This window comes from Chrysemys picta, chromosome 1 (genome assembly GCF_011386835.1).
Source record: "Chrysemys picta bellii isolate R12L10 chromosome 1, ASM1138683v2, whole genome shotgun sequence".
Classification (NCBI taxonomy): Eukaryota; Metazoa; Chordata; order Testudines; family Emydidae; genus Chrysemys; species Chrysemys picta.
The window spans coordinates 174,153,077-174,225,165 of NC_088791.1; positions in this window are offsets into that span (position 1 = coordinate 174,153,077).

Here is a 72,089-nt window from a genome sequence, read left to right on the forward strand (position 1 = left end):
AGGGCTGGGGAAAGGCCAGGGGAGCTCCAGGCTGGCAACTCCCCAGGCTGCAGGGCCTGGTCCTAGGCCCACCCCTGAGGTACTGGATGGTAGAGGAAGATAGCAGGGTCCTACACCCTTGTCTGTGATGATTGGCTCTTATACTGCAGTCTACCCCAGGGAGCAGGGGCTCATTGCTGACTGGCAGTAGCCACCAGCTGAGGCAAGGTGGGATTAGGGGTTTGGGATCTCTGGGGAGGGGAGACCCTGAGAGTGAGGGGTTACTGCCAGGGGGCAGCACCCCAGATTATGGACCACCAGAGTCTGGGAGGGACACAGGGGCCCAGCGGCAGTGAGATGTCAGCCTGCAGAGGGCGCTCCAAGGCTGGAAAAAGAGCTAATTACCAGGACGCCAGCAGGAGGCGCCACAGGGGTGAGTCACGCACCATTACAGTCCCCCATCTGCAATGCTAAGAGCTTGCAGAGTGTTGGTGGAAGGTAATGAGTGTCACCAAGGAATTCATTCAATTTCCAAGGCAAAGCTATATTCCTATAGTTCTGGTTTGCAAGAGATGGACTCCCTCATAAAGATTCTATTGAGGTTCCCCTTAGTGCAGATCTCAGTAAGTCAGAAGGAAAGAGGGGATGCTTCTCGAACTCCCCTCAGCTCCAAAGTCCCTCGTTAGAACCACTTAAAATATAAGGAAAATCCCCGCATGCATACAGAAATTACTGATGTTACTGTGGCAGGCACATATCAGTGTTTTGAGTGTATAGTATTTTTCAAAAAGAACAGGAGTACTTGTGGCACCTTAGAGACTAACAAATTTATTTGAGCATAAGCTTTCGTGGGCTAAAACCCACTTCATTGGATGCATGCAGTGGAAAATACAGTAGGAAGATATATATACACACACACAGAGAGAACATGAAAAAGTGGGTGTTACCATACACACTATAATGAGAGTGATCTGTTAAGGTGAGCTATTACCAGCAGGAGAGGAAAAAAAACTTTTTGTAGTGGTAATCAAAATGGCCCATTTCTAGCAGTTGACAAGAAGGTGTGAGGAGCAGTAGGGGGAAAAAATAAACATGGGGAAATAGTTTTACTTTGTGTAATGACCCATCCACTCCCAGTCTTTATTCAAGCCTAATTTAATGGTGTCCAGTTTGCAAATTAATTCCAATTCAGCAGTCTCTCATTGAAGTCTGTTTTTGAAGTTTTTGTTGTTGTAATATTGCAACTTTTAGGTCTGTAATCGAGTGACCAGGGAGATTGAAGTGTTCTCCAACTGGTTTTTGAATGTTATAATTCTTGACATCTGATTTGTGTCCATTTATTCTTTTACGTAGAGACTGTCCAGTTTGGCCAATGTACATGGCAGAGGGGCATTGCTGGCACCTGATGGCATATATCACATTGCTAGATGTGCAGGTGAATGAGCCTCTGATAGTGTGGCTGATGTGATTAGGTCCTATGATGGTGTCCCCTGAATACATATGTGGACAGAGTTGGAAATGGGCTTTGTTGCAAGGATAGGTTCCTGGATTAGTGTTTTTGTTGTGTGGTGTGTGGTTGCTGGTGAGTATTTGTTTCAGGTTTGGGGGCTGTCTGTAAGCAAGGACTGGCCTGTCTCCCAAGATCTGTGAGAGTGATGGATCATCCTTCAGGATAGGTTGTAGATCCTTGATGATGCGCTGGAGAGATTTTAGTTGGGGGCTGAAGGTGATGGCTAGTGGCGTTCTGTTACTTTCTTTGTTGGGCCTGTCCTCTAGTAGGTGACTTCTGGGTACTCGTCTGGCTCTGTCAATCTGTTTCTTCACTTCAGCAGGTGGATATTATAGTTGTAAGAACACTTGATAGAGATCTTGTAGGTGTTTGTCTCTGTCTTAGGGGTTGGAGCAAATGTGATTGTATCATAGAGCTTGGCTGTAGACAATGGATCGTGTGGTGTGGTCTGGATGAAAGCTGGAGGCATGTAGGTAAGTATAGCGGTCAGCAGGTTTCTGGTATAGGGTGGTGTTTATGTGACCATCGCTTATTAGCACTGTAGTGTCCAGAAAGTGGATCTCTTGTGTGGGCTGGTCCAGGCTGAGGTTGATGGTGGGGTGGAAATTGTTGAAATCATGGTGGAATTCCTCAAGGGCTTCTTTTCCCTGGGTCTGGATGATGAAGATGTCATCAATGTAGCACAAGTAGAGTAGGGGCATTAGGGGACGAGAGCTGAGGAAGTGTTGTTCTAAGTCAGCCATAAAAACGTTGGCATACTGTGCCATGCGGGTACCCATTGCAGTGCTGCTGATTTGAAGGTATAAATTGTCCCCAAATGTGAAATAGTTATGGGTGAGGACAAAGTTCAGCCACCAGGTTCAGAGCTAGGAAAGTATGTGTGCCTGTGTTTGGGGGATGGGGTGGAGGAGACAGACAGGCAGCAGTTCTGTTGAGGAAGGAAGAAAACGGACATCACCTCATTAAGAAGGTTTGCAGAAGCTGCAAAGCTGAGAACTGGGGTAATGGACCTTGGTAAAACTTCTCCTCATGGGATATTTCTGCTCTGGAATGAATGCTGGTCAAGCCAATATTGTGTGCTTTCTACCCTTCGCAGCTGTCCTGTTTCCCTGGGATGTATGGTTTTTAGATCTTGGGTGGATTCACAATTAAAATTTCAAGGCTCCCTTTTTCAGGTTTCAATCCTATTCCCAAAATTGGAAATGCCTGGGACGCTTCATGGACCAGACACTCAGATGATGTGACACTCTCTATAGTTCCACTGAAGTCAATAGAGCTGTACTGATTTACACTAGCTGAAGACTTGGCCCCATGAGTTAAATTTCACTGTTCTGATAAGCTGTCTCCCCTTATCACTATCCAAAGATTTTTTTCCCCCTGTGGGCAGAAAACAGTTTGTCTAGCAAATACACTATACCTACCACGATGACTGACAAGGAATAGCATGTGATCTCTATATTTGGTGCAGGCAAAAATTTTAAAGAAAAAATATTTCCTCGGTCTTGTGCTCCTGTTGAAGGATTTTGAAAGAATATTGAGTGAATTAATTAATGCAATCAACTGAATATCCTTTAGTTTACCTTGGATTTCCATTAGAGACTGTCAAATGGGAAGTCAATAGTAATGACAAAATGTAAAAGTGACTGTTATCGTAACTCAAGTATATACTGTAGAAAATCCAAATGTGGGAAGAAATGTGTAAATGTTTTAATGTTCATCTTTTCTCTTCATAAATCTTTCTGGTCTGCTTTTGACTCATGATAAATTATTTTTGGCAGGAGCATAAACCATGTTTTTTAAAGTGATTAATATAACTGGTGGGGGATTTTTCATCGAATGATTTTTGACAGATGTAGTTTCTGCAAAATAGAAATTTTCTATGGGAAAAGTGTTTTTTGTTTGTTTGTTTTTTTAATACGAGTTCCTCTATGTGCCCCCAATCTTTTTTACTTTTTTTCCTCTTGGGAGAAAATTGAAATGAAATATTTTGTTTCAGGTTGGTGCAACCCAGTTCAAAATATTATGGTCCATTGAACTGAATGAAAACATTTTGTTCTGAGTCAGTTCAACATTAAATTGCATCTGCCCATGGTGCCAGGGTAAGTCATGAGAGCTGTAGTTCAGTTGACTCCCATGATCCCATGTTCCCCTAAGGGCTGGGCTCCTTTCCCGGAATAATACATATACTTCTCCTCACACTGATCCATGTGGGAGATTTAGTCCAGCCAGGGAGCTTGTGGCACCATAAGCAGAGGCAGCTGAATGTCAGACCGACTCAAAACTAAACATTTTTATTCTGTTTAACAAATTTAAATGTGGTAGAAGCAGCTCTATGGATCACCTGGAGGTTCTCAGCCCATGGTTTGAGAACCGATATGCTAGAGACAGAAATGTGAATTTTGGATAACATGAGGCAGTTTAGGTGCTGTAATGAGTAAGTCAACATTTTGTATCAATACCTGGCATAACTACTCCTCCCTCCCCCTTTACTTGGTTGAAAAGATCATAACTAAATTGCATCAGGTGAAGGCAAACAGTGGATGAAGAGACTCACTTGTACATTCAGAGCTGGTATTCAGCCAATAACCTTACACATAGTGGAGGCTTATTATCTTTAAGGCAAATCTGATTTATTTCAGTGCCTTCCTTCCTTTTCACCCATCACGTGGATTGACCCAAAAACAGCTATCCCGCCTAGCAGACCAAATAGTTGCTGCTGCTACCTGAATTAGCCAGCCAAGGACAGTTACACCCAGTATATAAAGTGTCCAAAACAGCAGGGTGTAAAATATAAAAGCCCTCTGCCTCTAAGTTCCTTTTTATCTCTGTCCATGATTAGCAACACTGAATACAATCTAAGCTAAAAGGCAGAAGGGCAGTACAACATAACAATTGCAAGGTATTTAACCACTGAAGGTGAAATTCAACCTGTGCATGAAAACTATGCACTTCTTAAGCCTTCAAAAGAGGGCATAAGTGGGGCTTAGATAAGACATCTCTGCCCAGGGCCACACTTCACCCATGGTGAATTAAGGTGACAATGACTGTTATCCATTTGGTGCTAGACTCTAATAAAAACCTAGGTGGTGGTAATTTATTTGTATTGTGGTTGTGCCTAAGAGTCCCAGTCATGAACCAGAACCCCATAGAGTTAGCCATTGTATAAACACAGAACAACAGCATGGTCTCTACAAAGAGTGCGGGTTTATCACTGCTTTTCTCAAACATATTACGTTCCCTTCTGTTAATAACAAGGAATGGAAAGTTTCAGAGTAGCAGCCGTGTTAGTCTGTATCCGCAAAAAGAACAGGAGTACTTGTGGCACTTGTGGAATATTCCACTCTGTATGCATCCGAAGAAGTGGGCTGTAGTCCATGAAAGCTTATGCTCTAATAAATTTGTTAGTCTCTAAGGTGCCACAAGTACTCCTGTTCTTTTTAAGGAATGGAAACTTCTCCATATTGCAGCTGTGTCTTCTTACAACTGCTTAAACTTTCTTTGTATCTGGTAGTACAGTGTTCTCCTTGCCTGTGGATTTACAACCTTATATTTGTTATGTTTAAGATCAGCTTCATACCATGTTAAATCTATAATCCTAACTGTGTTTACAATTTGATAAAATGACAGCTAATTTGGAGGTGGTTTCAAGTAACAAAGTAGTGAGGTCCTAATGGGCCACTACAGTACTCCAGTAAAGCTGGTCAGTTGGGCCATAGATCTAGAAAATTGATTTGTCTATTTTTTTAATAGACACTAAGTAAAATAATTATGGTGAACATTTTGATGTTACTTTTTACTACAGCCAAACACAGAGGTGCAATATGTGACAATGTCATTTAATTGAATTTTTTGGTAATCAAAATAACTGTCATGAGATACACTAAGGATATGGCCAAAATGTTCACACTTGACTTCTTAATGGTAGGCACCTAAATGAATGTCTTGACTTTGAATATCCACAGTTCTCATTACCACACTATATTTGGTTGACATTTCTGGTATGTGCTGATATGCACACATTCCTCCAAGCCCTGTGGAAAGTATCCCTGCCTATCTAGTTGGGAAAATGCATCAACAGAGTTCTGTGGCAAGTTCATCTGTCCTGTATCTGCCTTTCTAGGAAGGTAGCCCTACCCTTTGGCTAAAGTCTATTTGTAAAGCATCATTGATGTTTGATTCGGGAGGACTCCCAATGTGCAGTATTGCTTCCAATCAAGTGTCTATTTCTGCTTCTAGCAGGTTTTCTCTTCTGTTTACTTGAAAAACTGGATAAATATAATAGTGGAAAGCTCTTTGGGAAACCTGATTTTTTTTTAAACCTTCATATTTGGTTTGCATATTATAACTGTACAGCAAAGTACTAATTTACAAGAGTCTGAAAAACACCTTCAAGTCTAGAATATTCATCTTAAAAAATACCTTTCACATTCCTCATAAAAAATACTAGCTGAAATTCTACAACACCTTCATAAATCCTTTGGGCAAATTATACTATCACAAATAATACATAATGTTCAAAACACCCTGTTAGCTGTTTTACGATTAAGTGGTTGGTTTTCTTTTGAAATACAGGTGGTATTTGTATGAGGTTAATAATATTTATAGCAATAATTCTTGGTTCTGAATAAACATGATTGTTACTTTAAAAAAATATTATCACAATAGCTGCCACTTTGCAAATCTATAATTGGCATTTAAAATAAGGCTAATTGGCATCAATTTTGCATAACACTAACATAAAATAACAATGGTATTAACCTGACTATATTTTTTTGTACTTCATCAAAAACATTGTTAGGAAGGTGAAATGTTAGAGTAAAAAGTTCTTATCTCTGCTGGAAAAGCTTGCTTCATATTCAAGATCTGAATCTAAACTACAAACAACTCTTCAGCTAAACAGGGTTTTTTTTTTTGTCATATGATGTATTAATTGCATTAACTGCAGTTTTAATTACCATGGAATTTAAATATCCTAAGTGACTCTATATGCCTAGCTTCCAAAAATGTGCTTTTCCAGCTGAATGAAAAATTCTGTGACAAAGTGTGTTCCAGCTACACTGCTATTTCTGGGTGAATTAATAATCATGTTACATAACCAAGGAAGGGTTCTTTGACACAATAATTATGTTGAAGCTGACTTTCAATTTCCTTCATGTTTAAGAACCATTTTGGTACTGAAATGCTAAATTGACTGATGATGATGTTCCATCTGCTATATGGTTGATCATTTGTGTACTACCAAACTATGGATTTGTGTAAAAATGTTATATTTTCAATATACTCAACCTACAAGTGTTAAAACAACAATAGTTTCTCATGGCAGATAGTCTGATTAATCTGAAAAATGAACAAAACTACATGTCCAAATTCTCTTCTTTCTTGTCCATGTGATTCCAGGCTCATTCAGAAGAGTTTGTGTGCTGTGTTTTAATGGGAGGATAAGACAATAAGACTTCCTCCAGCAGTTCTGATGGAATATATTTATGAAAAAGTGCCTCTTGTTCCTTGTTGTACAACAATGGCCGATTTTCCCCTGTAATCCATTTACATTTATCAATAAGAAAGTTAAAAGGTGACTCAGTCATGCTTTTTAAATACCAGCACAGAAGAAAGGTGTTTGAGAGTAGAGGGCTCTTTAATCTATCAGACAAAGGAATAGCAAATTCCAGTGGTTCAAAGTTGAAGCTAGACAAATTATAGCTAGAAATAAGGTGCAAACTTTTTTTTAGCAGTAAGAATAATTTACCAATTCATGTGGTGGGTTCTCTATCATATGAAATCTTTAAATCTAAACAGGACCTCTCTTCAAAAACATATGCTCTAGTTCAACCATTGGGCTTGATGCCAGAATTACTGGGTATAGTTCTACAGTAGGTCTACAGTCAGACCTTTGCAGTCGTTGTTTCTGGCCTAAACATCTATTAATTATGCTTCCAAATTACTCTTGATTTATTTTGCACATGGTACTTAAGCTTGCTCCATGCACACATGGCCTGATCCAAAGTTCACTGCAGTTTATGGCAAGCCTTCCTCAGACTTCAGTGGGCTTTGGATCTTACCCACAGACTGCTTGTTTCTTTATGAAAATGTTGAGAACTAAATGTAAGTGAAAAGTGTTATAGAAATAGTATCCTAACCAAACTATACTATATACCAGGGGTCAGCAACCTCTGGCACGTGGCTTGCCAGGGTAAGCACCCTGGCGGGCCGGGCCAGTTTGTTTACCTGCTGTGTCAGCAGGTTCGGCCAAACACAGCTCCCACTACCAGCGGTTCACTGTCCCAGGCCAATGGGGGCGGCGGGAAGCAGCGACCAGCACATCCCTCGGCCTGTGCTGCTTCCTGCAGCCCCCATTGGCCCGGGACGGTGAACCACGGCCAGTGGGAGCTGAGATCGGCCGAACCTGCCAACGTGGCAGGTAAACAAACTGGCCCGGCCCGCCAGGGTGCTTAGCCTGGCGAGCCACGTTCCAGAGGTTGCCGACCCCTGCTATATACTATAACGCAATGACACTTCCAAAATGATGGAAGTTGCTCAGAAATTCCCCCAACCAAATGGAGATGGACGGTGGTGCTTCTGTATGTAGAATGCACCTTCCAGTTGTAATGACAATAGAAGCCATGCTGCATGAGAACAACATGGTCTGTGCACTGCAGCTATGGTGCACTGGCAAGCAGCAAATCTGGCAAGAAACAGCTCTCTGCAATATGGGCCCCTGAATACCAGAGAAAGTGCTGCTGCTCCTAGCAGCTTACTTTTGAACATCTGAGTGGGGGGAATTTGCACGTGTGCAGGGACTGAGGACGATGGTAATGTAATTCCAAAAGGACCTGTACGACTGATAGGGAAGGGGTGGCTTTCCATCCTGGTGAGCTGGAGACCATGCATTTCCTTGCAATATTCCCAGGTTTTGATCTCTTCATGTATCACATGCTCTTCCACCCTCCACCAAATGGAAGTTTTGGCTGAGTAAGGACTAACTGCAGGGTTTGGTTCTAACAATATGGTATTTTGCTTAACTTTGCTATAATTCTTTATGGATCCTATTCATCTCCATGTTTGGTGGTGGTTTGTTTTTATTGTACCAATCTTTTTTTCTCTGATCTGCTGGCTGATTCCTCCGTATTTGGGGTGAAATTCTCCCCTTTGCAGAGAGCCAACACAATGCCTGTATTCTCAGAAAAGGGCTTAAAACCTTTTATCTGGTACATAGCCTTGTGCTTGCCCTCTGCCCAATTTCATTCTGACTAAAATAACAGAGGATAGTCAACGTTAATTAGTTTTATAAAGTCAAGTAATGAAAAATGTTGTTGCACAGGGGGAAAACATCTTTTTGATCAGCTTTCCTAATAACCAGTGTTCCTGCAGCAACTAGTCCTAAGAAACATTATAAAATATAATGGCCAAGGAAAAAATCTTTAAAATAAAATAAAACCTTACATAACCAGATAGCGTTATTTTGAAGTGGGATTAGGCTTATCTTGTCTACTTGTTATCACTTGACTTTTTTTCCTGATTTCTCAGCTGTATTCCTTGTATCTCTTCTCAGCATGATACTGTGAGGTCTGCTCCAATTTATTTTAGATTTTATGCACAGAGTAAGTTACAACTCCTTGAGACAGAGCATCTCATTTTCCAGGACACCCCACTGATATCAGCAATTACACCAGAATACAAAAGGTTTCCATTGAAGCAAATAATTTGTTTTCTAGTGAAGAATAAAGGATATCTCACCTCTGAAGAGGGTCCTTTTCTGTGTGAGTCTTTCATAACTGTGAATGACCTGTGAGACCCATCTGGTCTTCCCACAAATGAAAGAAAGAAAACCATTCAAGGATAAAAGGATTACTTATTCTATGAGAAAACAATTTCAAATTAAAAAAGGAAAGTGTTTGGCTTAGATCACCGCATGTGTCTAATTTGAATCACTTTCTGCTAGTATTATTATACCTTCTTAAAATGTTATGCTGCATAAAATCTAAGGGGAAAGTATAAAACACTCCCCCCTCCTTCTCCAGTAAGCAATTGCATATGCTCTGAAATTTATTCCCACACCACCTGAATAAATAAACATAGGACCATATTTGTCAGTCGTTTCCAGCTGTTTTGTGCTGTTCAGGAAGCACAAAACAACCATATAGTCATCTTAACAATTCACCTAAACTGGGTTTACAGCTGTTTTCCAGGGCCAAAGCAGTGTGGTGTGAAGCTGGTGAATCTGGCCCATTCTGGAATTTCATACTGGCAACATGTTCTCTATTGTATAAAGAGAGTACTTGAGCTGATATAATAACCAGAAGACCTAAATGCTTTCCAAACATCAAGGCTCACAATACCTAGGTAAGGTAGGTAAGTTGTCACTATGCTGATCATAGGTGGACAAACTGAAGCACTGAAAACTTAAGGACCAAATTTTGAGAGGCTTTCACATGTGTAAACCCCCCTACATATTGGTGCTTATTGCGAGGTGCAAGAGGTAAATGAATGGGACTTTTAAAGAGGACGTCCAGGTGTAAGCAGAGTACGATCAAGGGGAAGTATGGGAACTTGCAGGTCGATTGGTTTGGGGATATTGCCAGCAAATTATTTTCATAATTGTATGATCTGCCCCAGGTGCCTACTCCCTGACAAGCTAGTTATGGCACAAGTAGGTGTAAGCCAACAGACCTGGGAGGAGATGGTCTCCATGCAGCTCACCATTGAATGCCGGAGTGGTCTGTGGATCAAGCAACAATGCTCGGCCTGCAGCAGCACATCAGGCAGGAGTTCTAAAATATAGCACTATTTCACCTGTCTTGGGCCTAATGGATTGTACTCATGTCACACAAGTGGCACACCATGGCATGCAGTCCCCCACTCCCCCCCCCAAAATCTATCTACTCCATGAATATACTGGTTCTCTTCAATGCCCAGAAGATCTTCTGTGCCAATACGCTGGAGCCTCTCTTGAATCCCTCCTACACAGACACTCAGGACTGTTGAGGCCCTTAGGGGACTGCTGGATCTAGGGTTAGTGCTGTCAAAGGCTCTTGTATCTATTTAGTTCCCTACTGTGTAACCATGGTGAAAACTCACAGGCCATATGAATCCTGTACTCCAGCCCAACACAGAGCAGTTAATGCAATGACCTACAAGCTACTTAAATGTATACAAAATTAAAAAGAAATAAAACCCAGAGTTTTTTGTCAACAGACTTCAAAGTACTTTAAAAAGGATGTCACTATTTTTATCTCTAATATGCAGAAAGAAGAAGTGAATTGCCCACAGTCACCCAGTAGGCAAGTGGCAAAGACTGGAACAGAACCCAGGATTCCTGCGTCCAGTCCAGTGCTCCATCCACTAGATAACACTGCCACTATACATCCACATTCTACCACTAGACACTTTTTAAAATAATAGGAACAAAAGGTGGAATATCTAACTTTGTCTATCAATTCTCAAAAGGAGAAAAAGAAATAAGCCTGTCATTCAGCTCTTGAATTAGCCTGTAAAGTTCCCTTTAACTTTGGTGCGTGTAATGAGTTAATATCTGTGGGCAGAAATAGACTGTAAGCATGGAACAAATGTGAATGTCTCTCATAAAGGTCTTTTATCCTGCATGTGCTGCAGCATCAGACTTCTCCTCTACTTGTGTCATTCATGCTATCATTCTCTAATTTAGGAAATGAGGCTATATTCTTAGGTCTTAACCAGTGGCTAAATAGTCAATAGCTCAAGGAACTAATAGTGTGCTAGATCAGGCAAGAAACCTGAAGTGTTTTAGATCATGGCACTCTGTTCAGCCAATTGCTCTTCATTCATCTGCTTATTCCTTCCAGTAAACTAGAGAATGACAAAAAAAGTTCTCAAACTGTAAAACATTTCAATCAAAATACTTTAGTCAGTTCTAGTGATCATATAGTAATAAGTCCACAGCACAGAACCCAGGGCCTGGATACCCAGTCCTCTATTCTAACCACTACACAATTCTCACCAACGCACCCAACTAAGACTGCTTCATCCTGCATTCATCTGTGGCCTGCCACTTTAAGCTCTTCTTGAAAAACACACGGCTAGAATGAAGTGACCATATCCCAGTCATTTTAATCAGCCCACTCCACTGCATTGTAAAGAGTTAATAATTTTACTATTTTTCAAGTGCTGCTCAAATTGCTGTACTATTTATCAGGTGTGGTTTAAATTACGACAATCAATCTTTGAGGCAATTGAAAAACAATATAGAATTATTTTCCTTATTGAAGAAACCATATTCTTTATTCATATTTTCCAAGGCAGTACTTTTGAACATCAGTTTCTGTAGACCAGGGGTGCTGGAACAATTCGTATAGTGGGGGTGCTGAAAGTCATTGAACCAAATTGTAAACCTGTATAGAATGGAAACTACTTCAAAGCAGGCGGTGTGACAGCACCCCTAGTTCCAGCACCTATTCCGGAGACCACTAGCTCGTTGAAGATTTTTGTCCCAAACTAGTAGCTGTTGGCTTCATTTCTGATGTCATTTACATCAGTTTAAAACAGGAACAACTAATTGTTTTACGCTGATAGTAAAACAAGTTAGTTTAAAAATCCAAAGCAGCCTGTGTGTGTTATACATTAGGGTTTGGGCTGTGAATTTCTTAAGTTAGCACTACTCTTGTCTGTCTTAAGAAGACAGTCTTTTGATTTACAATAATAATCTGTCCTATATTGGGTTAGCCTTTGAGCTATTAGATTTTTATATTTAGCCTGGGGCCAGCTGTTTCTAACCTATTTGTCTTGCATCAGTGGTATTCAGCCTTATTTAATTTACAGCAATCATGTAGCAATGACCTTATAAACTTTCTGCACCTATCTTCTCCTGGAGTGTTCAGGTTCACATCTATAGTGGCAGCTACTTGCTTTGGCTCTGAGGTGTTTTTTTTTTTCAACAGACACTAGTTCTGCTTCAGCAGTCTCTGGCCTACTTCACTTTCTAATATTGCATTGGAACCCAAATTACCAAGATTACTGGCTATCTCTGAAAGCCATCTGTTGGGATTCATTGTTCATCCTATTCCCATATTGAGGCATTATATTTAATAGAAATTGTCCTGTTCTTAAAGGGGATATTTCCCTCTCTATTTCTGGTCTTCTATCTGTCTTTTAGAGTAGGTGGAAGTTGCTGACTTTTTTTAAACTTGCTAAATAAATACACCTCTATCCCTATATAAAGCTGTCCTCGGGAGCCAAAAAAAATTACCGTGGTATAGGTGAAACCACGTTATATCAAACTTGCTTTGATCCACCGGAGTGTGCAGCACCCCCCCCCCCCCCTCCCGAGCACTGCTTTACCGCATTATATCCGAATTCATGTTATATCGGACCACATTATATTGGGGTAGAGGTGTATTCAGTCTCTATGGAAGAAAGTAAAGTAGATCTGACTCTGTTTTCAGTCCACATGTCCATTTTATGATACTCCATTATTAACAATATATACAGTAACTTTATTACTTTGACTATTTTATAGGGTAGCTTTTTTTTTTCTTTTTACTTCATAAAAATTGATTTAAACAAAAGAGAAATGCTCATCTCCTGCTGGATTATTAATATCGTAGATCGCTATTTTACTGATGTGTAGCATTATCATACTGGATAATGTACCAGAGAAGAAACTGAGGCATTAGCTGCCTTTGGCACATCACAAACCAAAATAAGTGACAGTGAACTTCAGAAAGTGCAGCTTGGAGAAGCTTCCAAAATGTATTTGTGACATGCAAAGGAAAAGAAAAATGGGGTTGCCCCCTATATTGCTGCTTTATGATGCACAAAGAAGGTCTTAAGGTAGGTTGCACTACTTTACTTTCTTTAGCACTAGAAATTCAGAAAATTCATGAAAATAAATGTTCATGAAAGACTAAGGACAAATAGAGAAATAATAACTGATATCTGTAATCTCACAATCCCAAGTGAGATCTGATTATTTGAAAGGGGAACTGATTTTTATTCAGATTGCTTAAGACTTTTTAAATTCTGATTTAACTCAAATGTCTGATAACAGTTGGAAGGAAATATCTGTTTGCTGAAGACGCAGCTCTTCCTAACTATTCAATTAAGAACTGAGAGAGCTCACTGTACTCATCTGAGACTTCAATGAGTCCTCAGAGGAAAAATAAATAATTTTTTTGTATTGCAGTGAAAAAATCAAATGAGTTTTTTTGGAGTAAACTAGAGGCGCTGACATCTAAAGAGGAAAAAGAAGCTACCAAGCTTAACTTCCTTTTCAGGTCACCTATAAGGGACCAAATTTAATCCATGAGGTAACTCCATTGAATCAAAGGAGCTACTCTAGATACCAGATATGGATCCTGGCTGAACATATTTGATTGAGAAATCTGTATGGAAAACCTATGGGAAAAAAAGAAATTAAATGTATGGTATTTCATTATTCCAGTTGGGCTGCAAATACTAGAAGGCTAGTTGTTCTACTAAGAATACCATATCTGTTTGTGGTGCTGGAGACAAGAAAAAACAAGTTGTACAGAAACATAGAGGAGGGGAATGACCAAACTTGTTCAAAATCTAAAGGTTTCATTCAAGTTTGGTTCAGTTTTGGGGCAAATATTCTTAAGATTTTTGTTTTGTCCATGTGACGCTCAGCACCCCTATATTCACATCCTCCTGCAATAATATTTGTATGTAATGTGTATTTTGAGGCATAATATGAAAGATAGCAACACACTACCTATTAATATCATTGTAAAAATGTTATGTGAAGCTGTAAATTCTCTGTCTAGTGTTTCTAGAACATGTTAAGACCAGACAGCCTAGTTTAGTTATAGGTGATAAACAAGTCTGTCCTAGACAAAAGAACGTGGGTTTACCTCAGTTCACATATCAGCTGTAAACAAAGCTATTAAGCTAAACCAGCAGGGATTATTCTAAGCCTGTACTTGGAAGATAGAGAATTCACATGACTCATGCACCTCAGAGAGACACAGGAGGCTGAATCCCCAGGGGATCTTCCTGAGTTGGAAGACATACATCCATTTTTGAATACATGGAACAGAAAGAGATTTCTTTATCCTTCACCCTAAGAGACAAAGAAACCAAGTGACTTGATTTCTGCGATGGGTCTTGGCCAGGCTGGCCAGTAAAAGTTTGGAAGGAAGACTGGGGATGAGAGAAACCATTTTGAACAAAAACTGTACCTTTCTAGATTGTTTTAGTCTTTCAGATGTGTGCTTTCACTTTATTTGCTTGTAAGCATCTCTACTTGGTATCACTTAATCCATGCTCTCCTATATAATATAGTTTTACTTTTACTATAGACCAATTCAGTGCTGTGTTGGAAGGGATGGGTATATTTACCCCAATTAAACTGATAAGCTGTGATGTACTGACTCCTTAACAGAGCAGTGAACTTAATATCTCAAGTGAGCACACAGTGGTAGAGGCTGTGCATTCCAGAGAAACATCTCTGAGGGGCTTGGGGGCTGGAGTTCACTGATTTTTACCTGTGCGGTGAGTTTTGGGCTGGAACAGTCCTGAGGAGTTTGCTGGTGAGGAAGGCAAATTGGTGTGGCAGAGAGCTGAGCCACAGTCTAATCATCAGCAAACTCACTCTTGCTGAGAGAGAGAGAGGTAACTCAGTGGCTTACAGCTCTGGGTATCCCCAGCAACTTGTTACAATGAAAACATTCTCTTATTTCTATCCTAGACAATAATTCTATTCTTCACATGATCAAAAATGACTTAATTATATTTGTTAAAAGGATTGAGATAAATATCTCTTCCCTCTTCAAATGAGATGGCATTTCCAATATAGTGCAACTGGACTGAGCAATAAGGGAATAATCTGTGTGTATCTATCAGTTGGGCATAGCATAATATGCATTTGGCATGTTGCAGAAGGAATTAGTTACTTTTACATCAGGCTGAATATTTCTTGTTGCCTGGGCTTTCTCATTAAACCTGTGATGTGCAACTTTTCTCTCCTGTGATCACTCCCATTCACGTCATTGGGACTAAACACTGGTCATTGAGTAGGACAAGCAGCGAATGATTGACAGTCACAGTGGATGGATTTAAAGGGCAGTCTGCAACTTTATTTATCATATCTTGAGAAGGAGCACTACAATGACCCCTGCCCCCCAGTTCTCTCACACCAGGCATTTAATTGGTTCTAGTGTGAGTTACAGGGCTTTGACCAGAATCCAATAATTCCCAGTAAACCCTGCCTGATTGCCCTTCCCCCATCCCTGTATAAGTGGAGGTGGAATGACAGAGGCCACAAGGCTGGGTAAGGGGAACCTCAGTGAACAAAGACATATCAAGCTCCTTCTCCCCAAGAGTGCAAAGTCCAACTGTGCAACCCTGGCCCTCATTTACCTCTAGCTGGTGGCTCTTTTAGCCTTTATTCTCACTGCATACAGGCCACTGGAGGCACAGAAATTAGAATGGACACCCCATCTACCCACCATGACTGGCACCCATCTCCTGCATGATCTAATTCCTAATGTCACAGAGCCAAATAACCCCAGTATCTGACAGATGAACTTCATCCTACCTAAAGAGCCATTGTATCACACATTGCTGAGTATTATCACCCTCTTCTCTACTCACCCCCAAACTCTCAAAATTATGTTGGCTACCCCACAGTTGGCAATTTTGCTTTCCCTGTTGATGTGAGCTGGCTCGATGCCCCCCCACCGAACTCATCTGGTAAGTGTGTCTGACCAAACAACTGAGGATGAGCCACAACTGTGTGATCAATTCCACATCCCTCTGTATGCTAAATATTTAACTTAATCCACTGCAGGACCCAAGCTCACTTTTCCCAAGGTGGCTTGAGATGGGTGTGGTGTTTGTCCGTGAGTGCAGAAGAGGCATGAGCTGATCACACAACATCCCTCTCCTGCTGAACCATTGAATGGGTACAGCTTTGGCCTTGAAGCCCTGCTGCGATCCACCTGCTGACCTGACCACCTTCTTATGGGCCCAATGCATTATGATGTCCCCACATGTACAAACCTCTGTTATGCTTTGGATATACACTGGAATTGGAAACAGACAAGGTTAGTTGCACTTGTTGCCAGTGCTAGCAACCTTTTTTCTGGGGCAGACGTGAATCCTGGAACACTTTGATTTTCAGTGCCCTCTAGCCTGAACCTTTAGAATCAAAACCCTCCACCACTGCTGCTGTTCCTGCCCTAATCCTTGAAAGAATGTGTGCCAAAGTGAACCAGGTTGAGACAGCAGTAAAACTTTTTTCCGTTCCGTAAGGGGCACAGGCATTCATCAACACATTCTCATAACACCCCTGAGGAACCTTTCCCAGTCTGATCTGTTTTGAGTACCTTAAGCGCAGTCACACTGTACTGTTGTTGTCCTTTACCTATTTTTTGTTTAGTAACTTCTCAAGAGTTGGGTTTGTCAGAATGGAAGGTGCAGCACTTTTATTAAGTGCAGTCTAAATCTGATTAGGCTTCTGAAAAATTTAAACTTGAATCCAGTTTACATTAGCACACTAGAAGCGAAAACAATGCATCATCTTATTTGCATGGTATTAACCACCTTGACAATCTGATATCTATCCTTCCAGCTGTGTGCTGGTTAAGCGACTGCTGTGTTTCTCTCTAGAAGTGGATGCATATCAGTGATGGATTAGGTGATTCTTACATGTATTGTACTTTATACATTTGTATTGTCCTTCAAGATGAGCAATGCTGTATAAACATGTAATATTTTTAATTAGAATATATTTGGTTCACTTGTTTTGTTTAATCAGTATGGATGGTTTATTGAGTGATCTTGATTTACTTGTAATATAAAATGAAGCTACAGATGAAGGGAACAAGTTTTGCCTAATTATAGTGATGACAATTACGGTTGACTGATGCAGACAGTATTTAATATAAATTTCACTAAATGGGTGATGTATTTGTATAACTTCCATAAGCACCGACCAAAGTTTCACCAAGTGTTTAAAATAGGATATATAAGCTCCATTCCTTAAAGACTGGAGTTGACAAATTCCAAAAAAAAGTTGAGTAAAATGTTTATTATGTCACTTTAATTCAGGACTGTTCCTATGTGTATATGGCTCCTTCAATGTGGGGAAACTCCTTAATTAAGACAATAAGCTGTCCATGGAGGTGTACCAATTAACATGATTCCACTGTATTAATTTCATAGTATGTTACCAAAGCTGTGTGGTTTTATCCATTGGGATGACTCTATGTCCCCAGAAGAAAATTATTTGACTGTATTTCTTCAGGGGATCCTTTGCTAGCATGTCATACTCAGTTCTGAACATTGCATGGTGCCACTGATTCTAATGTAACATTTACTTTTGCATTTGTAAATTCCAGATTTATTCTCTCTTCTTTCTCAGAATTTTCTCAAGAGACATTTGCTACATCAGCAAAACAAATCAGGTTCACTTCATCACTAGCTTCATTTTTGTACTACGTGTGCTTTTGCTTTCTATGCATCCTATTCATTTGGAATGATAAACTTTTACCACAGTGATTTTAATTCAATTACACTTCCTGTTTCTATGCCCACAAGCAAGACATTTTTTGTATTTCTGCTCTTACTAGATCTGCTGACTGGTGCATTGATTTAAGCTGCTCTCTAAAATGCCTATCTGATGGTTGGTTTGTTGAGTATCTCTTCTGCACTTCATCATAGCTAGCACTAAAACAGAAATCCTTCAGTATGAAAAGCAACAACTTCCACATAAGCCTTTAAAGTTGCTATAGGCATATCTTGCAATCACTGTTCAAATGGAGCTGGTTTGTGCCAATAATATATTAGCATATTTTACTCTGCCCTACTCCCTCATGTGGATTTTCTATTGTGCAAGCAGAACTGGAAAGTTAAACTTACAAAATCTCTAATCCCTGAAGTGCTGTTTCCAGGTTGTGGGAAATGCCAGGAATGCAGACATATCACAACTTAGCCTTCTTTGTCCACTTTTTGACTACAGATTTAAACCAAAATATCCAAAGTTGGGCACCTAAAGTTAGGCATGTAATTGTCTTATGCCAATGTAAGTGCCTAGTTTTTATTTAGATATGCCTAATGATAGACAATCAGGGCCCAGATAACCCAACGGACAACAGACGTTTTGACCCCCAAAGAATAAGCACTTGAATCAATTGATTGTTTACAATGTTATTGTGTGATAAAAACATGTCAAAGTAAGGTCTCTTTTAAAAATTGCTAATTTTCTGAACTTAATAATCATTGAGGGGTGTGTCTGTATATATGTGTATCTACATATTGAGACAGTAGGTAAAGTCATTGAAGTAATTGGGATAAAATATGACATGGTTTTACAAAGGTAGATCATTGCACCGACCTGAGCTCCTTCTTTGTGAAGATAACTGATTTTCCAGACAAAGGAAATGCAGAAGATGTAATGTACCTGGATTTCAGTAAGGCATTTGATACAGTTCCACTTGGGAAATGTATTAGTTAAATTTGAGAAGATGAGGATTATTACAAGAAGCAAAAGGTGGCTAGGGAATTGGTGAAAGGGGAGAGTACAACAGGCACAACTGCAAGGTGACCTGTCAGCCTCGAGGGAGCTTACTAGCGGAGTTCCTTAAGGATTGATTGGTCCTAAAATCTTATTTAACATTGACTTTGGCACAAAAAATGGAGGTATTGCCAATATGGAGGAGGACCTGAAGAGCTGGAGGACCTTGAGAACTTAAGTAATAGAAATGGAATGAAATTTTAATAATGCAAAGTTCAAGATCATGTACTTAGGGACTTACAAGAATTTTTGCTATAAGCTGTGGACGTATCAGTTGGAAGCAATGGAAGAAGATAAAGACCTGGGTGACTATGAGCCATCAGTGTGATGCAGCTGTGAAAAAGGCTAATATAATCTTAGGATGCATCAGGTGAGGTATTTCCATTAGCGATAGGGAAGTATTATTACCTTTACACAAGGCACTGGTGAGACTTCCGCCAGTGCCTTGTGTAATGGCAGTTCTACTGTGTGCAGTTCTGGTCTCCCATGTTTATGAAATATGAATTCAAACTAGAATAGGTGCAGAGAAGGGCTCCAAGGATGATCAGAGGAATGGAGAACCTAACTAATGGAAGAAAACTTAAGGAGATTGGTTTGTTTAGCCAAACTAAACAAAGGCTGAGGGAAGATATGATTGCTCCCTCTAAATACATCAGAGGGATAAACACCTGGAAAGAAGAGGAGTTATTTAAGTTAAGAGCTAATGTTGGCATAAGAACACATGGATATAAACTGGTCATCAACAAGTTTAAGCTTGAAGTTAGACAAAGGTTTCTCACCATCCAAGGAGTGAAGTTCTGGAACAGCCTTCCAAAGGGGTGTAATGGGGGGAGAACACCTAACTTGTTTCAAGACTGAGCTTGCTAATTTTATGGAGGGGATAGTATGATGAGATTGCCTACAATGGCTTATGGCCCATGCACAACTGTAATTAGCCAATATCTCCAATTGCCGACGATAGGACTCCAGGTAGGGAGGGCTCTGGGTTACTACTGAAATTCTTTCCCAGATGTCTGGCTAGTAGCTCTCACCCACATGCTTAGGGTCTACCTGGTCTCTGTATTTTTCTCAGCAAGGAATTTCCTCCCACCTCAGATTGGCAGAGAGCTGGGGGGGGGGGGTTCACCTTACACTTCAGCATGTGGCACAGATTACTACCTGGTTTAAACTAGAGTAAATGATGGATTCTCTCACTTGAAGTCTTCCCAGCCTGAGGGGACGGGGTTATGGGTATAGTGTGATAGATAATGTACATCTGGGCCTTACTAGAGGGCTGAGAAAGCTGTCTGGAGTTTTGAACCATTGGGAGTGGGCTGGCTCCTGAGGAAGGCCTTGAGGCCTGGTCGACACTAGGGAATTAGGTCTGCATAATTATGTTGCTCAGGGGTGTGAAAAAATCCACAACCCTGAATGATGCAGTTAAATGCACCTAACCCCTGGTATAGACAGTGCTAGGTTGATGGGAGAATTCTCCTGTCAACCTAGCTACTGTCTCTTGGGGAGGTGGATTATCTACGCCAATGGGAGAACCCTTCCCATCAGCGTTGGAAGTGTCTCCAGTGGAGCAGCCACAATGGTGTATCTGAGCTGCTGCAAAGTTTTAAGTTTTAGACAAGCCCTGAGTAAAGGTCTTCAGAAGGCTGGGTTCTCCAGGGGGACCAGCCTGGGGCCCCAGTGCTCTATACAGAAGCAGGGAGGGATACATAAAACAGAGTCCAGTAGGGATTGAGAATGGTACTCCATGGCAACCAGTCTGGGGGCTGAGTGCTCTAGTCCAGATCCAGAGAAACTCTCAGAATTAGCCCAGAACAGGGCTGTGAACAAGCAGGGCTGGCTCCAGGGTTTTTGCCGCCCCAAGCGGCGGAGGAAGTGCGGGGGAGAAGCCGCGATCATGATCGGCGGCAGCTCAACTGCGGCGCTTCATTCTTTGGCGGCAATTCGGTGGCAGATCCTTCCCTCCGACAGGGACTGAGGGAACCGCCGCCAAATTGCTGCCGAAGAGCCCGACGTGCTGCCCCTTCCCCTTGACCGCCCCAAGCACCTACTTGCTGAGCTGGTGCCTGGAGCTGACCCTGTGAACAAAGCCCAAAAAGTGGGCGGAAGAGCAGCCCCTGAAGGGCAGAAGAACATTTTTGTTTACTGGGACTCTTTTTAGTTGGATTTTTGCTAACCTGAAAGGGTTAAGTTTTGTTTTGTGACTTGGCTGTAGGGACAAGCCACATCTCTATCACACACTGGTGCATGGAGAGCTGAGGAGAAGGAAACTGAGATGAGGAGCACTGACAGCACCATGCTCAGCTAGCAGGGGGCGCTATGGGACAGCCATACCCAACATAGGGACCAAGGGAGTAAATGTTCCTAAAAAAGAATTCAGGTCCACCAGCTAGACAAAGAAGAAAAGTGAGTATTCCTGTAGGTAAAGTATAGCTCTGTTTGATCTCCCCACCCACAACTCAGAAAGGAGAGCTAAAAGAAATAAAGGAATGGACAGGGTCTGTTCTAAAACTTTGAACTGACAATTCTACATGTTCTAAAACCATGAGTGGGCACCAAAAATAATGGGATTGCCTGGCTGTATTCTCCTGCTCTGTCCTTATTTTAACTCCTGTGCAGTTACTGATGTCATAGATTTTTTAAAAAAAGTATGCCATGAAAAATGGGAACAGATCTGGAGACTCCATTTTGTGTGCATTTATACAAAACATGGCAATGGACAAATATATAAAGTATAATTTTTTTTATTCATGATATTTCCCTTTTAGTTTCCACTGAAACTTAAAACATAGAAATGCTGACTTGGGAGGAGACTGCAAAAAATGCTCTGATAGCTCTATCTAGCTAGTGAACAAACTTAGATGAAAAGGATATTTCTCCACCGGATTAAAAGATGGCTCTGTTGGGTGTCTCTTGAAAACAACTCACTTCTCACAAACAGAATTCTCTGCATATTTTTCATTTCTTGTGCAGTTTTATGTATCACAAAGCCATGGAAATGGGTAAAGATCCTAATCACACATGACTGATTCAGAAGCTTTGCAGTGTGCTGCAAATAAAGAATTAGTTTACAGAATGGGAGATAAGAAGACTTCCCAATGCGAATGCTTGGCAAGATACGACAACTATTCTTTTTTATTGTCCTGTCCAACAGGGTTCGCTGGTTCATGCCCTTGTCTGTGCAGAGTTTCATCAAGGTCAGTGAAGATCCTCATGAGCACTGGGATGCAGACTTACAGGTCTCAGTACAGGATCAGGGCCTACGTTTGTAAAATCTAAGTCCTGCAAGATGTTGACTATACTGCACTGCTGGTCACTGAGTATTCATTTCAATAAACAAATATTGTCATCAAAAAAGTAGGCTGAGGAATTTGGAACTTAACCGCAAAATAAGGGATGTCAAAATCTCATTTTGGAAAAAGGGCTAAATACCAAGGTTTAATTATGGCTGGGGTATATATACTCAGGACTGTATATTACTCTCAATCTGCCATGGATGTTCCACTGACATCCGTGCACAAAGATCATGAGTAGAATCTGATCTATTCTATATTAACTGAACTTTCAGTTACTGTTCTTTTATTTGTTCACTACCTCATTGTCACTCTGCGCATCACCTGATGAGGAAATCTGCTTCCTTCTAGGACCACCACTGTTTCTAAATTTTGCATTTCCTTTCCCACTCCTGCAGTGTTAACACTCCAGTGCTGATATTGGGGGTAGTTGTTGAACACCTCTCATAATTATCACCTCAGGCTGCCCAAAGACAATTAAGCTTGGTTTCTATTTGGAAGGCTTCTTTGTAACCATGAGGGTTAGAATCTCAATATTCCATGCAGGCCACATAAATACACTGCATGGATGAAGTAATTAGCTCTGCTCTAAGTGGAGGCTGAGGTCTGCTCTAAGTGGAGGCTGAGGGCAGGACATTTTGTTCCCCCTTTAAAAGAAAAGGCACCATGAGATGACAACTATTGAAATACCAGACTTCTGTATATATAATGCAGTGTTATCAGTGGGATCAGTGTATCCCAGTTGTAGGGCATTACAAACATTTTAGTGGGGGGGGGGGGGACGAAAGAGGTCAGCACAGCCAGAAATGAATTTAAACATACAAATTGGGTACAACTGAATCACTGACAACTTTAACTGGCTGATTACAGCTTACTTGCCTAATAAGCATTGCAGCTGTGGTTAGGATAAAAGAGGAAATGATTGTGTGCTGCCACTATTAAAATGATAGCAAATAGACTAGCTCCTCAATTGAATGCTGTTTTCCACCAATTTGTGCCTTATTTATTGGTTGAATAAGGAATTATTTGCATTACAGTAGTGTCCAGAGGCCCAACCAAAATCAGGGCTTCATTAGGGTAGGGCACTGTGCATGTACATTTAAGAGACAACCTGTGTCCCGCAGATCAATCTAAATAGATGGGACAGACAAAGGAAGATTTTTATCCCCATTTTACAGATGGCAGAAAGAGATTTAAATGATTTGCTCAAGGTCAAATGTCCTTGATAGAACTAAAAATTCAGCGTCGATGTCTTATTCCTGTTCAGTGCCTCAACCAAAAAGTCTCTACAAAAGCTGAATAAGTTCAAATACATTGTCAAGCTTGCCAAATTCAAAATTGGCATTTGCATCTGCTATAATTAAGACCAGCTTTATGATTAAAACTCAACTGTTAGTGCTCTAAAATCTACATGATTACACTGATTACTTTGAAATTAGGTGTGCCTCCTGGTGGTATAAGGCTCTGTTTGTTGGTGATCCAAATTTGGGGGTCATTTGGCCAAGCGGCTCCCAATATAGATTCTCCCTCCCCCTCCCAAGAAAAAATCCATAGCTTTTCTTGAGTCTCAGATACTTGAGGGGTTACCTGACATAGTGTATGGCACCCACCAGTCTGTTGGGGAAATCAAATTAAAACCTAGTTTGAGAAAGACTTTGCTTCTCTAGTTCGGCCCGAGCCTATTCGTGCACCTATTTGATTGCACTGAACATTTAAGAGCAGAGGAGCTAACAGGCCTATTAGCTTTCAACACTTTATACTAGCTGGATAGCTCAAGGGGATCTTTGAACCTGACTCAGCCAGTGTCAGTATGAACCTCATGGTGGCCATACATTTTGAAAAGGTTAAAAGGCATATTGCTACAATCTGCTCTGTCATAGAATCATAGCATATCAGGGTTGGAAGGGACCTCAGGAGGTCATCTAGTCCAACCCCCTGCTCAAAGCAGGACCAATTCCCAACTAAATCATCCCAGCCAGGGCTTTGTCAATCCTGACCTTAAAAACCTCTAAGGAAGGAGATTCCATCACCTCCCTAGGTAACCCATTCCAGTGCTTCACCCCCCCTCCGAGTGAAAAAGTTTTTCCTAATATCCAACCTAAACCTCCCCCACTGCAACTTGAGACCATCACTCCTTGTTCTGTCATCTGGTACTACTGAGAGCAGTCTAGTTCCATCCTCTTTGAAACCCCCTTTCAGGTAGTTGAAAGCAGCTATCAAATCCCCCCTCATTCTTCTCTTCTGCAGACTAAACAATCCCAGTTCCCTTAGCCTCTCCTCATAAGTCATGTGCTCCAACCCCCTAATCATTATTGTTGCCCTCCGCTGGACTCTTTCCAATTTTTCCACATCCTTCTTGTAGTGTGGGGCCCAAAACTGGACACAGTACTCCAGATGGGGCCTCACCAATGTTGAATAGAGGGGAATGATCACATCCCTCAATCTGCTGGCAGTGCCCCTACTTATACAGCCCAAAATGCCATTACCTTTTGGGACACTGTCGACTCATATCCAGCTTCTCGTCCACTGTAACCCCTAGGTCCTTTTCTGCAGAACTGCTTCCTAGCCATTCGGTCCCTAGTCTGTAACAGTGAATGGGATTCTTCCGTCCTAAGTGCAGGACTCTGCACTTGTCCTTGTTGAACCTCATCAGATTTCTTTTGGCCCAATCCTCTAATTTGTCTAGGTCCCTCTGTATCCTATTCCTACCCTCCAGCATATCTACCACTCCTCCCAGTTTAGTGTCATCTGAAAACTTGCTGAGAGTGGAGTCCACACCATCCTCCAGATCATTAATGTCCAGGGGGTAGGTACCATTCTGGAGGAATGTAGTGTGGGTTATTTTGTTTGCCCTTTTTTAAATGTAGCTATGTGGATGCTCTCACAGGGGAGGGCCATTTTAGGGGGTGGAGGAGTGGGGGCGGATAGGAGAGAGGGAGAATAGACATAGACGTGACTGTGCACTCAACATTCTCTGCTTCTTTGTGTGTGGCAGGATCTGGGGCATCTTCCTACTTCCTCTTCTTCTTGTCCTTCTGGTTGCCTGTGTGTGCACGAGGTTCTGGAGGAGTCTTGCCTTTGTGAGGTGTTCTGATCCCCATTCCTTACCCTCCATATGAGCTAGGATGTGGGGATCCTTACCCCATCAGGGTGTCAGAGTTCCTCCTGCCCCCCGTGTATGTGCCAGCCACTGAGGGCCCCTGCCCAACTATGAGGATCTGACAACCCTCTCCCTTCTCCTCTCGCCCCTCATTGGAGGAGGTTCTATAGAGCGCTTGCCTTTCTGGGGCATCTGAGCTCCTCTTCCTACTTCCCATGTGAGATGGGATCTGGGGATTCCTGCTCCCCTGGGGTTTCTGTCCCCTATCTACAACAACAGCTGGGGCAGCCATGCCTATATATGGGGTTCTGACTATCATCAGGTGAAACAGGTTTTGGGAGGTTGTCTTTTTGGGTGGGTCTGAATCCTGTTCCCTACTCTCCACCCCCATGTAAGCCAGAATTTGGTGAATCCTCGACCTCTGGGTGGGGATCTTAGAACAGGCATACTTAGGGTGACCAGATAGCAACTGTGAAAAAATGGGACAGGGGGTGGGGGGCAATAGGCGCCTATATAAGAAAAAGTCCCAAAAAATGGGACTGTCCCTTTAAAAATGGGACATCTGGTCACCCTAGGCATACTTAGAGCATGCACTTAGAACACCCTGGGGTAAGGACCTGAGAAGGGGTATAATTGACACACATCAGAAACTCTCCAGCACTGTGAGGGTGGAAGAGAAACTGTGACAATAGGACAATATCCTGGACAAACCTTATGGAATTAAGTTTAAATATTTGGGGAGTCCAATGTATTGAAAATGCAAATATTTCCATACTTTCATAGGATTGTACAGAAATTCTTTAGGCGGAAGACAGGATTAATGCAATCTCTGGGAGATGTTAGGGACTTCAAAGGATTTGGGGGCCAATATGTGTGAAGTGGATTTCCTGGGGAAATACTTTGGGGGTGAGGAGGAATGCAAATGACCCATCCCAAATCCATCCTTTTGAAGCTGCACTTTGAGCATAAGAATAAAAGAACTGCCATACAGAGTCAGACCAAAGAAGAATTTTTTTTATTTAGAATGCCAACATTTGGAAACCAGTATAGTTTTTTTTCTTTAATGAATAGCCTGTTTTATTAAAGTAAGCATGATACAAAATCACCATTGGCATGTTAGAAGTAGAGCTGAGGCAGAAATCAGCTCTGCTTAAAACACTTAATCTGTTGCTGGTTTCCAGCAATGAGCATTAATACTTCTTTAAAATGTCTTTTCTGGAGGGAGGTTGTTGTAACTTTGTTATTATACCAGCTCCAATGTGGGTCACTTTTACCTGTTTTTAGTTACTAGTCATTTGCTTTCACACAATGCACAATTAACCTGCAAGTTCTACCCCATCTTAATAAGGACTTCCATCATCATCACCTCTGAGTTCCTGCCACTGAGAAGGCAGTCTATAAAAGGCAACCCAGTGTTGTGTTTCACTGTGTCCAACTGCACCCCTAAGCTGCATCTCTTAAACAGGTTGGTTCACATTAGATGAATACTGGGTCAGACCAATGGTCCATCTAGCCCAGCATCCTCTCTTCTGACAGTGGCGAATGCCAGATGCTTCAGAAGGAATGAACAGAACAGGGCAATAATCTAATGATCTTTCTAAATGATAGTCTTTGAATTTCTTCTGGAAAGAATAGAGGAAATGATAGTCTTTTATGAGCAATATGGATACCTGAGCCCATGGAAAAGAAAGGTGTTCTAGACCCAGCCTGAAGTGCTGTCTTTGAGAAGGCCAGCATAAGAGACTATGGACAACCCCTGTATGACTTGCACACTGAAAATAAGAATGGCCGTACTGGGTCAGACCACAGGTCCATCTAGCCCAGTATCCTGTCTTCTCACAGTGGCCAATGCCAGGTGCCCCAGAGGGAAAAAACAGAACAGGTAATCATCTAGTGATCCATCCCCTGTTGCCCACTCCCAACTTCTGGCAAACAGAGTGCTAGGGACACCATTCCTGCACATTTCTAATAGCCATTCCTAATAGCCATTGATGGACCTATCCTCCATGAATTTATCTAGTTCTTTTTTGAACCCTGTTATAGTCTTGGCCTTCACAACATCCTTTTGCAAGGAATTCCACAGGTTGGCTGTGCATTGTGTGAAAAAAATACTTCCTTTTGTTTGTTTTACACCTGCTGCCTATTAATTTCATTTGGTGAATCCTAGTTCTTGTGTTTGAGAAGGAGTAAATAATACTTCCTTTTTTACTTTCTCCACACCAGTCATGATTTTATAGAACTCTATCATATCCCCCTGTAGTCGTCTTTTTTCCAAGCTGAAAAGTCCCAGTCTTATTAATCTCTTCTCATATGGCAGATGCTCCATATCCCCTAATCATTTTTGTTGCCATTTTCTGAACATTTTCCAATTCCAATATATCTTTTTTGAGATGGGGCGATCACATCACGCAATATTCAAGATTTGGGCATACCATGGATTTATATAGCGGCAAATTGATATTTTCTGTCTTCTTATCTCTGCATTTCTTAATGATTCTCAACATTCTATTCACTTTTTTAACTACCACTGCACATTGAGTGGATGTTTTCAGAGAACTATCCACAATGACTCCAAGATCTTTCTTGAGTGGTAACAGCTAATTTAGATCTCATTGTTTGATATGTATAGTTTGGATTATGTTTTCCAATGTGCATTACTTTGCATTTATCAGCATTGAATTTCATCTGCCATTTTGTTGCCCAGTCATCCAGTTTTGAGAGATCCTTTTGTAGTGCTTCACAATCTGCCTGGAACTGAGATCCTTGTAAAGCAGAGAAAGTAAAACTATGCTGTCTCCCACTCGCCCTTCTGCACCCTCCTCTGAATGTCAGAAAAAGAAAATGCACAGTCCTCCAAGTCACCAGATATCATTGCAAGCAAAATACAACACTTTCCACTCTGAATTGAGAACATCATCAAATCAAGGCACTTGCCAAGAAGAAGAGTTAAGTCAGTAGGAAGGTTAAAAGTTCGATGGATACTTGAAGCAGCTACTTTTGCTATTTCTTTAAAAAAGCACTCTGATTTAAGCACCTCTCTTGGATACATAATGGGGTTTAGCTAAGTACCTCCAACTAATTGTCACTTGTGGTCTTTAAAGAATTTTGCATTAGAAACTAAGTTTCAATCTCAAAAGGTGTGTGGGTTTTTTTGTTTTGGTTTTTGGTTTTTTTGATCAAACATATATCCTCTAAAACAGCATCTTGACTGTGAGAACTAGGTCTCTGGCTGGAGAGTGAGTGTTGAGATTATTTCCATTTAATGAATCTTTGAGCAAGTAGCAAACTCTCTTTAGAAAGTCGAAAGGGGGACAGTTGCCATGGAGACAAAAAATCAATTCATTTTTATTCATGAGGTATTGTAAAGGAAAGGGATTGGTGTAATTAAAGCCATTTCAGCCCCCTTTTTCTGATATCTATATAAAAAAGAGCTTACCTCAAGTGGAATCCTTTTGTCAAAAGCACACCAACTTTCTCAGGCAATCCAAACAGGCATTTTGCAGTTTTCTACAATAGCCCTCTTTCCTGGACATCCTAAATGGATGATTCTATTGCTGTTATATATACTGGCTTTTTTTGTTGTTGCCACTACAATTCCATGGCCTTCAATGTTAACTATGTTGCAGAAAATGCTACACAAATAATATAGCACACAAGAAATACTAAAAGACAGTATACAAATGAGAGGAACTAAACAGAAGTAACTTGTGTGTTACAATAGCTTTGTTTTCTGTAAATGCATAAATATAAAAATATTGACCTGGGATGAAGGTGGATACAAACTGATGACTTGAAACTTAACTAATACATTCAAGTGATTAAAGTTGCTCTGTCTGGTTTTATGCCATCCTTCCCTAAAACACTGCTGTCTCTAAACACTTAAGCAGACTTCAGTCCCAGGCGACAACCTTTCAATTTACCAAGCCTGTTTCTAATCTTCCTTTTCTTTCCAAAGTTGCAGTGATGCAATTATATAGACCCATCTTGTCTTGATTAAATAACCTTCTGAATAAATTTCAGACTGGCACTTTACATGTGGTCACAGCTAGGAATTTGCCCTTCCTTAAGGGTTTGTATTGACCTATTGCTTCATGCTGTCTGGGTTGTTTTGTCTTTCCTCAGTTCCTTTTTAGCTGTCATTGATTCTGTTAACCATCGCATTACACAATATTTCAGGACTGGATTCTGCCACCCTTACACATGTTGAGTCATACCTTTACTCCTCAAATATTTCCACTGAAGGGATTATTGTAGTAAGGAACTGGTCAGCCAGAGTAATAGTGGCCCTTAGATACTGCTCTGCTTTACATTGTGTTTGTCAGACTCCTGTTTTTTATTTATACATCAGATTCGTCTTATGTCCTGGTTCACAGTGGGGTTCTCTTGGGTGCAGTTTGACGTTTAAGCTCCACATTACTTTAAAATTCTAATCTTTTGGGTTAAGCTATCCCTGTTTATAAAGATAATACAGTAACTTGTCCTTCACTAATCTGTAAAACCTCTCTCTGGATTGCCTTGTGCTAGGACTTTGTCTGACAGGTATTCAGAAGTAGAGAGCTCAAAACACTTGGCAATTTAATTCAAAACCTAGGCCAACATTTTCCCAAGTGCTTGTTGTGACGTTGCACTCCATAATGTTTTATGGGAATATACTTATGAATGTATATATGACATAACTGGAATATGTTTTATGCTACATGTGCCATATAACGTATTTCTGTAAAGGTTATGATCAACTGAATATATTCATCCTATTTGTATGCATGTATCATTTTTGTACTCAAAGTTATGAATATTGGCTGTGTACTTAATTTTAAGTAGGCTTAGTAATGCATTTGGTCAGCTTCTTGAGAAAGGAATGTGCAAATTAAGTGCCCAGTCAAGAAACACTTAATGAACAGTGGATCTTGGAAGACTCCAATTCACAGTCTTCTGGAGACATTCAAGATAGCATGTGGGCAATGGCTGCTGCCTGTAAAAACTGAGTCATGCATGGACATGTGACTTGCCCATGTGACTCTAAAACTCCATCTTGAAGCTAGATTTTGCATAGGAGAGAGGAGGGGGGGTCTCCACCCACAAGAGAAAGTCTATTTAAACCTCTGGGAGACCCCTCCATCTTGTCTTCAGCTGGCTCAAGAGATAGCCTCTCCACCCCAAAGGATACCTGAAAGAAACTGGAATAAAGGACAGTAACCAGGCAGGGTTCTGGAGTCCCAAGCTGGCAGGGAAGGCAGGGGCAGAAGTAGTCTTGGCACATCAGTTGGCAGCCCAAAGGGGGTTTCTGTGCTCCAACCCATCACACTCGTTCATTTGGGGGGCTTCTCTTGAGGGCCTAAATGGAGACTCTATTGATTTTCACAGAGGCTAAGCAACAAAATCAATCACAGGATTGGGTGGTTCAGCACCTGTGAAAACTAGGCCAAAGATATCTCAAATTTGGTACCTAAACTTTAAGGTACTCAGACTTGGAGGCCACGTGAGAAAATGCTGGCCTTCATTTCATCTGATTGGTTCCTCTTATTTTTTTTACTCTGAATCGTACTGCTTTCAGTCAGGAAGAATACTGTATAACCAGTCTTTTTCCTGCTATTTAGGGTTTATCTACATGAACGTTTGGTTCATGACAAGCTTGGGGTTTCATTCTACCCCACTCTAGCTTGCCCATATTAACTGTCTGAGTGGACCCTGCTGAGGTGCATTAACAGCTCATCAGTGCACTTTGAGCTAGTTCTCTTTGAAACCAGAGTAGATCAAAGCCCATTAAAGAACTGTTAATGTGCATCAGCAGGGTCCACACAAACCGCTATCACATGGCAGGCAAGATTCACAGCCCAGCTTGTGGCAAACAATGTTCATATAGAATTAGTGCATGTGGTCGTGAACACAATCTGGAAGTAGAATTAAAGGATGAGTCGTATTTCATGTTGGGAAATACTGTAAAACTTCAACTTATATTGAGGGCTTTTGGTGACAAAACAGCAAGAGCGTACACACTACAATGGGACTTATGTGGTGAAAAACGCTCAGTTTTGGCGACAAAAAACTTCCACTCTTTCCTCCTCCCTTTATCGTTGACAAAGAGCCAGTGTAGACACTGCTGATTGTTTTGTTGACAGAACTGGCTTCCACCAGTATCCCACAATGCCCGCCCTGATTGCTCTGCTCAGTGTTTTGATCTCTGCTGCCCTGCAGGCATGCACCCTTCCCATTTCAAAGCGCCAGGAAGTATCTGTGTGCTGCTCCATTTGTGGAACAAACAAGAGCAAATAATTGGAATGCTCCTGTTCTTCCCGGCACTAGGAACACAGCAGCAGGCAGACTGCAGCTGCAGAGGGAGGGGGACAGACTGCTGTGCTGCTTTGCCATTCCTCAGCATGGAGAGCTCTCAGAGCTACTCATGATGCTGCTCTCGGCAGCTGAGGGGGTTGTGGGAGAACTCAGAGAGAATCCCAAGATGTGCAGCGATCAGCTCTTCCTTCCCACAACACTGCACTGTGGGATGCTCACCCTATCAATGATGGTGTCCCCAATGTGGACATGATCTGTCAACAGAGGGAACAAGTGTGAACACCCTTTGGCGATTTTTGTTTTGTCGCCCTTTAGGTCTCGACATAAGTTTTGTCAACAAAACTTGGTAGTGTAGACAAGCCCTGAGTCTGACAATCTAGTGCTGATGTTTCATGTATGGTAGAGTTGATTTTTTCAGATTGACCAAAGCACTTTATCAGATGTCTGAAAAATCTTGTATGACCTTCCCTAAACTCCATTTTATGCAGAATGCATCTGCTTGTACAAGTCTACAGAATATTTACTCCCATAGTTGAGTCTTCTGATGGGGTATCCACCCCTCACAAGCCCTGAGAGAGTTAATATGGGCCAGGAGGAGCCAATTAATCTTAGATGCTGCACCTGGAGGAGAGTCAGTGATGGATAACCCCTAATGGCAGATGAAGCCTAGCTGGGGAACGAGCTGGGCTAGGAGTATAAGGTCAGGAAAGGAGAGCAGGCAGAGGCTGCAGGGAGAAGGTTTGTAGTCCCTCTCTAGAGGGAAAGAGAGCTGGTCAGGGACAACAAGGCAATCCCCTGGGCTTATTCTCCTTCTGGTCCTGTGCTGGACTAGGGAGCCTTAAGAAAGGCCCAGGGTGATGAAGTAGCCATGGGGTCCAGAGGAAGCTCTGGTGATAAAGTAAGAGTGAGACAAAACGATAGAGCAGGGTGGGTAGGAAGAAGCCTAGCAAAACAGCAACTGAGACTGAGCAGACTAGATTGCTGGTCATAGTGTTCCTGGGATGGAACCCAGAGTAGGGGATGGCCTCGGTTCCCCTACCAGCCACTGGCAAAGTGGCTCAGGATCTGGAGTTGGAAGAGACATTTTCAGTGGGTGGTGTCCTTGTTTTGGGGCAAAGTTTGTGCCTGGAGAACAAATGCATGTGCAAAGTTTGCATAGAAAATTGAGCCCCCTTTTTTTCTCAAAAAGAGTATAAAGCTGTGCCTGTAACAACAGTTCATGCAACTGACAATTTACTTCTTAGACAGCATTTGGACAGCTTATCTAGTAGGGAAGTAATATATAGTGACCTGACCAGAGGGCCAAGTCATGAAGAGGGAGCCAAGTCACAGGGGGAGAGGGGTCTATCACACAAACAGAAAGGGGAGCTGGATAAGATGAAAGCTAATTCCCAGACCCAACCACAGGGAGTTGCACTTGAAGTGAGTGGACTGTTTATGGCTCTAAATTGTCATGACTTTTTTTTTCTCAAAGCAAATAGCGATAGGACTAGCTTGTCCGGTTATAAACCCAAACACCAAATATTGTCTTGCTCTGATGACTTCCTGACAGCAATTCTAGTCGCTGTGATTTTAGTGTTTGGAATTCATTGACTGTGGGAAGTCTTATTCTTTATATATCACTGCTTTGATAACAAGATTTAAATCTGTTTTTTTTTAGTTTATACTGGTTGATTGAGCTTTTCTCTTGCTTCTAAAGTAAGGGTATGATACAGTCTATGAAGTAAATTGTCAGCTGTGTGGACTCTTACAGGCACAATTGAGCGCTCTCTCGCTCTCTCTCTTCCCCCCCCCAAAGAAAAGTGAGTATAAATTTTATATGTACAAACCTGACACCTGCATTTCTTCTCAGGTAAAAACTTTGCCCACAAAGAAGGAGGCTACCTTCACCCTGGGTTAAAATGTACCACTCTTTTAGTAGAATTGGCCTGACACTAAAATAAAATGTACTGTAAGATTATTTAGGAAGTTATTAGTAATATCTAAGCAGTAAGCAACTGGGAAAAAAAACCTCTTAGATTCTTGATTCTTTGTTGTCCTGCACCTTGTATCATCATCATTAAATCCACTGCAAAGTGGATATAAATTAATTCCAACCTGGAATGATACCCTATTATGCCCATTGTTGTCATGTATTTCTGACAAGGAGACTGATAATAGAACAGTAGGCCTTAGGACTCCTGGCTGATAGATAGATAGCCTTGCTGCTCTCCAACAATAATTAAATCATAAAGCAATGTTAGCTGAGAAAAGAGCTATTTTGCATAGTATTAGAAGCTAACATAAACCTTACAGACTATAACATTTCATTTTTTCTACATTTACTTTGGCCTATCCATCTACAGTTTGTTGATTCTACTTTAATTCTGGTGAATTGCTATGATTGATGAAAATACAATGTGCCAACTGCCTGGTATTCAAGAAGTATTGTTACCATCATTATTGAGAAGAACACATCTAATCCACAGATGGATAAATATAAGGAGATTTAGAAGTGTTAAAAGAATTTTGTTTATAAATTATCTTCATTCCATGCAAAAATATAACACTTGCTATTATTTACAATATATTTCTACATGATTGTGTTCTATTATTAGTAGGGTTACCATATTTCCACAATCAAAAAAGAGGACACTGGGGGGAAGCCCCGCCCCGTCCTGCCCCCATCCACTCCCTCCCACTTCCCACCCCTGACTGCCCCCCTCAAAACCCCAACCCCTCCTGCTTCTTGTCCCCTGACTGCCCCTGCTGAGAACCCCCCACCCTAACTGCCCCCCTAGGACCCTACCTGTCCCCTGACTGCCCCGACCCTTATCCACTCGCATGGATGGCAGGGTTGTAGAAATTTTTGGTGGTGGCCAGAACCCACCCACCCCACCTGCCTAAGGCTCTGGGAGGGGGGATGGATGGGGGGAGGAGGTCTGGGGTGCAGGTCCTGGGCTGGGGATTAGGGTGCAGGAGGGGGTGAGGGGTGCAGGCTCTGGGATGGAGTTTGGGGTGGGAGGCGGTGCAAAGGGAGGGGGTGCAGGCTTTGGGAGGGAGTTTGAGGGCAGGAGGGGGTGTTTGGGAAGGGGGAGGGGGTTTGGGAGGGAGTTTGGGGATAGGAGGGGATGCAGGGGTGAGGGCTGTGGGTCTGAGGATGGGGGTTCATGATGCAGGAGGGGGCTCAGGGATGGAGCAGAGGATTAGGGTGCGGGGGGATGAGGGCTGGGGCTGAGGGGCTTTGGGCATTGGAGAGGCTCAGGGCTAGGATGGAAGGGCAGCCTGTCTTCCCATTAGTGGATGGGGATGCTAGGACCCAGGGGCAGCAGACAGCAGTTGCTGCTGGCTCTGGCAGTACGAGCAGGCAAGGGAGAGGCAGGCAGAGGGGGGGGGCACTGGAGGGGGGGGACGCGCAGAGGGGGGGTGGCAGGTGGAGTCCGGGGACCCATCCAACACTCCCCCGCTCCCTGACTGCCCCTCCCCCCGGACTCCCCTTACCATTCTGGCTCCACGCGTTTGCAAAACATGCTGCCTGGTGGGTCGGTTTGTGTGTTACACAGGGCTGCAGACAGAGGGAGGGGGCAGTAGGGGAGGGCTCTGGCTGCTGGAGGCCAATGGGAGCGGGTCAATCGGCCCAGCCGCCCAATCAGCAGCCGCACTCTGCATGGAAGGGAGGGAGGGAGAAAAAACCCCGGACATTTTAACCTTGTTACCAATCCCTCCCGGACGGCTATTTAGAGACACAAAAGCCGGACATGTCCAGGGAAATACGGACAGATGGTAACCCTAATTATTAGTGGAGTCTGTGTTTCTTTCCCCCCTTTTATTGTTTTTCAAGTTAGGAAAGCAAAATATATTTGTCCATTTTATTCAGATGAGTGACTAAAAATACCAAATAACTACAATTAATTCCTGATCTTAACTTGCATAGTTTAACTAAATTAAGGGGAGTGGGGGAATCTAAATAGCAATGAACTAAACTTTAAAAAAAAATGAATCAGCAAGTTAGAATTTTGGGCTAGGCCATTCTTACTCATATTGAGTAATATTTTGTTCCTTGAGTAATTCCAGTGACATCAGTGGGACTACTTAATGAGCAAAGTACTTTTCATGTGAGTAAAAGTGGTACAATCTTGCCCTTTTGTGAATGTTGAAATCGATGGACATCTTCCCATTGATTTCAGTGGATTTTAGGATCAACTCCATAGCTATGAGGAAGTCAAACTATCACAGGAGATTTTGAAATTGGCTACCAATCATTGATCCCAGTAGTAGGCAATCCAACAAAAATATTGTACCAGGTATCTCCCAACTGCATAATATAAGTCTGTTTGTTTGGGGGAGGGGAGAGAGAGGAGGTGATAGTACTTTCTATTTTTGTTTGCTGTGGCTGAATTTGTAATTGACACAGGCCCAGAAACTGTAGCTCCCCTCTCAATTGACCTAAAAGGCAGCTGCATTTTGAAAATGTGGTAGCATTTGCTATGCAACCACCACTGTAATTGTCTTATTTCTCCAAAAGGCAATTACCAGACATGTTTAGGGGCACAGACATCCCTTATGTGAACCAGAGGAAGGACAGTATTCAGTTTCTGAAAAGTTATTACCTAAGGGGAGTGGTGCAGCTCAGTGGGACAGATTCTCACTCGGTGTAAAATCAGCACAGCTCTCTTAAAGTCAGTGTAGCTATACTTGTTTACAATAGCTGAGGATCTGGTGGTTTTGTTTTTTTAAATAAAGTGTGGCATTAAAATATCCTTATTAACAGAAGTACAGTAGTCACTAGCTTCTATATAAAATTATTAGAAGATAAATTACATCACCAACATAAAGTCAAGTTTCCTCTCTTTTCTTTCGTCTCCTCCATTAGGGCATCTCTCCTCTGTGAACTGCCCAAATCTCACTCTCTGCTATTGCTACCATCATGCCAGCTGGCAGCTTACCAAACACCATTCCACATTCACACACTCTTTCACCAGCAGGAAAGAGTGAAAAGAAACTATATTTTCCTCCTCCTCCTCTTCTCTTGCACCCCCATGTTGGCTAGTTCTGAACGAAGAGGAAGAAGACTGATTCCCAGAAGAGACTTGAACTCTGGACAAAAGCCTTCATAGACAGAGTCCTGAGCTAGGGAACTACAGTAAGAGTGTAACAAAATTCAGCTTAATTCATGGGTTTCAATTAAATTGATACCTAATACATCCATGTGAAGTTTCACAAAATAAGACCCTTGTTTTAAAAATAAAAAATGCAGAAGAAAGGAATTGATCTCTCCATATTCCCTTGCTGATCAATCACCAAGGCTCTAGCTCACTGAAAGCTTTGCTTTATGTATTCTAAAGCAATGGCATTGCCAAGCTGAGGATGATGTATGTTCTCCCTCATTTTGACAAATTGGTTTTTAGAGATGATTTCATTTCCTTCCCTAACTTTGGTAACTGAAGGAGTAATGTGCTGAGCAACCCAAATAGCAAGCGTAAGAGGGTCAGTCCAGCACATATATAAAATAACTTTTTCTTCTTATCAGGACACTGAAACTCATTCTTTGGTCTCTTCTGCCCTGAGAGATGCCACCAGATCACTTTTCCAGCTTGTTGCTTCAGCTACCCCATCCATCTACTGGCCCCCTTTTACCACTACATCAAATACAAACTATGTGCCTTCACTTTAAAGGGTACATCTTCGCTGCAGAGTTAACCCAGATGACTCTCAGGTCTTGTCACCCAGGTTAGCCTAGCTTAGGTATAAGCAGCCATACTGCATAATCATAGACTAGGTATTTGTGTTCACCGGTGCTGCACTCGTCTATGTGGGGTGTTAGGACTTTGGTCATAGCCCATGATTCTTAGTGCTGCAATAAACTGAGGTACTCTGATTATTTCCCTGTGACTTGGAGGAGAACTTGTCTGCCCTTCTTGGGACATGGAAGGGAGGAATTCTGGGAAGGCACTGGAAAACTATCCACACTCACGTGTCTTAGCCTGTATCCACAATGCAAAGTATGAGGGTTACTAGCCTGAGCATAAGCAGAACTCTGGCCTTAGTGCATATTCCGGGAAATGCCAACTACTCGGGTGAGAAGTTTTTGTGTGTGGATGGGAATTGGGCTGGGGCAATACCTAAGTAACAGCCTGAGTTAATTTTGCAGTGAAGAGAAGCCTTAAATCCTGTTATTGCCTATTCTTTCCCTAGGTATCATCTCTAATATACAATTGAAACATTATCCCTTTCCTTCAGTCTGAAAAGTATGCCAGTTTTAAGCATATATTTTTGAAATGAGTAGTCAGGGCTAACCTACTTTTACTATTTCTCCTGTCTGCTCCTGGGCAGCTTCTCCTTCCCTCACAGATCTCTCTGCTGCTTTGAGGGAGGGGTGGGGGAGGAGAGCACGGTTAGGGTCTGAGGAAGATGGTCTCCACCACTGCTAGCTGCTTCCTGTCCCAGAGAGTATCTGAGAATTGTAGTGCAGTGGGCAGAGAGTCAGAATGAGGTCCAATGTGGTTTGTACCACAGAACAAGGCACACTTGAGAGCTCCGGCTGTGTCTAAAAATCTTAACTTCCTTTGAAAATATAAACCTGGATACTTGAAATAGTATAACTGGCTTTCACCATTTTTTTATTCCGTTATTTGTATCATGGTCCAATGTTTGGAAGAGTCCATGTTATTCCAGAAATAACCTGTGTAATATGGCACCATTGAATCAGAGCATTTAGCAGTGTCTTCTCAGCAGTGGTTAGGGCACTCACCTGGGAGGTGGGTTCAAGTCCCTGCAACAAATGAGGCAGAGCTTAATGCTCTGAGTCCCCTAACCACTGGGCTATTCCAGAGTGTTGCTCTCTTCTAACTCCAGGAGAGGGTTTTTAGATATAAATCATAAGCCAAGAGAGATGCCTTTCACTTTAGGCTTTAGACAGCTGATAATGGGAGTTTGGCACCTGAATACCTTTGATGAGCTGAACCTAAACCTCACCTCTTTCTTCTGCATTTCACTCCTGATTAACTTAAGTGGCTCCTACCTCAGCTTGCTGGTTTCTGAGAATTGCTTCCTTGAGAGCCATCTCTCCCCAGGCATGGTGTGGGGATCCTCTGTGCCTAATTTGGAGCTGAGGATTCCGCTAGATGGCAGGGCAGCTAGGATTTAGTTGTTGCAGTGGTGAAGTATCTTTTGTGAATCTGGTCTGAGGTGCCTAAATCACTCTTGCAAATGGGCCGGGGGATCCTAAGTCCCTTAGGATTTTTTTTTAATTTACCCACAAAGCCAATAAAGTTGTTTTGTAAATTACTATAAAACATACAGAATTTAATAAAGAATAATATTCTTGCTACAGATTTTAAATCATCACACAGCATTATATAGCAGGCCTATACATTTATATTCTATAGGATAGCTTTGGGAAACCTAAAGAAGTTCTCTCTCCACAAGATGGTCTGAAAGATATTTTTTAAATGATCTGCTCCCTAAGTAGATACAAGGCTTAACAGCAGCACTCAATACCCACAATATGGTGGGTTTGATTTTTCTTTAACTTAAGGGGGTGGGGGGAAGTACTATAAATATGAAAAGTATGTTAATCTAATGGGGAGGAGGGGAGCAGGACGTGGGGATGGGGGGAAGCCTCTAGTCATCCCTAAGCTTCTTTTCTTTTTTCAACTGCCTTCAACAGATCTTCCTCTGAAGTGTAGCTTGGTTCAGAAAAGAGCACAATAGCTGTTGTCAAAGGAAAAAAATAAAGCTGCATAAAGAGTCCGTGGCTCTAACAATGTCAGCTTTCTTGTGTGATGGCAGCCTATTTAAATGGCCTAAGGACACTAACAGGAGGGGAAGATTCCCTGATGCTCTGGTTTCTTTCTGAAGGGGAAAAAATATGGCTTGCCTTAGCTGCAGCAGCTGACAAGCATTTCAGCACACCTTGTTTCCCCATTTGTGTTTTCACTGTGCTTTTTCAGGAGAGCTAGAAAAGCTGTTATTAACAAATCAGTGAAGATATGAAGTGAGACTTCAACGACGACAAAACTTTGACAAACTTCATCCAGAAGGAGGTGCTGATGCATCATCTGAGGCTGAGAGTAATGAGGATTTTTTTAATATCAGTTCCAAATGAGACTGTAAAGCCAAAAGGAATGCTCTGAATGCTATATTTCTGGGAGCTATGACTCTCCTTATAATGAGATGACTGTCTAAAAAGCCAGGCATAACTTCAAAAATATGTCTGGATAATGAACCAACATCAGGTCAAGAATAACAGAAGGAGTATTGTGAATGTAAAATCAAATCTATAACCAGCCAAAAGTTTGTCCTAATAGACTTATAACTCACAGGAAGCATTATAAAGAGAGAGACAGCCTGGAGAATATGATCATCTTTGTCTTCTCTTTTCACATAATACACTACAACTTTATTCTGTATAGTATCTCTTAGGGAGAGAGTTTAATAGCAAAAGGAATGAGCAGTAAAGTGGTAGGTATAAGTAAATGAGAAGAGATATTTTTGGTGGAAATTGAAAATGAGATGGAAGATAGTGTAGAGATGTAGAAGGCTGCTGAAAATGGTTATAGCTGGAGGGGAGAAGGCTGACATACCAGCAGTGGTGAGATACCAGTGCACAGGGGCCTGATTTACTTCACTGGGCATTTGATCAGGGCCTATGTGAGCCATTAGGGTGAGGAGGAGAGTAGAAAGAGACTGACTGGAGCATGAGAGTAGACCTGAAGCAAGCTAATGAAGGGCTTTGAAAACCAGAAGGGCACTCTTGACTTATATCTTCAATTGAGGATCTGGCCCAGTTTAAGATTCATAAGAACCTGCTAGTTTTTGTTTTTTCCTCATTTATTTATTACTCATTTTGATAGAAAGAAGGATGATACTGGCAAGACTAAGAATTAATAGAATAGGCTGTATGAATAATATTCAGAGGATATTTTTGATACTGTACGGGCCAGTCTTGTTCCTGTTGAAGTCAGGGCCTAGAGTTAGGGTTGGGGCCAGCAGGGGGACCCGGGCTAATACTTATAAATGATTATCCTGATTTTCAGTGATCCCACTGATATCAGTGGTGCAACTTCTCACTAAATTCACTGGAGCAAGATTGAGCCCCAAATGAGCAAGTATAAGTAAGCTTTTGGGGTCTCTGCCCCAGCTAATTTTATTTTATTGAAACTTCCCTGGATTGTCCATCATACACAGCTGGGTTAACTAGCACCATGCTCCTTTGTCTTCTCCTGAACTCATTTCCTAAAGGTGTAGCAAACTTTTAAAACATGTTGATGCAACTTTCTAACATCTCGTTGTCTCAAACTTCAGGTAAGCACATTCCCAAACAAGTGGGAACTAGATGCTTTTAAATAAATGAAATTCAAAAACAGAAATGTGTACAAGTGCTGTTTCCCAGCTCTTATTATGATAAAATACTGCTGCAAGGTCTGTTTATCAACTCATGCTTGTGACAGGGGAGGGGTGAGAGACTAGTGGAATATCTGCTTAACTTGCTATCCTCTCTCCTAAATTTATACTTGCTGTGGAGCAAAAAAAAATAAGTTTTCGCAGATCAATGAAAAATGTGAAGCCAAGATAGCTTCTCAGATGGAAGGCGCTGCAGGGAGGAAAAAAGCAAGGGTTCATGGGTAGTTTCTACTAATTTGCCTAAGAGTGAATCAATTATTTTTTTTCTTTATTATAAGCACCTTAGGGATAGAAAAATGCAGTGTCTAGCTTGCTTGTTTCGGCATTCTATAGTAGTCTTTTATATACAAGACTGCTGTTGAGACAAACTTAGAGGTGCAATCAAGTGTCCAGCTGTTCTGTAACTCTTATCACTGTGAGATATAGTGGAAGCCTTTTAAACAGGCAAGCTGATTTCCCTATGCCAGGCCTATTTCTTAGAAAGCTATTTCCCAGTTTACAAAATACTTAATCAGACAGAGCTTTTGGACTCCAACACAGTATTCTCTCAACTGTTCTGCAGGTCAATTTCTCATATTTTACCATTTGGTGTGCTGGAACTTAACAAGGTGATTCCATCATCATTTTTATTTATTTACAACATTTCACTGCTTTCTGTTTTGGCTTCTTGCATGGAGAGTACATTTTATTCAGTAGGTTCTTCCTTGCCACACACTGATGGGATCCACCATTCTAGCAGTGGGAGAATCTCAAAAGATTTTGAGTTTCCTTTCAATCTGGAAAAGCGCACAAACTTGGACGTTAATCCAAATCCCCTGGGTCTGCAAATTTTCACAGAAGAAGCTATGAATTCACACTTGGACTTGAAATACTTGGAAGGCTTTTTTTTTTTCTTATGGTACACTGATACTTCTTCCCATCCCAGCCAGGAACTGGAAATACATAAGTATGCAAAAATGTGAGAGCAAAGTGAGCCAAGAGTTTAAGCCTTGGGCGGGGGGAAATTGATTGGGTTTGTTTTGTAATGAAGAAGAAGAAGAAGAGTATGTAGATTATTTCATGTGAATCAATTCACTAATTACTAACATTAATTCCCTTTTTACTTCTGAAGAGTAAAGAAATTGAAAATACTTACCTTCTAAGGCTCACAGCCTGCAAAGACACGGAAAACAGTTTAAAAAACATTGTACACAGTGAGTCAATCGTAAAACAGTATGGAAAGTGTGGGAGGTGAGGCAGTATGCATGAATAAAATCAGGTCTTGTGTGGTGTAACACTGAGCATCATTTTCCCAATTCAGTGCCAAACAGGAAAGTATTTAGGACCCTGCAGAGTTCAGTGGAGACAGGGAGAGTGAGGTGTGTTCAGTATTTGCAAGCCCATATATTCAAAATACATGAGTCAAACACCAAAATATTATGAGATTTGCTTGAAAATCATGAGATTTTCTTTAAAAAATAATAAACATTGAGGATTTCTCTGCCTTTTGGTTCTTGAGCTTTTAGGGATGCGTTTGAATCATGTCATGTTCCCTCTGCCACCATGAGGTTTGGAATCATATATTTAAAAAAAAAAAAAAAAAAAAAAAAGAGGAGCTGTGATTCTCATGTAAGCACTTATCTCTGGGAGGTGAGGCTTTAATTCATAGATTTCAAGGCCAGAAGGGGCCATTGTGATCATCTAGACCAGGGGTCGGCAACCTTCGGCACGCGGCTCGCCAGGGTAAGCACCCTGGCGGGCCGAGCCAGTTTATTTACCTTCTGATGCGGCAGGTTCGGCCGATCGTGGCCCCCACTCGACGCGGTTTGCTGTCCCGGGCCAATGAGGGCGGCGGGAAGCGGTGCGGGCGAGGGATGTGCTGGCCGCGGCTTCCCGCCGCCCCCATTGGCCCGGGACGGTGAACCGCGGCCAGTGGGGGCCGTGATCAGCCAAACCTGCCGCGTCAGCAGGTAAATAAACTGGCCCGGCCCGCCGGAGTGCTTACCCTGGCGAGCCGCGTGCTGAACGTTGCCGACCCCTGATCTAGACTGATGTTCTGTGTAACATAGGCCATAGACTTGCCCAAAATAATGTCTTTTGAACTGGAGCATATCTTTTAAAATAAAATCCAATCTTGACTTAAAAAATTGCCAGTGATCTGCCATGACCCTCACTAAAGTAGTCCTACTATTAATTACCCACAATGTGTGTGGGGGAAATTACGTCTTATTTCCACTCTGAATTTGTTTATCTTCAATTTCAAGCTATTGTATCTTGTTATACACTTATCTGCTAGATTGAAAACCCCATTATCAAATATTTGTTCCCCATGTATTTCTAGAAAGTGAGCAAATCAGCCCTTAATATTCTCTTTGTTAAGCTAAATAGATTGAGCTCCTCAAGTCTACCTTTAATCATTTTTGTGGTTGGTTTTCCTCCAAAACCCCTGCCTTTATCAATATCCTTTCTGAAAATCATGAAAGTATTAAACTACAAATATCACAAGACATATGATAAAACTGTGAGAGTTGCCAACATTGTTTTGCTTTTCTATACATGTGAGAGAGTAAGGAATCTTCCCTCATTTGACGTTTGGGGCCTAAGTCTCTACTATATATTGCACCTAATGTAGTCACTTAGGTCCTGATCCTGTAATGAGCTATGTGCAGGCACACCCCTGTGGTGTCAGTGGGACTTGGTATGGGTACAGGGGACCCCATGTCATTATAAAGATCTGCCTTGGTAGAGCTCATTGCAGGTTCAGGGTCTTGCAGTGATGCAAAGTTGAGTATAAAGACACTGCCAAATTGGAATAATAAAATTAGAAGTTGATTGGCAGGTGAAGACTCCAGAAACTGTCCAGTCCATACTTTTATATAGGTTTCTCCTGTATGTCTTTAATTATCTGATGCCTGGCCTAAACAACAAACTTAGGCCAATGTAAGTCGCCTTGTGTCCAAGTACAGTAGTTGTGCTTTTAAATTTCTCTCCCACTGATGTAAGCTCTCCATTGTATTGACATAGTAACACCACCTCCGTGAGTGGTATTGAGCCATTGTCAATGTATAGACACTGTGTTACTTATGTTGACCCTAACAGTCCTCCAGCAGCTGACCAACATTGACCATTGGGGTCACAGAGACCAGAAGTCTGGCTACATGTTCTAGACATGCTCTGGCCTGGAGTGAACAGGAGATATTGGTTATTCTGGGACTGTGGGGAGAAGAGGCTTTGCAAGCACATCTGCAGACCAGCTATAGAGATGTGCACATCTATGATCAGATTGCACAGGGGATACAGGAGATGGGGTGCAAGAGGGATCAGCAGCAGTGCTGTGTGAAAGTAAAGGAACTGGGGCAGGCATGTCAGGAGGCCAACAGTTGATCTGGTACAGATCCACAGACCTGCCCTTCAATACCCCCTGTGGCTGCCTCCCAGGAGCCCCAGTCAGAATCCTGCTGTGAACAACAAGGAGGATGTGGATGAGGATGGGGGACATGCAACAAGGGGATCCAGCTTTGTTGTGAGCGATGGCCTGTTTGAGACTCCACCATAGTCCAGACAGTCCTGACAGTCAAACAGGGGTAAGCCTGATGCAGGGGAAAGAACCTTGGGTAAGTGTGTAAATTGATTTCCCATTATAGTGATGGTGCCGCCAACATAGCAGGACACAGTTATCAACTTTTCATTAATGTATTATAGTAGGAGAGGCACTACTACAACAAAAAGAAGTAGAGTTATCTGCTTTTCATTCCCTTCTACAGTTAGGCAAGGGGCCATATGGAGTAGTTTATGTATGATGTCCCTTTAATCTTCATGAGAGAACTTGATGAAACTTTCATGGAAGTACTCTGCAATCTTCTCCCAAAGGTTTCTGTAGATGGCAGTCTCATTTCTTCCTTTAAGGTAGGACACTTCCCCACACCATTTGGCAATAACTTCAGCAGTAACCAAAGCAATAAACAGGCTAGCAGCAAACAGGCCCAGGATGCCAGGAGCAGCTGTGCTCTCAGTGATTTAATTCCTGTGGATAACATACACACGGGGTTGTGGAAAATGATGCCAGTATTCAGTGTCATTGCCCTATACTCATAGTTGCATGCCACCAAGCAATTCCCTTTTCATTTCATTCACCATGGCTGGTGCTATGAGTGGTGCAGTGCACAAACACTCAAAAGCAGCAGAGTCAGCAAGCATGTCTTATTTAAAATTTTAGGAGAGCAAGGAAAAGGAGTTATGAATCTTAACTTTCGCTTGCCATTGTGACTATACTGACAATGGTACCTCTGTTTTACTTGTTGCTGCTGCCTTTGAGGCCTTGATGGGTTCCCCCTCCACACCCACAGAATATGTGAGATAAAGAGGAGAAAGAGGACTTTAAATGACATGTTCAGGGAGAACCTGCAAGCCAGTGCTGAATCAGACCATAAACGTTCAGGGGGGTGAACACTGCAGATAGCTTGGAAAAGGAAAGAGCAGAGGAGCCCAGGAGTCCAATCAGGAAAAGGAGAGAGAGATACATCAAGACATAATGGGGCTTCTCCAGCAGCACAAACAGATGTTGCAGACTCTTGTGGTTCAATAAACACAGGCTCGCCTCCCTTTGCAGTCCATAGAGAACTCCATTACAGCATCTTCCTACATGCCCCCCCCCCCACCACCTTTCCACATGGCATCTGGGGCTGCATCCCTACTATTCCATGCCAGGACACATTAAAGACACAGGCTTCACATACACCAACTGTGGCTCTCACAGATTAATTCTATTTTAGCTACACGCAAATGAATGTCCCTTCCCCTCCTTTAAGCTCTGTTCCATACATTTATTAAAGTTTTTTAATGTATTTTCTTTTTTAACTTGCACAGAGTCCTTTTGAAGTGTTCTCATTACTCAATAAAACTCTCTTGTTGGAAAATTATTCATCTTTATTAGTTCCCTACATATGCTGCAGACTGCATGGTGGTAGTGAAAGCATCCACTTACTTGTTGTACACTGTCACACAACTCATGGGATCAGTGACAAGCCCAGTGTGGTGGTCATAAATGTACAGCAAGTACCACAAAATTAATAGGTGTGTGATGGACAGTGTTGTCTTGTGGTGTTGCCTAGTGGTTACAGTATTAGGCATCTGTTTGCCATTATTCTAATCTTTCCCCTGGGCCACCATCACACCCTGTGGTTGTCTGTCTCTCTTCATGGGGGTTGACCCGAGCCTCCAGTGAAGTCACCAATCTGTGACTCCCAAACGTTTTTCTCCCCAGGAAGAGTCTAGAAATAAAGGGGTTCATTCCTGTCTTAATAAGGGGGATTGGTAGGGGAGCCTGGGTACTCCCACTCCACTGGGCCCTGTAAGAGGTACCAATGTCCCTTAAGGCTGTCTCCCTGAGCCACTTCATACCTCTCATTTTTTTACCAAAGTCTCATAGTTTGTGTCTCACTAGTAAAGGAAAAGATGGTGACTTCACCTTCAGCCCCTCTGGGCTCAGCATGCAGGCTTTTTGTCTCTGGTAGAAGATCTCTGTAGCTCTCAGGTTAGGTCTCTCTCCCTCCACCTTCTGAGTGCCTCCATTTTAAGCTCCACATGCAGCTGGAGTATGCTCTGCAGATGCAGCTGGGAAGAGTTGCCTGGGCCCAGAGCTGCTCCTTAACTTCTTCAGTTCCCGAACAGGGTTTATACACCCAGTCATAAGGTGCATTGTCAGTGTTATATTCGTAGATATACACCAAGCACCAGGCAAACCCTAACAGGCTCCCAAAATACAGAGCCAGGTAGATCATGGTACACCACAACACATTACTGTGGCTTGCTGTGAAAATGCTCTTTCAAAGCCTTCCTGAACTATATAGCTCCATGTTAAGCTTTTCTGATAGCCCTTGTTTCTAGTTGTTCAAACTCCATGGACAGTCACTCCATTCCTTTGTTTCACAGATATTGAGCAGGACACAGTAGGCAGCTATAACCATTGGGATGTTTTTCTCACTGAGATCCAATCTTGTGAGTAAACCATGCCAGCAACCCTTCTATCTACTGAAAGCATATTCAACTATCATTCTGCATCATCTGAGCTGTTAGTTGAATAGTTCCTTGGTGCTGTCAGAGTGGCCAATTTATGGCTTCATGAACCACAAGGAAGCAGCCGCTAATGGGAAAGGTGGAAGCTGATCACCATGTGCCTTGTAAGCAGAGCTCTGTATCCCATATGAATGATGAAAGAGGGGGTTCTGATCTGGTTCATGACCTTATTGAATGATTAGAAGAAAACTTATACATTTGGTTTCTAAAAGAAGGGAAATTGGCAATAATGCAAAACATTAAAGGAAACAGTTCAGTTAAATGCTGGTATTGAGACAAAACTGGCCATTAAAAGGATTGTTATAAATTCAAGGCAGGCCAAGACAGACTGTCAAAACGTTTAATGAAAGCTATCACCGTTTGGGAAAAGGGGAACACTAAGCTGAGGGGCAAAGTTTGGTGGAAGTATAAGGATAAGCCTCACAGTTTTTGTTTAGATCTTGGCTATTAAGTAATGATAATGAGGGTTTGGCTATTCAGTGTGTAATAGGATCTGTAAAAAACACAGTGGTGATTGTTACATTTGAGCCTGTATCAATTCTCAGACCAGCCATGCTAAAATGGCTATCAAATAGGGGATTCAAACTGAACCACCTAACTGGCCTCAAATTGAGATAGTGACTGAGGCAAGGGCACCCATACAAAAATAGGGAAAATTGGTTTTGAAGACTGAATCTAGAATTTTGAGGAAAAAGTATGGGTGGCTGCAATAGTAGATGAACTAAGGATTGGATGGATTTCATTATGGCTAATAACTGTTGTCGGGGACAGGCAAGGTGTACTACAAATGGAGTCTGTTGAAATTCCCTTAAAAGATATGGCCCAGGTGAGACAAATGGTTTGTAGACAATTAGTTTGCAGTGAACAACTTGTCTCTGGAGACACGACAAAAATCATTATAACAATTACATGCTGTGGTAGCTTTCCTGCAAGGGAAAGATGGGGCATGGTTGAAACTTGTTTTGACACCAGCATCTTGGGGGAATCTTACCTGCTAAGACTCTTGTGGATATAAATCGAGAATGGATCCCTGTTCCTTTGGTGAATGTTTCGGACAGACAGCAAATAGTGTAAAAAATAAAGGTGGGGGGCAGGGGAGAAGGGTACCATTTCAGAGGTCAGCAGGTTATGGTGCAGCATTGTCAGTGTTTAAAAAGGGTCTAATGACTGTGTGTCTTGGTCTATCCATGCTCAATACCTCTTTCATATTGGATGCAGGTGTTAGTGCTTACAGTATGGGGTACCAGATTGCAGCATGTTGCCCCTCAAACTTGATGATGTGTCATTTGGAAGTTGAGGCTGGAAACGTTGTTAGAGAGGTGAATCTACCATTTGAACAGAATCATACGGTATGCCTCAGCCAGCAGATTTCACAGAAACAATAGACCTTCCTCAGGGGCTGATTGAAAGAACATCGGGAGAGAAAAGTCCCATAGAGATTGGGATGGGAATAAAATTATTTTGTTAGTAATGTGAAACTATCCTGACAGACATTCTGTGTGTGTGTTTGTGTGTGTGTGTAAATAGTTAAGTTTGTATCATTTTAATTTGTCATATTCTTTCCTTTCTTTCTCTTTTGAAATGGCTTATTGGTTGTCATATTTAAAGCCTCAGCAGGCTAATGAGTGAGTGAAGCTGGGATGGTGGTGGTGAAGAGGTGTTTTATAAGGTTTCACCCAGCTCATTATGGAATGAGTTAAATACCCATTGAAACGGATAGGTGTGAACTCACCCATAGAATCATAGAGTTAGAATGGACCACAAAGGTCATCTAATTTAACCCCCTGCCAAAATGCAGGATTTGTTGTGTCTAAACTATCCAGATGGCTGTGAGCCTCCTTTTGAAAACCTCCAGTGAAAGAGCTTGCACAACTTCCCTAGGCAATTTGTTCCACTGTCCTACTGTTCTTACAGTTAGGGAGATTTAACCTAAATCTGCTATAATGTAGTTTGAACCCATTGCTTCTTGTCCTGCTCTCTTTGGCAAGAGAGAACAACTTTTCTCCATCTTTTTTATGACAGCCTTTCAAGTATTTGAAGACCGGTATCGTGCCCCCTTAATCTCTTGTTTTCCAAATTAAACATACCCAGTTCCTTCAGCCTTTGCTTATATGATTTGTCTGGATCCTTTCCAGTTTCTCTACATCAGGGGTCATCAACCTGCAGCACGTGAGCTGATTTTTAGTGGAACTTTGCTGCCAGCTGGGGTCCCAGCTGCCGACCCCACTCAGCCTGCTGCCTGCCTGGATGGACGGAACCCCGGGCCGCTGCCAGTTTGGGGTTCCGTCTGCTGGCCCCTGTAAATGTAAAATTTATTACTGGCATGCGAAACCTTAAATTAATGAGGACTTGGCATACCACTTCTCAAGGTTGCCGACCCCTGCTCTACATTCTTTCTATACATTGGTGACAAAAATTGGACACAGTACCCCAGCTGAGGCCTAACCAGTACCGAGTAAAGTGGTACTATCCCCTCCCATGACTTGCATGCTATGCTTCTATTAATGCAGTCCAAAGTTGCATTTGCTTTTTTTGCAAAAGCATCGCATTGCTGACTCATGTTGAGGCTGTGATCCACCACAACTCCCAGATCCTTCTCAGAAGTGCTGCTGCCAAGCCAGTTATCCCCCAGTCTGTATTTGTGCATTTGGTTTTTCTTCCCTAAGTGTAGCACCTGACATTTGTCTTTGTTGAATTTCATTTTGTTGTCTATAGCTCAATTCTCCACTTAATCAAGATCCCTTTGAATTTTAGCTCTATCCTTCAAAGTGTTGGCAACCCCCCACCTATGTAGCTTTGTGTCATCTGTAAATTTTATCAGTATGCTCTCTATACCTATATCCAAGTCATTAATAAAGATGTTAACACTGGATCCAGAACAGATCCCTGCGGAACCCCACCCTTCCTTCCTTCCAATCTGACATAATTCCATTAAGTTACACTTTTTTTTCAGTTGTTTAACCAATTATGTATCCACTTAATGATAGTTCCACCGAGCCCACACTTTTGCAGCTTCCTTATGAGATTCATGTGGAACTGTCAAAAGCCTTGCTAAAGTCCAGGTATATTATGTCCACCTCATTTCCCCTATCCACCGAACCAGTTACCTTGTCATTCAATTAACATAACTAAACATAGGTAACCTTCTTATCCTTCAGTTAACATAACTGTAAACATAGGTCCTCATCTAAGAAAAGAGAGGTGTGTGAACCCATTCCGGAACTTTTGGCTGAGTATTTTTCTTTTGGGGGTGGGAGGAATGAGGGGAAGGATGACCAAGAGAACACACAAACTGAACAGACAAAAACAAAGACAGAGGCAAAAAGCAAGAAAGCCAAGCTGTTGCTTATGATGCTGGCAAAAGCTAGAGCGAGATTTTGGTCAGTTGGCTAGGGTATGGGGGCTGAAAGCTGGAAACTGCTTCTTTTGTTCTGAGTTCCTACTGTGTTCGGAGGAGTAGGACTTTGTACGTTCCTTGTACATAAACAAGACTGCATCAAAGAAAATACCAGATTCTCTATTAATTTCTACTTCCAACTGGAACATCCTCAAGACCCTGAAACTTGACTTGCTGCTGAGGGCAATAGGACCATCTTCATTGACTTCAATGGGCTTTTAATCAGACTCTTACACTTTTTCCATAGTTGTTAGCACCAATAAAAGATTGGTACTACTTTAATATATTTTTTACAGCATATCGGGGCTACCAGCATAGCAGTTTCTTTAAAATTTACGCTAACATCTGTGCCAAATTTATTTCAGTGCTGACATGCACGACAATACCCTTGCTATGTCATTACTAGGCCTCTCTGGAGCAGAAAGACTGCCAATCATGCCTAATTCTGGGACTGGATGGGTACTGTGATATAGATAAATATGCATGAGGAACTGGAGTGATGCCAACAAAATTTATTTCACCTGTGACATAAACCAGATTTAAACCCAGATTTGTATGTAATCTTTGGAGAGTTGGGTCTTTCAGATACAATTAAACTGTTTGTTCTTCAAGGCAACTTGAAGGTATATGTCTCAGTCGCATAACATTTTTTGTTTTGAAATCTCCTTTATGCAGGAATATGTTTTGCTCTGCATTTCATATATATTAGAATAAAATAAATGAGTACAACTACATACTAAATGTATCCTGAATTTGATAGGTAATTGTGTTTAAAGATGAAGTTTGTTAAACAAACCAACCACATCTGAAACCCTATGACTTAAGTTAACAGGTGTTTGGAAATCACCATCAATCTTCTTATTTGCAGTTAGCTAATCAGCAGTTTGCAGACTACAAATGCTCTCCTCATCCCACTTTTTGTTTTCCATCAGACAAATCCAGTTTGCCATTGTAATTCCTTTTTACTGGTAGTGCTCTAGGTAAACAATTCAATTCACTGAGGTTCTGTCCTAGAACAGGCCATCCGTGACAGCACTAATAAATTGTGCATGAAATTGATTTCATCTGTATAGGAGACATAATTTGTCCTGCAGTATGTCCTGTGTGCAGTTTACTCACATTTGTGTTTCACTTGTTAGTTTGTGTTATGATTCAGTGTAATACTGCACATTTACTTAAAAGATTTTAATTTAGCTAAGCTACAAAATCCAATTCCTCCCCTTCCTTTCTCTTTTCTATTTTTGAATCCAATAGAGCACAGGCATCAGCACGCTGATTTTTTTTTCCTTCTGCTCCCACACATCTCACCCTGTGCATACTAAGGGCCCTTGGGCCTAATCCAGAGCCTGTTAGGGTATGTCTACACAGCAACTAGACACCAGTGTCTGGTCCATGCCAGCCGACTCAGGCTTGAAGGGTTGGGCTGTGGGCAGGGCCGGCTTTAGGCCAATTCCACCAATTCCCCCGAATCGGGCCCCGCGCCCAGTGGCAGGGTCGCCTAGAGTGGGGGGCAAGTGGCAGAGAATCCCTTCCCTGGCTAGAGGCACCTTTTTAATTTTTACTCACCCAGCGGCGCTCCAGGTCTTTGGCAGGGGGTCCTTCACTCGCTCCGGGTCTTTGGCGGCACTTTGGTGGCGGGTCCTTCAGTGCCACCGAAGACCCGGAGCGAGTGAAGGACCCACCGCCAAAGACTAGGAGCGCGGCTCGGTGAGTACAAGCCCCACGTGTTTTTTTTAACGTGTTTTTTTTTTTTTTTTTTAGTCATCCCTGTCGGGGCCCTGTCGAAACTGTTCGAATCGGGCCCCGCACTTCCTAAAGCCGGCCCTGGCTGTGGGGCTGTTTCATTGCTGTGTACACTACTGGGCTCATGCTGGAGCCAGATTTCTGGGACCCTCCCACCTCTCAGGGTCCTAAAGCCCGATTCCAGCCCAAACCCAGAAATCTACACAGCAATGAAACAGCCTGAGCCCTGCGAGCCTGAGTTGGCTGACACGGGCCAGCCACTGGTATCTAATTGCTGTAGACATACCCTTACAGTCAATGGAAGGACTCCTACTGACTTGAATGGGCTTTGGATCTGGCCTTCTATGTCTTGAGGTGTCAAGCAGCTCCTCCTTCCCCCAATGAAGCTGAATGTAGGATTACATCCTAAGGGTATGTCTTCAGTGCAATAAAAGACCATGTCATGGCTGCAGCTGGCTCCAGTTGATATTTGGGGCTGGGTTCCAGAACAAGCTCAAACTTCGAGATTGTAATTTTATAGCCCTGAAGCCGGAGCCCCACAAGTCCAAGTCAGTTGACTCAGATTCTGAGACTCAGTGGCACAATTTTCTTTTGTCACAGTGTAAGCAAACCCTTATGTTCTAACACAAGATTAATATGCACAGCTAGGGTGACCAGATGTCCCAATTTTATAGGGACAGTCCCAATATTGGGGACTTTATCTTACATAGGCTCCTATTAACCTCCCCCGTCCCAATTTTTTACACTTGCTATCTGGTCACCCCCTATGCACAGCCTCCTTTGGAGATGGAGGACATTGTGTATATGAAATACATTTCAGAGTAGCAGCCGTGTTAGTCTGTATCAGCAAAAACAACTAGGAGTCCCTGTGGGACCTTAGAGACTAACAAATTTATTTGGGCAAAAACTAATTTCCGCCTTCTGATACTCACACCTTCTTGTCAACTGTTTGAAATGGGCTACCTTGATTACATTGGCCTCATTAGCACTACAAAAGTGATTTTTCCTCCCTTGGTATTCACCCCTTCTTGTCAACTTTTGAGAATAGCCCACTTCCACCTTAAGTGAATTGACTTGTTAGCATTAACCCCCCCGCTTGGTAAGGCAACTCCTATCTTTTCATGTGCTGTGTATTTATACCTGCCTACTGTATTTTCCACTCCATGCATCCAATGAAGTGGGTTTTAGCCAATGAAAGCTTATGCCCAAATAAATTTGTTAGTCTCTAAGGTGCCACAAGGACTCCTCGTTGTTGTTGGGTTTTTTGATGAAATACATTGTGAACTTTGATTCTCTTTACTTGTACTGAAAAATAAGATAAATTCTAAATATATAAAGTATCATTGGATGGCTTATGGAACTAATATTTCCATATACAACTTTTCAACTCCAGGACACTGTTTCAAGTACAGACCATGTTAGTAATGATCAGAAATTGTCAAACCACTAAAAGAGTGGTACAATGTATAAAATGAGGTTGGAAGACTTACTGATATTCTCTATGGCTACAAATTCACCTATTTGACCTTAGGGACCCCTTCATTGATCAAACAAAGGCATAACAAGATCCACGGGCTAGAAACTGAAGTTAGAAAAATTCAAATTGGAAATGAGATGCAACGTCTTAACAGTGAGGGTAATTAACCGTTGGAACAGATTACTAAGGCATATGGAAAATGTTCCATCACTTGGAGCCTTTAAATTGAGATTGAATATCTTTCTAAAAGATATGCTTTAGTTTAGTAGCTATCAACCTCTAATGTGCTGTGATCCCAACTTCCAATAGAAAAAGTTTCAGAACAGTCACTCAGAAGTTACTGGGTTTGATAGTATTCCATTATGTAACAGTGAAGAATAATACCTTCCACTGCAGGAATTACTGAGTGAAATTCGGTAGCATCTGTTAAACAGGAAGTCAGACTAGATGATCACAATGGTGCCTCTGGCCTTTGCAGCTCTGAATCTCAAAAGAATCACCATAAACTAGCATTCTTATTGTCTGCCTCACAGCAGTGGCTTGCATAGGCATGGGGACTGAACTATCCCTAATCTGTCTCTGTCTTACCCAGTGGCAGTGTGGTGCTATCGGGGGGGGAGGGGGGGGGGTGTTGAGCCACACTAGCAGAGCAATGTGGGGAAGCTCAGCTGGCATGCTTACCACCCAACGTTGTATCTGTTTTGTGGACAGAGGGCTTCTGTCTCCTGGCCTGTCATTTTGACACCTTTCAGGAGCACTAAATTCACATGGAAAAACTTCAGAAAGAAGTTATTAAAGGGAAAAAATGGATATGTGATTGGGTAAGAAATATGAACTGAAATCTATCACTTTCCTTTTTTATGCTCAATGAATTCCAGATAAGAAAGGTAAATGACACAATACACTCTCTGCCACTTGATTTAAGTATGATGTTTTATAGTTACAAAGCTAGCAAAACAGCAATACTCTCTTTAGTTACCACCTGTCAACTGCCAGAATCCTGGATCCTCCTCAGTCAGGCTCCAGGCCAGAACGTGGTGCAGACACAAAACTTGTTTCCCTGTTGGATTACTTCCTTCTACTCTTAGACAAGGGAATCACATCCATACTCATTCTAACAAGCTTCTTTACTGTATTTGGTACTCTTGATCATCTCCCTTGTCCCACCTCTCTGGGGCTTGTTTTCAATAGGAAATGTCAGCAGCTGTGAAAAGGCAATATGCTGATCACGATTGTATGGTTGGTGTAGACAGGGGAAACTCCCACTCAGTATTGTGTTTAAGTTCTCTGTTTTTTGTTACATCAAGATCAAAGGGCTTGGGAATGTTGTAGGAATACAGGACAGAATTCATTATTTTTTTTCCTTCCTCATATGTGCTTGTTGGTTTCTCAATGCAGAGTTGCTATGAATGCTAATATGCCATAGTAAGATAGTGGTGGTGATTAAAAAAAAATAGCATTGCTATTTTCCTTTAATAGTTTCCTTTCAACATATTTAAGCAATCAATTGTTTCTAGTGGGAACAACTACTATTACGTCAAAGAAAATATTGGAGTCGTTTACAGTAAATGAAAATGAAAAACCTGGTATTACTGGTCATCGAAGGCACACTCAGGGAATTTTGAAAGAAATTAAAATGTTTAATTATGATTACCAGGAGCTTTCCTGTTTGCTTTGTGAGGTTTTTTTTTAATATAGTAAGACATTCAAGTAGCTTATGTGAATATCAACTGGAAAAAACAGAAAATAAATTGTTTAATTTATATAAAAGTAATAAACAAAATATTACAGAATATATTAAGAGTTCAGTATCTTTCTGCAATAGTAGCCTCTTGGCAAATAAAGCGATGATAGAAATAACACACACACACACACACACACACACCTGTCTTTGCAACAATATTAAGAGAATAAGTGAATATATCTGCTTTACTCCATCTTATTTGTCCTGCCATAACAACTGAAATTGACATCCAAACCCTCTCACTCTTCACTTTCTTCTCCCCTCATCACAAAATTGACTCCTCCTGTGGGAAAGGAAGAGGGGTAATTTCAGTGTGGTAACTGCTGCTTCATCCCTACACCCATGTGCATTACCCTCCAAGACCCTGACTGTTGCTTCATTAACACCTTGCATTTCTGTAGCACACACAATTTTAATTTGACAATGAAGGTGCTGAGACAAGCTACAGTTGGAAAAGAAACCTAGTGTCCCTCTGAAAAGGATCTACAACCAGTAGGGGGAGGCCTGGCTTCAATGTTCCAGAACAGAGCTGATGGCAGAGAGAGGACTCCAGACTTGCTCCAAAAAGAAGCTTCTTCCCAAAGTTAGAGAAGCGGAAAGCATCTGTCTCCTCAAGTGAGGAGGAGCCATTTTGTCACAAGAAGGGAGGAAGTGTTGATAGGTGGAAGCTGGAGAGAGCCAAGAAATGGTGGAACATTGGCAGAAAGAGGAGTCTGTTGCAGGTAGACTTGGGAACAGGGCCGGCTCCAGGCACCAGCTGAGCAAGCTGGTGCTTGGGGCGGCAGATTGTTGGAGGCGGCATTCTGCCCAACCCTAGGGCGGCACGGCCGCTTTTTGTTGTTGTTGTTGTTCCGCTCCGGCCGCCCTGTAGGTGGTGGCGGCTCAGAGGACTGGAGCGCCCTGCAGGGCAGTCCTCTTCCTTCCTTCCCCGCCAACCAGAGCGGAGCCCTCGCAGCAGGCGGCAGGAGGCGGTGCAGCGGGAGGGGCCGCCCTGGTCGCCCCCTTCTCTCTCTCTCTCCCACCCGCTCCCTACCCCTTCCCCCACCCGGCTGGTCCCCCTGCACGGCGCTTGGGGCGGCCAAAAAGCCAAATCCGGCCCTGCTTGGGAAGGAAACACCAAAGAGTTCAGATAAGCTTTCTCGTTCTGTGATGTTTACTCACGCCACATCAAAACTTTTGGATTTCACCCATGAATGCTTTTCATGTTTGCAGATCAATGCTCACTTTGCTAGCCAGGAAAAAATTGGAAGAACTAAAATCTCTATGGTTGTGTGCAATTACTTTTATTTTATTCTTTATTGTTTTAAATAAAAGCTTTTTCATTTTAACCTCATAGCGTGAACCCTTGAAGCCTCACCGAGGCAAAACTCCCACTGAGTAAGGATTTCATAATTTGGCCAATAGAAAATAATGTTCCACTAACTGAGTAATCCTCTTAACTTATTATAATAAGCCTAAGAATAAAAAACCTAGGAATAAATCAGCTACACCAGAAATGAATCAGGTAATTGTATATATGTATAGACATACCATCCCCTGTCTTTGGCATGTCAATTATCCAGAAATTCTAGCCTCAGAATTATAGATCTGGAATGTGGGGATGGGGGAGGTGGTGAGAGGAGAAATATTATGTGCTCTTAGGACTTCATTTAATAAGGTGAATGGAATACTAGGAAATTTCAAGGGTTTTTTTTTAAATCCCAATCCCAGGAGAATTTATAATAAATACATATTAGTGAGATCAACAAAAAGAAAAGGGTTTAAAATGTCCAGTCTTTTATTTTCTTTAAATCTTTTGTTTAAGATGCAGTTAAATATTACAATGTTTTAGTTGCGGGGGGGTGGGGTGAAGCTCCACAGGACTTTAATATATGCATATGACTGCACCACAACTAAGGTGAGTCAGTGTGTGTCTGGGCTTACCCGGGAAGGACAGCTCTGCTTTATGGTGGGGGTGGGGGGAGGGGGGAGGAAGGAGGTCAGAAAGTGCTGTAAAAAAGGTGCTCGGTGGTCAGCTTTGCAGCAATGATTCACTCCCCACCCCCCACCCCCAGGAATGCGAGTTCTGAAGGACATAAAGATACGAAACCTGGCTTCCTCACTGCATGGAACAAAGAGACTTGCCCACCCAGGTGCCATACCTTTTATGCCCTTCGGACATCACATTCCGGGGGGGGGAGAAGGGGGAATCATTGCTGCAAAGCAGACCACCAAGCATCCTTTTTACAGCAGTTTCTGACCTCCTTCCTCCACCCCCATAAAGCAGAGCTGTCCTTTCCGGGTAAGCCCCAGACACATTCTGACCCACCTTAGTTGTGGTGCAGTCATTCCAAGCAGTGAAGACTATTAGATTTCAAGTTGTTCTCCCAGGCAAAGAGGTAGAAGCCTCAGCGCTTCCATAATTTCAAAATAGACTAGACAAAAAATTGGGAATATATATTAGGGAACAACCCTTGCACTATAGATAGGGACTGTGTGAGCCTCATTCAGCAAAGCACTTAAGCACATGAGTAACTTTAAGCACAGGAGTAATCCCATGCCTGTTGAGCAACATACCGAAGTGCATGCTTCTGTCTCATTGAAATCAATGGGATTGAAACACATGCTTAAAGTTATGCACATGTTGAAATGTTTTGCTAAATTTGGAACTATATCCTTATCTAATAGGTGCCTTCTTTTTCTAGTTTACATCCAATACTTGTAGCAATTGCCAAATTTTAAAATACTTTGAGATTTGTAAAATCTGAACTTCTAAGTTACTATATCTGAAAGAGCTAATTCAGTTTGAACCCCTGCAAATTGAGGGCTAGGTATACATTGGCATAGGGCCATTAAAGTCAATGGAGCTACCCCAAATTAGTTCAGCATTCGGCCCTGAATTTGCAGGCTTATGTTTCTGAACTCATCTCAAAGCGAACTCTGCAGCGCTCATACAGCCTGAATATTAATGCTTAAGGTCTGCCTTGAAACCTAGACAGCTAAAAGAAGTCTGACATGCCATCCTTAACTCTCACTGATGTGTCTTTCTTATTTCTCTTTCACAATGATATAGTGTAAGTTATCGTTACAGGGTCAGCTTGGATTTTTAGTTTTAAATCTACCCATGTAAAGCAAACTAACTTCAGAATAAATATTATTTTAGACTTCTGTTGCTGCTGCTTCCCAAAATACTTCCTTTCCCATGGCCCCATTCAGTGAGAACGAAGGATTAATATACACGTATTAAGGAAAGAGCTAATATGTCTTGATTTAAAGAAATTTTAATTTGGTAATTTAATAGTTTAATTTGGTGATTAAAAAAAAAAACAGTGGGCCCCACTGTTAGACTTGGGTTCTTGTTATTCAGCCATAGTGTTATTTTTCTGCCACATACACACTATCTCTTTCTTAAATCTAGTTGTAGGGAGAAAAACTGCAGTTACTGCTATTCTCATGTACCATGCTGAGCTTTAACATGATACATTTTCTCTGCTTCTTCATCACAGCGCAAGCTGCAATGGCTGCTGATCTTCTGTGTCAGCTTTTTTTCACGTTTTCATGACAAAATTATCAGTCCCTTTTTTGGCTTGTCTGTAAATCCAGAGTAATGTCACTTGGACCTCAGGGGCTGTTGAGCAGCAGCAGCAGGTAGGAGCTGGGGAAGTGAAGGTAGTATTAACAGTCAGTGCCTGGCTTTATAATAGTAACTTCCTCCTCCAGGATTTGTCAATTTTGATTTTGCAGTTCAGTCAGCAGTGGCGCGTGCTGTTTGCCTCCTGTCTGTTCTGCAAAATAAAGGGAGTCATTTGCTCTTCCAGGTGACAAGTTTGAAAAGGGAACTTCTATAGCTGCCCTAATTGCTTGATGTGCAAGCCACATTCTCTGCACTGGCGGGATGACCGCTTGCATTTTAGGAATATCCTGAGGTGTCTGGATAATTTAATGATGAGTTAATGCTATTCCCATTTACTTGTCCCTTTAAACGTCTGCATCCTCAGTGAGATTTTTTGTTTCCCGCTCAGTGTGTGTGTGTGTGTGTGTGTGTGTGTGTGTGTGTGTGTGTGTGTGTGTGTGTGTGTGTGTGTGTGCGCGCGCGCTGGGGGGTGGAGTGCAGATAAAGACAACCCTTAGTTCTGACAGCAGGGAGAGGTCAATGAGTTAGAGGATACAGTTCCTGAGAGCTGTGCTCCCAATAGAGAATATCCTTAATATTGAAAGAAACTGATGAATAAAAATATACTGCAGGTAAAATCAGTACATGGTACAGTGGTGGGATGTAAAGGAGATAACAGGTTCCTGAACCACAACTTGGGGAGGAAATTGGTGCAAGGTAAGTTGGTTAGGGTCTAGAACCAAGAACTCTGCTGTCTAACTAGAAACCTCACAAATGGTCAGGTCTATTTTCCCAAAGCTGCTCCTTGCAGTGACATACAAACATAGCTTTACCTACCAAGTCAGTGGTAATATTTGGGGGACTTCATGGCACATGAGTGCTCCTAATCAGCTATGCGATTTCACTCAAAGCTCATTTTGAATTCTTCCCATGTTTGCATACAGTAAATATGTGCCAAATAATTTTGGCAGATGTGGGGGTATGTGAAAGATACAGATATAGTTCCTGTGGACTGCAAAGAGGTTTTCAGTGTGTGGCTTTCGGTACCTACCACATTAATTAGCTGCAAAACACTTGCTCCAGTGACTGTAAATTATAATGTTAGTTCTGAGACGGTTTTCATATTCACCAGCTTGCACATTGTGCAGTGACTCATCAAAATGGATTGTGTTAGTCATTTGATGCTTCAGCTAACAAATATGAGAAAACATGGGTTATTTTAACTGTGGTTAAAGGAACAAGTGTGAGTTTTCCTGCAAGAAACAATGGATTTTTAAAGCATATTTTTATTTTCCAAAACTGACCCATTCTTTCCCTTACAGCAGAAATAGAGACCCCAGTCCTGCAATGAATTGCATATAAAGCAAACCCTTCCACCTATGTAAAGCCCTATAATTACTTCAGTGGGACTCTTGATGGGCATAAGGGATTTGAAATGTCCTCTAGAATATGTTCCATACTCTCATTATGGCCCCATAGATCCTTTATGATCCTATCTGTCAGTGTACCATATGGTATGCAATTCATTGAAACAGGATACCTTCATCAAAGCATGAAATGGACTGCAAAATATTCAGTACAAAGGATGCCTTTTTACTGCAGTTGGTGATGGTAAATTCTTTTTTTTTGTTTGGCTGTGCATCCATATGAATAGGTAAGTTTTGTCCTAATTTGGGATCACTTATAGAATATGCAGTCTTTGCTGGGCAAAACTTTCCAACTGAAACATAAAAGCAGCTGCCTGGCTTACTTACAAACCCAAGATTCAGACCAGCTTTACCAAAAGGTTCACACCTATGGTCAAACCAAGGCTGAACATTGAGTAAGCCTCAGCCTGTATTTTGAGTGAACTTGGACTGAATTTCAAACTGTCACATGGTAGCTGACCCTCTGAGTGCTTTGGCACCCAGCCTGCCTGTTACAGGCTCTGCTAATGAGAATGAACTTACCCAGATTCACCTGAGATTAGTTAATTGCCTTGGTGGCTGGGTGGCAGCTGACTAGCTAAAGAACAGCTGGGTCTAATAAATGTTTATGAGGGATCAGTCAGGAGGTTCTAGCAGACAGTAAGCTGCAGAGGGCTTTCTTGGGAGCTGGTTAGGGAGCTTGCCAGGAAAAGGAAGAGTGGAAGGTGTTTAGGGTACAATTCAGATCAGTGAGGGGTTGTGTCACCACTTGCCTGGAAACCCTAGGTGCCTCATAGTGCTTTGCTGCTGTTGCTCCCAGCCTGGGATCCTCATAGCCAGCTTACAAGTGTGCAGGACCTACCCTGAGTGTCTGTGTGCTCTGGTTCAACAGTTCTGACCCCAGCAGCCTGTCAGCAACCCCACTGTGGCTTCCACCCGGTTAGGTTACAACCAGCAAGGTGATCCCAACGCAGTCCCAATCCAAAATTTCCCCAAAACGCTGTGCTTTGCAACATCCAGCCCTCTCCTGGACAGTTCATAGACATAATAGTTTGTTCGTTTTCCTTTAAAAAGACAAAAGCTAATCATGTCTTATTAACTTAAATGGGGGTAAATAAACCCTTCCCTTCAAACACAGCATTGAGTTGGTGTATAGTAAAAATAGAACAAATTTATTAACAATAGGAAATAGGTTAAGTGATGCCAAATATAAATAAAAGTAGAGATTGTTACAAGCAAACAAAAGTGAAAGCAGGCCTGGGTAAAACTTGAACATAGCTTGTACCTTGCCAAATTAAGACTTTCCACAGAAGTACAAGATGCTGGCTTCAAAAAGAATTAGATAAATTCATGGGGGATAAATCTATCAATGGCTATTAGCCACTGTGGTCAGGAATGCAACCCCATGCTTTAGGTGTCCCTAAGCCAAATTCAGGGACTAGATGACAGGGAATAGATCACAGGATAAATTGCCCTGTTCTTTTCGTTCCCTCTGAAGCATTTTACATTGGCCAAGATACTGGGCTAGGTGAACCAAGAGTCTGACCCAATATGACTATTCTTATGAACTTACGCTTCCCTTGACATCTTGGGTGAAAGATCTTTGCCTAGACCGATTTCTCACCTATATTCTATTTTCTAAGACTTCAACCCTGGCCTGCTCCCACTCCCCAATCTCTACCTCCCATGGTTGAAGGACCCATCTTTCTCAGCTTGCAAGAGCTCTATTCTGTTGTATTTCAGTGATGGATGTCAAAGATGGCTTCTGTCCTTGCTTATATCTTCCAAAATTTGGTGACCTTGCTTTCAGAGGCAGGATCATGTCATGCTGTTTCTCTCCCTATAGGGCTTCCCATCCTCCTGTATGCAAACAGGGCTTCTATTGTTTTGATTCCACCATGTTTCCTTTACATAGGAGAAAGGCAAAATGGCATTCCCTCCTGTCTGGGAGAGACCTGTTTCTCCCCTTGTTTGGATACACTGTGAAGCCTAATATCAATGAGTATCCAAAATTCCTTATATAGAGTTTAATATCACAAAACATGTGTATTATCGCCAGCATGTCATAGGATTTCATAAAACACCTCACACAATAAACTTTTATAATAGAGTAGAATTGATTATCATCATTTGATTCAATTGCTTATCATTTGAGGGTCAGTCCTCCAGTCTTTATAGACCAATAAAACTTTGCAAAACATTTTTTGAAAAGTGAAACCAAGACAAAGCTTCTCTCTCTTCAGGATAGACACCAGGCTATCTCCCCCTCCATTTGCTAGCTTTGTTTACCTCATATGTAAATAGAACTTCATTGTCTCTGCCTGATGATCAGGATGTTCAGAAAAGCAAAACAATTCCTTTGTGTAGGGTGGCACTGTTTGACAACTCCCCCTGATATGCCTGGTTTAATCATGTTTGAGTCATCTTTCAGCATATATCCAAACTCTTAATACACACTGCGTACATACATCACCCAAGAATATTAATAATGAGTTATTAGTTTTCCGATTATATCTTACAGGGCACTTTTTAGATACATAATGAGTTGGGGTATGCAGAACTGATCAAACCAGCTGAAACTCATTACCTGAAACTCATTACTTCTTGATCTCTGGCACTGGGATACTCTTAGGGTCACAGAAAGGTGCTCCAAAAAGGAAGAAGTTTCAGAAGGGGAATCACTGTGAGAGTCAAGTCTTGGGGAGACCTGGTCCCAGCAGAAGGCCCTTAATAGGCAGTTGAAGTAGCTCCAGATCACAGAGGACCTATATGTCACTCCAGAGCGGAGTGGCAGTGATTTGACCTCAGTAGGGAACTTGGGACCCAGAGAAGAAATCCTTCCCCAGGGGAGGGCAAGAGGCCTGACTCCACAGGGGGGATACTGGGTCAAGAGGGTTTCACTGATAAGGAAGGTAGGGTGTCTAAGACAGATGGACTCAGGTGGGGCAGCCAGGGATACTGGGGTGAATGTTTGCTTGTGTACCCCATTTGGCTTTTGGTTAAATTAAATAATGTATATTCCTGAATGGGCACTGTTCACTACATAAAAGCCTCCTTGATCTTATTAAAAGCATATTAGGTGAAAATGAAGCAGAGATGTACCAGTGATTCTGCACAAGGCTGCCAGGGGTGACTCTCAGATGTGTAGAATGGCTTTTGCCACAAACTAGGCAAACCTTGACTGGTTCTGTTGCATTAAGCTTTGAGTGTTTTGGTTGTATTTCAACTGAAAATGCAGGTGGCATGGACCAGAAGAGGGAAAAATTCATACATGCAGCTGGAGAGATTCTGATCTCAAATATATTTGTGTAAATCCAGAGTAACCATAAAAAACCCTCAGATTTAGACCAAAATAATAAAAAGAGAATTTGGCCCTTAAACTCTAGAACTGAAATTAAACTATTAGGTCATCTAATCTATATCTGTCCCATTAGATTGTTCCCTGTTATGTTTACAATCTCTCTGAACCAAAATAGCTATGTTTTTTTATGACTGTGATTCAGAAAATAATGTTTTTGCAACATCTGCGTGTATGAATATGTGTAACCACAAAACATTATAATTTTCTGACATGTGGATAATGAACAAGTATGTCACAGAAGTGTCAAGTTTGTTGGGAGATAATGAAAAGTATGTTTTATAAGGTCCAAGTAATTTTTTCTTTTAAGCTTTATTCTTAAGGGAATCCTGTTGGCTTGAAAGTGTGCACTGGGAAAACAAAGTATATACTGTTATACAGCAGATACTATAAAAATGCAAATCCAGCTTGAAGAATACTTTATTCATGACTTTCTTAAAGTATTGAATCCCTTCAAAATAGAAAGCTAAAATAGTTTCCCATTTAAAATCTAAAAAATAAAATATGTATTTAAAAGACTAAATTATACATAAATGTGATTTATAATTTATTGTCTATAAAACTTTTATCAAAGAAACAAGGAGAGTGGGATGTATGCAAATATAAAAGCAAAATAAACATATTTATAAATTGTATAACAGAAGAGAAACCGTATTTGGATTATATTGATTAACTTTTTAATCTGGCTGCTACGAGAAACTGTCATGTTACAAATGTAGTAGTAGTGCTTATCCAACTCAATACCATTTGTTAACTAGAGTACCATATACATTAGCTAAAATAGCCAAGTTCCATATTTATTTTGTTCTGACTGCCGTGAAATTCTGATTCTACCCTGAGATTTCTATAATGCATGTCACAAGTTTGACAATACTGCATATTTAATAGCAAAGGATGTCCGAGAGACCAAAAATGAAGAGAGATTTCAGATTTTCTAGACCAGCTACTCCTGCTTTAAGAATTGTGCAAGTGTGTGAAGTCTGTATTCCTTTGTGTCACTCAATGCTCAGAGTCCTCTTAAGCGTTACCAAATTTGCCTGTTACTTTGGAGTATGCTCATTTATTAGGGTTACTCTTCTCGGGGATGGGGGGGCGTGTTCTGTACTTCTATCAATGTACTGCTTGTGTCACGTGTGTTTTCATATGGAGCTTTACTTCTCCCTTCTGCAAGTCCCCTCCCAATGGAGCTATCCTGCAGGACCTAGGTTCCCTAGGGCTGGGTTCCTCCAGCCCCGGAACTGGATGAACACACACACACTAACAGAGCAAGTCTAAGCAGACTGGGTCAATCAGCACTTTCAAGCTGACCCCTTATATGTCCCTGGACTCAGTGGGCTGGGTCAAGCAGCACTTTCAAGCTGCCACTCTCGTATGTCACAGGTTCAGCATGTCCCTATCCCCACTTTCATGTCACAATTGTACTGGCAGTAACCTACTTGATGAGCAAACCCCACAATATTTTGGGGCGCTACAGGGATCTTTAGCTTAGGTAAAAGAAGCATTGCTGCATAGTAAATGGGAAGCTAAAAACACCAAAGAGTAAAGTTCAGAGGGGAGAGAGAGACAACCAGCTTAACCATAAAAGTTATTTATTGAATAATAATGATAACTACACAAGGAGAGCCTAAACCAACATGACAGTTATCTTATTAAAGGTTAATACCTGAGGTAGAAAGGAAAACAGAGAGAGAGATAGAGAGAAGCATCTCACCGGTCCACGAAGCTTGAACTGGTCAGGGTTTCCAGGTGATGGTGGTAAGTTCAGGGTCCTGAGTGCTGAAGACAGGCAGAGCCCCTGGCACGATCAGTCAGGAGAAGATGAAATCCCAGTGGAACTGATGCAGAGTTTGGGGTCCATGCATCAGAACACTTACTGGAGTGCGAGTAGGGGGTTTTGTAGGGAAAACACAATGGTTCAAGAGAGAACACTAGATTTGTTTAGGGTAAACTGATAACTCAGGGTTTTCTTTAGGCTAGACAATAGGAGCTGATCAGTCCTAGTTATGGGTGATGTTTCTTGCAGGGAGCTCACAATGTAATTAGGCTGCTTCAGTATTTTGGATATCAATCAAGGATTCATTACTAGAATTGGTCTGATAACTGCTGAGCTGGGTGTGTGCAGGCGTTCATTAACATCTGGAGCAGAGATCCCCATGATGCAGTGCTTCCCTGCTTTTCTGGTCCCAGAGTTCAGTGCGGTTCTCTGTTCTCCATTCTGTATGCTAATGGAGATGCCTCCCTGTCCCATCTTTGATGCAGATGAGGCTAGGTGAGTTGCCTTTGTTCTTGTCACCCTTATCAGGAGGGGTCTAGATGTGTCTCCAAAACGCCCTTCATTGGTCTCTGCAAGTCTTTTCTCTGATTGGTTTTGGTTCAAGCAGAGGCTGCGGGGGGTGGGTTGGAGTAAGTGTCTTTCATGAGTCAGACAGGCTGGATACTGCACCCTGGTTCCCCAGGAACACGGAGCTGACTGATATCAGGTTTACTATAATGACAAATATAGGCTGTATTTAGATATATTAAAGAAAACTATATCTATAGTTAGAAACTTAATGGGCTATATCACTAGTTCTTATTCATTCAGGATTAGTTATTAACTGTAAGAAATTGGTTACAGTTATGGAACTGCTGCACAACCATTTTCACTATATATATATATAGTGAAATATAGTGAATATGCGGGGAGAGACAAGCTGGTTAATAAAAAACTATCAACAATGATCTAAAGACAATTGGATTGCTCCTACTGTATGTAACCTTTGTAAGCTATTTAACAGCACACACAAATGAAGGGCAGTAAATAACACACAACTTCACTCAGAAATTTTTACTTAAAATATCTTTACCATGCTGATCTACAATCTGTTGACACCCCAAAAGTGTGGAGAGCTAGATTCGTGGCATTTCTGATTATGCTTTTCTGACCCAATGACCTCTTGATGCCAACTAGCAGAAGCTTCAGGGGAACAGAAGAATTACAGAGATCCCCTGGGTCTAGTATTTGCATTCTAATTCACCAAAGAATTTCATGTAAGGTTACTATTGAAAGCCAGTGTCACACCGGTTGTCATAACCTTGCTAAATGTATGTGTGGGTAATGTCTAGGATGTGTGTATGTATATACTAGAAATAATGTTCTTAGGATCTAGTAGTTAAAGGCAGATCACCCAGTCGTAGTGAGCCTGAGATCGACTTCAGCAGATGGGAGGTGGGAGACACTGATATCCCTAGCTGACCATTGTGTATCTTTCAATAGAAGTCTATTAGGATGCTTAGTCAAATGCTGATGAAGAGGTTGTGGGGATGTCAAAGAAAATTAACAGGAATAAGTAAACTGCAGGCGGCGGGGGGGGGGCTTGTTTTACAGGAGAAGAACAAAGGACTGGTCTAATGTATTTAGGGTGCAGAAAGATAGAAAGATGTCTTGGAATCCTTCATCAAGAGAGAGAAGCTGCCAGCAGACTTCGCCCCATGAAAGGAGGGTCTCAGACATCCTGGGAGAAAACAGTGTGAGAAGGACTTTGGGGTAGCAGTACCTTATTAGACAAGAGGGCATTTTGTTCAGCTTAGGCTCCGGAATGTGTGTTATGCTTTTGTTTTATATGTAACGCTTTGTTTCCAGTATTTGCTTGCTATCATTTGAATATGTTCTTTATTTAACAAACTTAACTTTGTTTATAAAGAAAGCAAGTATGAGTGCTGTGTGTGTTAAGGAGAGCTGCGTTCTAAGGTACAACTAGTAAGCTGTGTGTACCGTTCCTTTGGGAATACAGAACCTGGTAATTCTGTGAGCATCCAATGGATAAAGGAGTGGACACCGCAGGAGGATGTCAGGAGGACTCGGGGTGGAGGGGGGTTTGGAGTTTGCCTATCGCTAGCCTGTATGAGGGTAGCAGAGCTCACATGGGCTTAGAAAGGTGTACTTGTGTGGCGGGAGAGTCAGGGAGCTGATCCATAGCACACACAGATAAGGTTTCTTCATGCTAAGGGCAGGAGGTAATGAGGTGCCTCAACCCTGAGTACCCTTGGGAAGTGTCACCGCTTTAGGAGTTAATGATATCATTAATTGATATTGAGGGAGCCAGACACCTGAGCTCAGATCAGATAAGGAAGTAATGGAGGAACTGATTTTTTTAACCATTTTGTTTTCAGCTTAGTTTTTATTTTATCTGGAAGGGTACAGAGTGTTAGATGTTTGACCTGGTGTATTGCAAACCACACTGTTCCTTTTTAACTTCTAAAGTATCATATCTACTTGTCCTCCTTTTGTTCTTCTCTGTCCCTTTTATGGCCGGATGCAAAAGCTTATTGAAATCAATTGGAGTCTTTCCATTTACTTCAGTGGGTTATGGCTTGGGCTGTTAGGAAGTTTTGATGTGGTGCAGACAAAACAGAATTGCTGAATAAAATGCATAGACCGTCCTTGGGAACTGGCACTTGAACTCTGGTCCTTCAGTTCCAAAAGCATAGACATGGCCACTTGAGCAAAAGGAGATCTCCCTTATTATGAGATAGTTCATCCTTTACCCTCTCTGTAGGCTACTGGTAGAGGGCTATATGACCATATGCAGGCAGCATGGTATGTTCTGCATAGGTCCTACAGCCCACTCATTGCTCCTTCTGCCCGACCCCTATCTCTGCCTCATTTTCTCTATTTCCTCCTACATTGGCCTGTCCCTTTCTCTCATTTCTTCCCCTTGCTCAGGGTTTCCCTCCCCTCCCTGTTCATGGTTCCTTTTCATAGAATCATAGAAATGCAAGGCTGGAATTGATTGTCAGAAGTCATTAAGTCCAGCCCACTGTGGTATGGCATGACCAAATAAACTTAGGCCACCCCTAAGTGTTTGTCCAACCTGTTTTTTAAAACTTCCAATGATGGAGATTTCATGACCCCCCTTGAAAGCCCATTCCAGAGCTTCACTACCCTTATTGTAAGAAAGATTTTCCTAATATCTAACCTAAATCTCATTTGCTGCAGATTAAGCCTATTATTACTTCTACCTTCAATGGACATGGAGAACAACTGATCATCATCCCCTTTATAATAGTCCTTAACATATCTGAACACTTATCAGGTCCCTCCTCCCTCAGTCTTCTTTTCTCAAGACTAAATGTGCCAAGATTTTTTAACCTTTGCTCGTACGTCAGGTTTTCTAAAAGTTTTATCATGTTTGTTGCTGTACTTTCTCCAATTTATTCATGTCTTTCCTAAAGCATGATGTCCAGAACTGGAAACAATGCTTCAACTGAGTCCTTACCAGTGCTAAATAGAACTGGACCATTACTTCCTATGTCTTACATATGACACTCCTGTTAATGTACCCTATTGATATTAACCCTTTTGCAGCTGCATCACATTGTTGTCTCATATTCAATTTGTGAACCATTATAACACCAAGATCATTGTCAGCAGTACTGCCACCTAGCTGTTGTTCTCCATGTTGTAGTTGTGTGTTTGATTTTCTTCCTAAGTGAAGTACTTTGCACTTGTCTTTATTGAATTTCATCATGTTGAATTGAGACCAATTCTCCAATTTGTCAAGGTCATTTTGAATTCTAATGCTGTAACCTCCTTTCTGGTGTAAGATCTTGGGGGGGGGGGGAGTGAAGAGGTTGGATGGGAGAGGAGTTGGTTGTCTCTTCCCCCCCCCCCCCCCCCCACTTTTCTGAGTTAGCAGAACAAGAAACGAAGTAACGACAATGGAACTTGCAGGTTTATTTTGATCATCCCCATCAATTATATGTGTTTCAACTGCAGTGCAAACTTAATAAAATAGTCTTTAAACAAAGGCTCAACACTTGCAAAGAGTTCAAAGACTGTCACCAGACATGTACTGGCTAGCCTGCAGGAAGTACACATTGAAGTTGAACAGTGCAACTCAAGTCTGTAGTCCACTCTAACCAAGATTTAAAAAAAATGAGTACCTAGAGCTAAGTTCCCATGTCCATGTCTCAGTAGAGAACTGGGAAGATTTTCAAAAGAGCCAAGCACCCTGCCATTCCCACTGAGTCTGATTTTGGGCACCCATTTTAAATTCTTACCCTTTGAGCAGAAAAAACCCACCCTCCTCCAGCACATCATCCTACACTGATCAAACCTGGTATTTCTGGTCAAGTCCTTCTTGCCTTACTCATAAATTGTCCCATTGAATAGTTTCCCCTCTTTTCTTCCACCCAACCCATCTCTTTTTCTTCTTTCTCTTCTTTGAGTTCTGTCTGTGCCTCATGGTGAGTGTTTAGTTATTCACACGTAGGTTAACTTGATTTAATGTTGGGTTCTTCGTAAAAGAGATCTTAAGATATTTTATTCATTTTAATTCATAACCAAGCAACAAATTACTTAGCAACATCTCTATAGCTAGAGCTAGTGCCTGAACATTTATTTGAATATCTGCACTGTGAGTGTACCTTAACCAACTCTTTTTTGATAAATACTTCTCCCCCTTTAGCTAGGCTAAACACTTTCTTTCAAACTGTTTATTTCCATTCTTTCATTTTAGGTCTGTGTTCTTGTTTCCCAAATCTTGTCTTTTTAAGTGCTCCTATTACAACTGTGTAAACTTAAATGGATTTACTCTCTTCTTACATTGGTATAGACAATTGCAGGATTTGGCCTTGTGGATCACATAGCACAGTGGCTGCTTACTGCCTCCCAAGTGCCCCCTCATTAGTAGGGTTGCCTCGGTGGCCATTCTGCCTCTATTTTCCCATCACTTAGGCCCCTTTAAGAACTCAGTCCCCACTGACCTTCTAAGCTCAAATCCTCTAATTCACTCTTCACCAGTTCTCCTCCAGCTGTCAATAGAGTTAATCAAGAAACAGAACTCAAAAGCCCAAAACAAACAAACAATTTTTCAGCTCATCTTCCTTTCTTTAACTCCCACTCACAGGCTTTGTCCGGCCATGGCTCTGCAGGAAACAAACTAGTTCCTCATAGCTGTTCCTTCCACCTGCCCCAGTTCCACACAAGCCCATTTCCTGAGCTTTCCTAGATTACTACTAGGTCTCTCCTGCCTCTGGCAGTCACAGCTACACTCTCTCAGCCCTCCTCCCTACAGCTTCCTGTTGCCTTTTATATTGGAATCATCTCATTCCTCTCAGATAGGGCTCATCTTGTAAACAGGGCTGACTTAGTGCAAAGCTCTCCAGATCACAGGTAAGCCAACCTGCACCACATGGACAAAGATTCAGCTCTATTTAGGCATGTAAATAGAGTAGCCAGGTAGTTACAGGGTGCTGAACATTCCTTTCAATACCAGGCTTCTCAATGGGGCTGCTGAGTTCTGAGCACTTACAGGAATCTGGCCACTTCATTTAGGCCCCTATTAAAATGTGGTGGTTATAGGTGGTGCTGGTAGCACAGATGATAGTTATGATTGTTTTTAACATTTTCCATGATAAGTCTCCATCTTTAACTGTTATGGATGAAATTTTCCCTCATTGCAGATGTTGTTCAGCCAGAGAAACCTTCCCATAGAAGAGGAAGAAAGCATAAGGCACCTGAACTATAATTCCCACACACGGTACCAATCTGAATCTAAATATTTCAGGTTTTGGCCAAAATATTTTGCCATAAAGACAAATATTTCTGCCGGGAAAAATAGACAAAAATGAAAAATAATTTTTGGTCCAAATTATCCATGCAGGGGATAAAAACCATATTTTCTATCCTGCTGTGATCCAATGCTAATGCCCACTCAGCATTAAGGAGGAAGTGGTAGCCTGACTCAAATGCAAAAGGTTGAAGAGGAGTGTGAGATTATGTAGCTGAAGACTGTAGCATAATGCATTTGCACAGGGAGGGATGAATTAGGATTGCATGGGCAGCCTCAATGTTGACATATTCCAATTTTTGAGTGCTTGACCTTATGACCTTATTAAAACAACAAGGAGTCTGGTGGCACCTTAAAGACTAACAGATTTATTTGGGCATAAGCTTTCGTGAGTAAAAACCTCACTTCTTCGGATGCACCGAAGAAGTGAGGTTTTTACTCACGAAAGCTTATGCCCAAATAAATCTGTTAGTCTTTAAGGTGCCACCAGACTCCTTGTTGTTTTTTGTAGATACAGACTAACACGGCTACCCCCTGATACTACGACCTTATTGTTCTTTTGTAGCTTTTTTTTTTAATGGCGTATATTTAAATTCTTTCCCCCCCCCCTAATTTAGAATATCCTCTTGGGAAATTTTTCAAGTTAATCTGTTTCACCGACTCCCACAATTTCATAAAGATCATTTGCAGATACATTCTTTGCTAGTT